At 41.3% G+C, this 72,089-nt stretch overlaps 1 protein-coding gene across 1 annotated transcript; it reads right to left on the bottom strand.

Moving 5' to 3' along the window:
* Window positions 1-30,562: 30,562 nt before the first annotated feature.
* On the bottom strand, window positions 30,563-71,771 carry LOC117346258 (taste receptor type 1 member 1-like). The gene is made up of 5 exons (XM_033915660.1): window positions 71,644-71,771; window positions 60,153-60,441; window positions 52,953-53,750; window positions 40,882-41,008; window positions 30,563-31,458 (listed from the first exon to the last, which is right to left on the bottom strand). Exons 1-5 carry the CDS (start codon window positions 71,769-71,771, stop codon window positions 30,563-30,565), a joined length of 2,238 nt encoding a protein of 745 aa, XP_033771551.1.
* Between the last annotated feature and the right edge of the window lie 318 nt (window positions 71,772-72,089).

Genomic DNA, 72,089 nt, shown 5'->3' with positions numbered 1-72,089 from the left:
ATGCCTTCTGTGTCCAAAAACCCATTCCCTCCCCCACCTCAGTATCTCTTTCCCTCCTTTCCTCTCTCCCAAGTTCATGCTTTCTGTGTCCAAAAACCCATTCCATCCCCCACCTCAGCATCTCTTTCCCTCCCTTCCTCTCTCCCGTCCATGCCTTCTGTGTCCAAAAACACATTCCCTCCCCTACCTCAGCATCTCTTTCCCTCCCTTCCTCTCTCCAAAGTTCATGCTTTCTGTGTCCAAAAACCCATTCCATCCCCCACCTCAGCATCTTTCCCTCCCTTCCTCTCTCCCAAGTTCATGCCTTCTGTGTCCAAAAACCCATTCCCTCCCCCACCTTAGCATCTCTTTCCCTCCCTTCCTTTCTCCCAAGTTCATGCCTTGTGTCCAAAACGCACTCCCTCCCCCTTTTGTGTTCCCCGTTTGTCTCCCAGCCCATCTTAGCAACTTTCTCAGCAAAATGTAGCTCGAGCCACGTAGGCTTGTCTTCTATTTCCTGCCTGTCCCGCCGCGCACACATAGCCGATCGGAAATCTTCCCCGACTTCAGCGCTGACGTCGGAGGGCGGGCTTTGCTTAAGCCCTCCCTACGACATCAGCGCTGACGTCGGGGAAGATTTCCGATCGGCTGTGTGAGCGGCAGGGCAGTCGGAGTAGAAGACGAGCCTCGCGGCTTGAGTTATATTTAACCCTGCGGGTCCCCCATCGTCCCCGTTCAGCTCTCTCTCCTGTGCACCCCCTGGTAGTACTGCCCTGATGGTGGCCCTGCGTGTGCCAGCTGCAAGGCCTTCACGTGCCACAGTTGGCACGCGTGCCATAGGTTCGCCATCGCTGACCTATATGTTTTTAGACTCCTGAGAAAGGCCCATTTTGGGCCGAAACACGATCGTGTCAAGTCTTTTAATTCAATAAACGAGATTGAACACCAATCAGTCATCTTCATTGTTTTCCTTCAGTTAGTAAATAAAACCATTTTTAACTTGTGCCTAAAATTTAAATAAGAAACATTATTTATCAGTGGGAGAAACATGGACTCTTATCAAGCTATTTGATAAGAAAGTATACAACTAAAAAATGTCTTGTGCATACAGAAACCCCCGTGACTTCCCAGTTTGCGAATCACAGCCTTAGTAATTTGTATTATTTTCTGACCGCCTCTTCCTGGTACTAAAGTCAGGCTACACCAATCAGGAGCTGCTTTGACACGCTATCTGGCATGTCAAAGCAGCTCCTGATTGATGTAGCTTGACTTTACTACCAGGAAGAGGTGGTTAGAAAATACTGAGAATGATTTTCAGCACCCACTGACACCCTAGCTGTCCTCTCCTGCTTTCGATCAGCTGCTAAACTGCATTTGTGGTTTTTCAAAATTCATGGGTGTTCCTGGAACGGAATACCCGTTAATTTCAGGGGATTACTGTACTAGCTTTTACTGAGGCAAAAGCAAAACAAGTGGTCCTTCTCAAACTCTGGATTGCTGAATTTAAAAACAAAATGTTTCACCAAATAACTGGACAAAAGACCATTAAGAAATTTAAAACAAAATTGTGGTCTAAGAAAGGGATAAAGAAATACTTTTTATTTCTATAAGTATGAGTTTATAATACTTTTGTGTTGTTCTTGCCTCCCTGTGTTTATTGTAGCAAGATGTATTCTTGTAAATTTTGTTGAATAAGAAATAAATAATAATTTAAAAAAAAGAAATTTAAAACAAATGCAACCTAGTTTAAAAATGATCCTAGCCAATTAAGTTGAACATAATAAGTTGTTACATGATCAAATTTCCGTAAATTAAAAATCAATCCTGTAGCTGTATTTTGAATCAATTTCAATCTTGTTAACTGTTTACACTGGCCATTTAAATATGTAATATTACAATAATCTAACAATGGAAGAATCAAAGTTAACCAGAATTCAAAAAGCCAACACTTTAATTGATTGTAACTTCCAAAAAGCAAAAGTGCTCTTTCAAACAACTGGTTCTACCTGATCTCCCATGCTTAAATTTCTTTCTAAAAGCACCCCAAGAATTGTGGATCCATCTCAATTGGAGTTATTTCTGAAAGATAAACCTGCGTTAGAGAAAGATTTAGAAACTGTGTTGGTTGAAGTTAAAAAGTGATTTAAATGTTTATTGCCTGACCTGAATGAATGGTTTGAGATTGTTTTCCTTAGACATATTTTCTTAGTCCTCTTAGGAATTGGACAACCTCATTAATGTAGACTATATGATGATTTAATAATTTATATTTCTTTCCTTTGTTTTTTTTTTTTATTTTTTTTATTGTTTCTTAAATTTATTTTCTTGTAATTTGTTATTAATGTAACAAATGCAAATCAATAAAAATTTAAAAAAACACCTCAAGAATTCTAATGGTAGGAAGTATCTGATACAATTCACTATTTAGTAATAAACTATTATGTGCTTAATAGGAGTAGCATTAAAAAATTGGTTTTCTTAGGATTAATAACCAATTTAAATCCCTTTGTCCAATTTTGAACTCTAGACATAGCCTAGGTAATTAGCATAACTTGATCAGATGGTTCTTTGTCAATAAGTACTAGAATTGTAATGTCATCAGCATATATATATATACAAATACACTCCTAAATTTGTTAATCTGTAACCCAAAGATGTCATATACTGTAGATGTTAAATAATAATGGCGACAATCATGAAGGGCGATCGGTTGGCACTCCCGGATAACAGTCCTTTTCATCAGATAGATGTTGGCGGCTTCTGAGATAAGTCCTTGTAGATTGCAGTTTAAGTTTATTGGACAAAAGTGATTTCCTGCTTTCCTGAGGCTCATTATCCAGTGATTTTTGTACTTTTCTGATGCTTTTTGAATTCTGCAAAGATTTGACTTGCACTTGACACTTTCGGCACTTTATTATTATTATTATCATCAATTTTTACATTGCTGAATTTATATTTATTAGACTTTTATATTTACACACACAAAAGTAGCTTACTGATTCAGAGGATGGCTTTACATGATGTTTGTGGGTAGCCCTGCATGCACTTTAGGGTGCTACATGCTTGATAAGCCCTGGTGAACTTCTGACTTTTTGTCAAAAAGATCCCAAGAACTGATTGCCATCCTCTGTTATTCTTTTAAAAAAAGTTTTAGAATTTATTAAAGTGTCTATTTAATATCAATTAAGCAGTGTAAATTTGAAATTTCAAGATAGTTCTAAGAATTGAGAGCAGGTCTCTTTTTCTGAGACCCTTGAGGAAGACCATAAGGATTCCTCCAGGAATAAGAACAATCAGACCAAAACAAAATTTGATATGATCTAGAGCAGGGGTCCTCAAATCTGGTCCTCGAGGTCCACAACCCAGCCAGGTTTTTTAGATTTCCACAATGAAAATGTATATGATCTATCACCATGCAATGGAAGCAGTGAATGCACATACATCTCATGCATATTCATTGTAGAAATCCCAAAAACCAGGTTGAGTTGTGGCCCTTGAGGTCTGGATTTGAGGAAGCCTGATCTAGAGGATAGAAAATCAGAAAACCATTGAAAAACTTCTAAACAATTTAGCAAGCACTTATGATCAACCTTCAAAGACACAACTTAAATCAAATTGTAAAATCAAAGGACTTTTACCCCTACTAAAAAAAACTTATATAAATATGATTCAAACACTGTTTCAATACTAAAGTGATCTGAATCTAAACTGTGAAGAATGCAAAAGGTTAAAACTGTCAAGATAATCCATCAAATGCAAATGTACTGCACCCTCCATAAGTTTTACAAAACAAGGAATGAAGGTTATTGGTCTATAGTTTGTAATCTCCTCAGTGAAACTCTTCTGGCCTTTCTTAATAGGTATAATAATAATATATCCCTTATTGAATGAAAATTCTCCTGATAACATCATAGCTTGCAAAAAATGAACAATTCACCTTTACGTTTGGCTTATGCTACTCTAAAACTGCTGGCAGTAGTAGAACTGAAAGTACTTTTGGTAAAGCTTTTTAACCTGAAACCAGTCAAACAAACTTTTCCCAGGATGTCCTACGTGGAACTTAAATGCTTTCAACTAGACCTGTTTCACAAGCATCTATTCTAAGGTCTCTTTTTACAAAACTGCACTAGCATTTTTAACGCACGCACCGGATTAGCATGCGCTATAGTGCGCTCTAGTCGAAACTCTACCGCCTGCTCAAAAGGAGGCGGTAGCGGCTAACACATGTGGCAATTTAGCGTGCACTATTCCACGCTTTAAGGTCCTAGTTCAGCTTTGTAAAAGGAGACCTAAGTGCCAAAAACATACCCAAATTGAGTAGATGACCACTGGAGTGATTAATTAATGTTCCCCCACACTCCACCAGTGGCCATTAACCCCTTCCTAACCCCCAAACATGTGAATAAAACAGTACATACCTGTGACTAGAACAACAGCACCTGATATATCTTAAGTAGCCAAGTGGGTGAGCTAGTGAACCACAGAGAGGAAGAGCCAGGTCCAAATTAACTTTAACCAGTACATTTTTTATGGAAAGTATGAGGTCACCAAAATCCACTAAAGCCCTACTATATTGCCAAATCATTGTTACCAGATGCTAGAGTCCAGCTTGGGGGTTAGCCCAAGAAAAATATCTATGAATTATTAAAACAGGGATGGCTAACAAGACTAAGAATGTTATAATGCTTCTGTATCGCTCAGTGGTGCGACATCACACCTTGAGTATTGCATTCAGTTATGGTCTCCTTATCTCAAAAAAAGATATAGTGACCCTAGAAAAAGTTAAAAGAAGAGCGACCAAGATGACAAAGGGGATGGAACTCCTCTCATATGAGGAAAGACTAGAGAGGTTAGAGCTCTTCAGCTTGGAAAAGAGATGGCTGAGGGGAGATGATTGAAGTCTACAAAATCCTTAGTGGAGTAGAATAGGTACAAGTGGATCAATTTTTTACTCCATCAAAAATTAGAAAGACTAGGGGACACTCAATTAAGTTACAGGGAAATACTTTTAAAACCAATAGGAGGAAATATTTTTATTTACTCTGGAATGCATTGCTAGCAGTTGTGGTAAGAGTGGATAGCATATCTAGTTTTAAGAAAGTGTTGGACAATTTTCTGGAAGAAAAGTCTATAGTCTGTTATTGAGACAGACATGGGGAAAACCACTGCTTGCCCAGGATTGGTGTAAAATTTAGGCATGGATTCCACACCTACACACCTGGTTTTTTTTCCAGGTGCTAGTGATCTGGATTGGCCACCATAGATGGGCTACTGAGCTAGATGGACCAATGGCCTATCCCGGTAAGGCTATTCTTATATACATAAGATCTGGTAGACAAGTAGGTATAATTGGTTTGGGGGAGTTTTAAAGAGCTCACCATAAATTATAAGAGGGATATGGTGAAATGTATATGTGACATCCTTTATGTGAAGTTCACAGCAGTGTCCTCTAAGACAGTGTTTTTCAACCTTTTTACACCCGTGGACCGGCAGAAATAAAAGAATTATTTTGTGGACCGGAAAACTACTAGGACTAAAATTTAAAAACCCCGTTGTTGCCCCATCTCCGCAAGCTCAGTCCCCGCAAACCATCCGATCCCATCCGCACAAGCCTCAGTTATGATTTTATATTGAATGTATTTTATTAAAGTATAAAAAGAAACAATATTCTGTACAATTGTCATTTTATAAATACAAATAATACAGAGCAAGGATCAACAAAACCTCGTCTCCCCTCCCCTTCACATATATCCCCTCTACTATCAAGAAAACAGAACAAGCCAAATTATTACACAATGCTACACAGAAATATCATGCTAACAGAATACTGCAGTCACACATGACAGAAATAGTTTTAGGGGAGTGCAACTAGGGCAACTGCCCCCTGGTCAGAGAGCGCCCTAAGCCAGCTGAAAGCTAAAGAAGCACTGCTTGGGCTTTGCAGTCCCCAGTTATGTCTAACACCAGATCTAGCAGGATATACATTTCAAATCAGATATATTCTAATCACAAAACAGAAATAAAATTATTTTTTTCTACCTTTTGTCGTCTCTGGTTTCTGCTTTCATCTTCTTTTCACTCTCTTCCTTCCAGCGTCTGCCCTCTCTGTCTCTTCAATCCAGCATCTGCCTCTTCCATCCACTGTCTATCCTCTCCCCCTTCCATATGGTATCTGTCTTCTTTCTATGCCCCTCTCCCCTTTCCATCCAGCCTGTGCCCCCTCTCCTTTTTACATGATTTATTCCAGCTTCACTGCTCTCTTCATTTTTATCTCTCCTACACCAGATCTACCATCGTTGTCCCTCTCTGCATATTTTTCTGCTGACCCCTTCCTATCATCAATCTCTCTACTTTCTCATGCCTGTCTCTCCCCTTCCCCTCCTCTAATCTCCCTGCCAGCTGTTTCCTTCCTTTTTTCATTCTCCCTTCTCTCCTCCTCCTGTCCAGCAGTAACTCTCTTCCCTTCCTCCCCTCCCAGCAGCATCTCTCCTTCTCCCTCTCCAGTAGCAGATGTCCCTTTTTTTTCACTTGCCCAGCAGCTTCCCTCCAGGTCCAGTAGCAGCTGTCCCTTTTTACCCTTGCCCAGCAGCTTCCCAGACTCCTTTCCCTCCACCCCTCCCAGCAGCATCTCTCCTCCCTCTCCAGTAGCAGCTGTCCCTTTTTTCCCCTTGCCCAGCAGCTTCCCTCAAGGTCCAGTAGCAGCTGTCCCTTTTTTTCCCTTGCCCAGCAGCTTCCCAGAATCCTTTCCCTCCTCTCCTCCCAGCAGTATCTCTCCTTCTCCCTCTCCAGTAGCAGTTGTCCCTTTTTTCCCTTGCCCACCAGCTTCCCAGTCTTCAATAGTGGCTTTCTCCCCTCCCAGTAGCTCTCCTTACTTCCCAGTGCAGCGATTCAGGAAGGCAGCCTTGGGTCCTTTGTTGGGTCGCGCCGCCTCTGAGGAGAGAGGAAGTTGCATCATCAGAGGCAGCCACGACTCAGCAAAAGCCCCGAGGCTGCCTTCATGAATCGCTGCGCTGGAAGTAAAGTAGAGCTGCAGAGAGGGGAGAAAGCCACTCTCGGAAGCTCCCCAAGATCTCTCTGGCCCAGTGAGGTCTTCAGTTGTTGATCTTGCCGACCCTGAGCGGACCGGCAGGAAATTGAATTGAGTCAATCTCGCCTGCCCTGCGTGGACCGGCAAAAATTTCCTGCAGACCGCCATCGGTCCGCGGACCGGCGGTTGAAGAACAGTGCTCTAAGATGCTTACTACTCTGTTGGAATATGTGAGTGGCCAGTCCATTACAATGGTAGCCCCTTCCATCTCCAAATGGCATAAATTTGGTCACCTTCACTACTCCTGTGAAAGCTCCCCTCTCACTCTGTGCCAAAGTGTACCACTCTTTTTCTTTTAAATAAAGAATTCCTGTAACAAATACTAAAATTACCTTCCATGGCAAAGAGTACAAAACATCCCTATTTTCTCTAGTCCATGTGGTGTCATTTCCTGAGCCAGACATGATCATGCCATGCAGTGCGTGTGCCACGGCATACACAGCATTGTACACAGTGTAACTGCTCCCAAAATATATGCTGAAACAGAGATTGTAAGCAATGATATTATTGGTAGAGTTGCAGTCTCTTTTGATATTCTTTGGGCATCTGCTGTCACACAGCTCATTCCACCATTCATCAGCCAAGTTATCTGTTGCCAGCTTGATAGGTTTCATCTCACGGATAAATTTTAAAAAATTTGGCATAACTTTCCTAAATGGTTTGATAAAAAAAAACTTGTTTCTCATTTTTAAATGTATTTGAGTATTCATTATTATTTCTATTTCAGCTATGGTGATAAAAACCTTACCAGTTTTCTCCAGAAGTTGAAAAAACAGTGCATACTCTAATGAAACTCCAATGTGTTTATTAATGTAGTAAATGATCACAGAAGAGGATTTTTTAACTTCTATATTGATTTTCCTTAATTGTGAAGCTGAGATTTTACGGTGGCGAGAAATGATTTCATGGAATGTGATGCAGCCACCACTCTGTTCAATCCCTTCTCTCAGGATCTGGACAGCTCTCACACTGCTTTCATCATCGTTTGAAAAGATACTGACCCATTTCCAGCCAAAATACTTCAGTAGCTTGCTTATCCCAGTACAGAGATGCAACTCACTGGGGACAGTACGGTAAAAATAAGGATACTGAACAGAGTTACTCATATAAAGGTTCTGTGACATGAAGCTGACCTGTCATGAAAATATAACATAATTAATGCATCACCCTTTTTCGTCAAACAGGTCATAGGAACAAATAGCCCATAGTTTTCAGGTGGTGTTTGAGTCTAGGCTCCTGTTAGGCACTCCTTTATAAAATTTCTCTCCATGAGAGTCATTTTATAAGGGGATATATACTGTACCTGGTATTGCATGCTCCTCCATAGGGGAATTTTATTCATTTTTTCTTAGACAGCCTCACGTTAGAAACAGAGAAACATGATGGCAGATAAAGGCCCAATGGCCCATCTGGTCTGCCCATCAAGTAACCATTAACTCTATCTCTCTGAGAGATCCCATGTGCCTATCCCAGGCCCTTTCAAATTCAGGCAGAGTCTCTGTCTCCACCACCTCTTCTGGGAGACTGTTCCATGCATCTATCACCCTTTCTGTAAAAAAGCATTTCTTTAGATTTCTACAGAGTCCACCACCTCTTAACTTCATCCTATGCCCTCTCATTGCAGAGTTTCCTTTCAAATGAAAGAGACTTGACTCATGCACATTTACATTACATAAGAATTTAAACATCATAGAAACATGATGGCAGATAAAGGCCAAATGGCCCATAAAGGCCAACCCTCTAACTCCCACCCTCCCCATAATTCCAGGGACACTCCTAAGAGGGTGGCATATACAGTTATTTAACACTCCCTCTGGAGTGTCCCTGAATTCACAAAGATGCCAATGATGAACCATCCTAAAGAGTGAGATTTATCATACCAAGGAGTGAGATTGAAGGCTACAGAGTGAGATTTTTCAGATAGTATACCCAGGGTATAAATCTAGAAAGATTTAAGTATAGTATTTGCTCTTCAAGTGAATCAATACAGCATTAAATTATATTGGCTTTTCTATGGAGCCTCTGAAAGAATACAGACAGTAGTTAATAAGTAAATATATTGGTTTCAAAGCAAATCTATTGAAGTATGGTTACCATATGGCACCAGAAAAGGAGGATGGATTGAGACATCTTGGCTTTACTTCTCTTGCTTTCAATGGAAGTAAAAAAAACTGGATATCTGAATTTATCCTCTTTTTATCTGGAGCCATATGGTAATCTTGTATTGAAGTAAAGGGAAAAGGGTCATGACAAGGTGAAGCAGTCGGCAAGAATGTGGGCTCAGATATCTTCCTACTGGTTGGACCACTTGATTTGCTTTTTTTAAGGCTACTTTCTCTTGAAAACACAGATTAGTGCACTGGAAGATGATATTCAAGCAAGTGCAAAGTGATGCATGTGGGAAAGAGGAACCCAAACTACAGCTACTTGATGCAGGGTTCCATGCTAGGAGTCTCAGCCCTAGAAAAGAATCTAGGTTACATCATCAAGGATACATCAAAGCCCTCAGATCAGTTTGTGTCTGCGGCTAAGTATGCAAATACAATTTTAGAAATTATCAAGAAAAGAATGGAAAACAAAGATGCACAGTTCAATCAGATTACAGAGGAAGCTCTTGAAAACACCCTGGAAGGCCTATGGCCTACAACCTGTTCTCTTGAGTTTTGTCTAGCAAAGATAGTACAACAAGCAAGCATAGGCATCATTTAAGGGGCCAATAAAATTGTTGATTCTTCATTTGTGGAAGGGCAGCTGCCAACATCACAAAAAAGAGCTGTAGGGTAGCTAAAATCCCAGTGCTGCTTCTTGTGACCCTGGGTTTGTTACTCAGTCCTCCAATGCCAACTGCTTTAAATGTCAGCTTTGAATGCTAAAGCCATAAAAAGGTGGTATATAAGTCCCCTTAAGCTTGAAAACTACCTACCTGTCTCCCTCCTGGCTTGGGCTCCCTCCTGGCACGATATTGTCAGGGAGTTGGGGAGTCAGAAGAGCAAGAGGGCTTGAGCTCCCTCTTGCCCCGATGTTGTGTGTGTGGGGGGGAGTGATGCATCGCGGCAGGAGAGATGCCTCATCTCCCCTACCACGATGCCATCACTCCTCTACCCAAACTGCCGCGGGTCGCGTCAGTTCGGGTAGAAGAGTGATGGCATCGCGGTAGGGGAGATGAGGCATCTCTCCTGTCATGATGGTTAGGTTGCCGGGCCGCTGAACTGATGGCGCCAGCGGCCATCAGCTCAGCGGCCTTTTTTATGGCACATAGACATGGTTTTATTTTGTCTAAGTGAAAAAGATCTAAGTGCTGACTAAACTGTATTGGTTATCAGTGGCGTACCAAGGGGGGCGTGAGGGGTGGTCCGCCCCGGGTGCCAAGCCCTGAGGGGGTGCTCCCGGTCCGGTCCGGTTCTCTCCCCCTGCGCCGGGTATTGCATCTGGAAACAGCCTGCAGCAAGATCACGCGATGCCAGCGATCTTTGCCTGCTTCGGCTGTTTCCTCCGCCATGGTCCCGCCCCTCCTATGACGTCAGAGGAAGGGCGGGACCACGGCGGAGGAAACAGCCGAAGCAAGCAAAGATCGCTGGCGCATCGCGCGATCTTGCTGCAGGATATTTCCCCAGGAAAATGAAGCGGGGAGGCCGGGGGATTCATAGTGGTGGTGGTGGGGCCGAGCGGTCCTTCGAGGTAGTGGGGGGGGCAGCAGGCTTCAGGGTGGGGCGGGCAGGCAGACCTTGTGGAGGGGGGTAGACAGGCCTTCAGGGGGACAGGCAGGCCTTCGGGGGGAGGTGACAGGCCTTCGGGGGGGTGCAGGCCTTCAGGGGGGGACAGGCCTTCAAGGGGGGGACAGGCAGGCAGGCCTTCAAGGGGGGGACAGGCCTTCGAGGGGGGTGTAGGTCTTCGGGGGGGTGCAGGCCTGTGGGAGGGGCAGCAGGCCTTCAGGGTGGGGCAGGCAGGCAGACCTTGAGGAGGGGGGAGACAGGCTTTCAGGGGGACACGCCTTCAAGGGGGACAGGCAGGCCTTCGGGGGGTAACAGGCCTTCGGGGGGGACAGGCCTTCAGGGGGGAGAAAGGCCTTCAGTGGGGGGCAGGCCTTCAAGGGGAACAGGTAGGCAGGCCTTCGAGGGGGGTGTAGGCCTTCGGGGGATGCAGGCCTTTGGGGGGGTGCAGGCCTTTGGGGGGTGCAGGCCTTCGAGGGGGGTCTAGGCCTTTGGGGGGTGCAGGCCCTCAAGGGGGGGAAATGCCTTCAGGGGGGCAGGCCTTCAAGGGGAATAGGCAGGCAGGCCTTCGAGGGGGGTTTAGGCCTTTGGGGGGTGCAGGCCATCAAGGGGGGGAAAGGCCTTCAGTGGGGGGCAGGCCTTCAAGGGGAACAGGTAGGCAGGCCTTCGAGGGGGGTGTAGGCCTTCGGGGGATACAGGCCTTTGGGGGGGGGTGCAGGCCTTTGGGGGGTGCAGGCCTTCAAGGGGGGGGACAGGCCTTCAAGGGGAACAGGCAGGCCTTCAAGGGGGGATAGGCCTTCAGGGGGAGTGCAGGCCTTCAGAAGGGGCAGGTCTTCAAGGGGAGCAGGCAGGCAGGCCTTCAAGGGGGGGACAGGCCTTCAGGGGTGGGATGCAGACCTTTAAGGGGCGACAGGCCTTCAGGGGAGGGGGGCCCTGGTGTAGAAGTACATGGAGGGAAGGGGGGAGGGGTTCAAAGAGACGTGCATATGCCGGACTTTGGGTGGGAAGAAAAAATGGGTCTGAAAATAGAGGAGAGAGAGAGGTGATGGATATGGGTTTTAGGGAGGGAAGAAACAGAAAGGGAGAGAAGTTGGACACAAGGGAGGGGGGATAGAGATACTGGTTAGGAGGATAGTTGGGAAAAGAAAGGGAGAGTTGGTGGACCCTGTGGTGGTGGGGAAGGAGGGAGAGCTGCTGGATGAAAGGGTAGTTAAGAAAAGGTGGATCTGTGGATGGAGACAAAAAAAGGAAAGATGCCAGACATCCGGGGGAGGGAAGGGAAAAGGAAGGGGAGGACAGAGATGGCAGATGGATGGTTAGCACGGAGAAAGAAGAAAGAAGGAGACCCTGGCAAGCAAGTTATCAGAAGACAACCAGAGCCTGGACCAACAAAATTTGAAAAATAACCAGACAACAAAAAGGTAGAAAAACTAATTTTATTTTCTGTTTTGTGATTACAATATGTCAGATTTGAAATGTGTATCCTGCCAGAGCTAGGATTTAACAGAGAGAGGAAAAGTCCTTTTTGTTTCTTTATTTTATTTACACCACAGCGCCAGTGTGGTTAGGAGAAGCCAAAGGGGGGTGAAAAAGCTATAAAATAAACCCACCAGGATGTTTGAAAAAAACACCCAATTGGGCAGGAAAATCTAACGATAAACCAATTCAATAGGCTGAATCGAATCAAAATTTTTTTTCTTGAATCTGGCAGCACTAATTTGCGCTACTGTCTTAGACTTTAGGACCTGGGATTGGGGAGAGATGGCATCCTCAGTACTTTATAATGCAAGTGAAATGAGGATTTGGTCAGATTTTTGAAGGGTCTGCACTCTGCAGAAGAAAAATATTGTATAGGTCGGGGACATGAGACAGCAGGAAATGGGAACTTTTCTTCCTTCTATTTTTGTGAATGGCAAGGCTGAGGATGTCAGAGAGTTCAGTTAAAATATGTGCTTTATAAGAAAATATAATAATGTGTTTTATAAAGTTTATAACATTGCTGGCCTACCCGGTGAGGTGTTCCTAGTGGTGGTGGTGGCAGCGTGTCAATGTGTTGAGAGGAAGAGGTGATCTGGGAAATTCTGCTGAGCAAACTCCGGGCCCATTTCCACCCCCAGTTAGTCCACTCCACTCAACTGGTTCACACACTGAGTGGGTCTTTGGGTGTTGTTCATGAGTAGTTGTTTTGGGATCTCTTCAAGTGGTTTGTCAGTATCTCCTTCTGGTCCAAGGAAGGAAACTTTGTTAACCTTAGCACTAACCTACAGAATATGTTTGTAACAGCGCTGCTTGTGTGGCATTAGTCTATGAAGTGATCGAAAGAAAAAACCAGACCTTTGCACATTTTTTGCACTATATGGTGGGTGTATAAGGAGATTCACATTTCCTGCACAGCTAAATCCATGTGAAGTTACCTTGTGCTGTATTTGACATCTAGCAAAGTCTCTGTTTGGAAGGAAAGATCTCAGCTTAAAAATGAAGTGGCCAGAAGTTATGGTAAAAGCAGATAGCGTAGCTGGTTTTAAGAAAGGTTTGGACAAATTCCTGGAGGAAAAGTCCATAGTCTGTTATTAAGACATGGGGGAAACATCTGCTTGCCCTGGATCGGTAACATGGAATGTTGCTACTCTTTGGGTTTTGACCAGCTACTAGTGACCTGGATTGGCTTCCATGAGAATGGGCATGATGGACCATTGTTCTGACCCAGTTAGGCTATTCTTATATTATGTTCTCATCTGTAGGGGCCTTTGTTTTCACTTCTTATTTTAATGGATTTTTTTTCTGAGAACTTATCAGTGTTTTTTATAATGGGAACAAAAATGGAAGAGAATTAATGTGTGTGGAATGGGGGGGTAACTAATTTCTTCAGCTAAATAATTCAATCCACCTCAACCAGACATAGGAGAACTCACGCACCATTCACACACCCTCCAACCAAAAACGTCAAAAGAAAAAAACAGTTCAACAACCTCCTAGCCATTCGAGCTGCAACACTCGACCCCCAACTCTACAACCTATTGACCTCGACCACAAACTAAAAAACCTTCAAAAAAGAAATAAAAACCCTTCTATTCAAAAAACACATAAAACCGAACTAACACAATCAGAATTGTCCCAAGCATCACCTGCAACTACTCCATATGTACTTCTGATGTCATGACAATTCAGACATAATTTATGTTATGTTATGGTATGTTTGGAATAATGGTTACATATATGAGGTTCAATAAAAGAAATTTTTCACTGCCTGTTTCTATTATGACCATTTATTCAGTTTCATGGTTATTACAAAAAATATTTTTTTTACATGGGGGGGTGTCAAAAAATTATGGGCCCCGGGTGCCACATACCCTAGGTACGCCACTGTTGGTTATACCTGTTGTACGGCTAGGTGTAGGTCAGCCCACCTCCTACCCACTGCCCGCCCTTTCCCCTCCTCTAAACTCTCTGTGCGTTTAGAGGCAGGGAAAGGCCTAAGCTGTTTTTAGATACGTCTAAAAACCAGCTTTGGTTATGGGTACTTGGATGATCAGGCTTTTTGATCGTCCAAGTAGCCATTTAGGACACTTTTTAGACTTTTTTTTAAATTATTACCCCCTTAAGGTTTAGTTTAGTTTAGTTTAAGTCCATACCAATCTGGCTTTAGACCTGGGTACAGAACTGACACAGTTCTTTTGTCCCTTCTTGTTAATCTGCACAGAATTCATGAAAGGTAATTATTCTCAATATTAGTGTTTGCTGGAGTTCTCAGCAGCCTTCAGCACTGTGGATCATAATTTAATGCTTAAACAATTGCTAGAAACAGGGATCTGTAGTATAGTATTTACATGATTCAAATTCTATTTGTCTGAACCAGTTTTCCCATGGACATACCCTTTTATCTTAGGACATACTGTGCCTCAAAGGAGCAGTTGTAGATCTGATTTATATACCTCTGTTCAGTTAACTTTGCATGTGAACAATTCTCTCTCTTATATAGCAACAGGGGACAGCTATGGACCAGATTGGTAACTCCTTTGCTAATTCTTCTCTTTCCTCCTCCTTCCATAGCTCACAGAGACTCCAGTGAGCAACTGGTGAGATAACCAACTTCTGGCTGTTCTACATATTCCTTGCTGAACCATCTGTGGAATATAAGGACAAGGCTCCTCCTTAACTTGGAATATTATATTTCCCTCCGTAAAGCTCAAGCTCAAATCCAGTTGGGCCACTTGCTCAGCACAGACCTCTTTCTAGTCAGATTTGATTGGCACATTTTGGGAGCAGGAGTCTCAAATGTTCTTCCTGCAACTGCCAAGGAAAGAAATTTTTGGCAGCATGATAGAGATGAATTCATTTTGAGGAGGAGCGATGGTATGTAGGAATGGTTTTTATAGGTTAAGGGATAGAATGTACAGTAAGAATCTCTCTGACCTGAGGGTAGTGATATATCTGGAACACATTATAGAATCCATATGATTCTTCATCTGCAAATCCTTCAATGATGGCAGCCAGTGTGCGAGATGATTTGCATTTGAAATTTACTATCGTGCTCTGCCCTGCCAAAATTTTCAAGGCTGATTCGATTATTTTCCTTGAATACCCTAAAGACTCTTCAATATGGAGCCCCAGTGTGATGTTGGGTAAGAGCTCCGAGTTGTTGTTAATTTCCTCCACTGCAAAAACAGAGGCCAAGAAGTTGTAGGTATTTTGTGGATAATAACTGTAATGACATTAAGATCATAATTTCATAACAGGCCACCTTGAAAGACTTGCAAAAATGCACACATGTATGCATATTCAATTTTAATAGATAATCAGATTACCATATGGGTCATTTTACTATGCAGTGTGAAAAAGACACCTGATATATTTTCAATAGCCTTCCAACATCTCTTTTGTATAGTATGGGATTCATATTCTAATTCTGATCTAATTAGTTAGCAATGCACAAGTGCTGATGGATTAGCAAAGCTATGCCCACCCTTTTTCCAAAATAACATGCTACCAGCACTAAAAAAAACTACCAAGGTGTGTATTTTATCCTGTTGTAAGCATGTGTTAGTGTTCACCTCATTTGGTAAAAAGACCACAATATCTCATAGAACATAAGAACAGCCATACTGGGTTAGACCAACAAGCCCAGTATCCTGCTTCCAAGAGTGACCAATCCAGGTCACAAGTACCCAGCAGAAATCTAAATAGTACCAACATTCCATACAAAATTCCAAAGAATAGCAAGATTCTATAATCAAAAGATTAACAAGATTCCAGAACCCCAAAGAGTAGTAACATTCCAGAGCTGAGATTGTGATGTCATAATGCTTTATTCCACCAATGCCTAAGAGTCAACCTCATCAGTGATGTCACAATGGCTTGATTGTCCTAGACTTGGCTTAGAAAAGAACAGCTATACTGGGTCTAGCCCAGTCTCCTGTTTCCAATAGTAGCCAATCCAGGTTACAAGTACCTGACAGAAACCCAAATAGTTAAAAGGAGCCTGAAAAGTTAGACTTCATGTACAACATCTAGAGTAATTTATGCATTGTGGTGATCCTGCCCATTAATATAGGTGGGTAAAACATCAAGACCTTAAAAATGAGCCTTATTGAGCATCACAGTTGCCTTCAACAACAGGGCAGGAGCTCTCCAGTAGCTTCAAATTGCTTTGATTTTCATTATTCTTTTAATGACTTTTGAGTTTTGAAGACAATTCAGAATACTCTGAGGGAAGTGTTCTTCATAGTCTCCTGATACAGGAGAGAAATGGGATTTTTCTTATTTAGCCAGTGTGTTTACAAATGGCTTGAATTGTGAGTGTGACATTAGAGCCCTTTTTTGCTTTCTAGCTGTTAACTTTTGACTTACTTAGGGGGGATTTTGGAAACAGAGGAGACGTTCATGACATTCTATGTGCTAGGCATGTTGCATGTAGTAAGGGTGTTTCTTTATAGTTCTTTATTTATGCAATTCAAAGTCTACTATATATGAGGAAGGTTTTATTAGTGAGAATGTTTCCGATGGTGTTTTTTGGAGGGTAGGTTCTGCTTTGGGTGGTTTTCTAGATATTCAATGTTCCTTATATTTGGTGAAGTCATCATATATATGATAAAGTTCTCTAACATATTCTTCCATTAAATCCTGTTTACTTAATACATCATCAAGTGGGTGGTATTAATGAGCAAGAACATAAGAATAGCCTTACTGGGTCAGACCAATGGTCCATCAAGCCCAGTATCCTATCCTCATGGTGGCCAATCCAGGCCCCTAGTACCTGGCCAAAACCCAAGGAGTGGCTTCCTCATGTCTTTCTCAATACAGACTATGGACTTTTCCTCCAAACCATTCTTAAAACCAGCTATGCTATCCACACTTGCCACAACCTCTGGCAATGCATTCCAAAGCTTAACTATTCTCTGAGTAAAAAATATTTCCTCCTCTTGGTTGTAAAAGTATTTCCCTGTAACTTCATTAAGTGTCCCCTAGTCTTTGTAATTTTTGATAGAGTGAAAAATTGATCCACTTGTACCCATTCTACTCCACTGAGGATTTTGTAGACTTTAATCATATGTTCCCTCTGCCATGAATCTTCTTGAACTGTGAATTGTTTTGAGTTAGTTGTAATAGAGTGAGTTTTGATTGAAGTAATTTTATTCTTGTTAGATATTTACTCATGTTATGTATTTTCTAGGGTATTGGCAGCATGACTTCCCCAAAACAGGTTGTCTCAACTGAAATGCTTGCTTGGTGAGCATTGGAAGTTACATTTTACCGGAGCTGGAGTCTTTGTAGACAGAAAACTGGTTGCCTTACATCATTTAACAATTTTTGGAGTTAAAAAATACATATATTTTGGGGTATTTATGAATTTTATGAGTACTTTGCACTTGCAAGTTGATGGTGACTGCTAACAACAGAAAATAAATAGGGAAAAGAGTCACTTGATTAAAGACTGGGATCTAGAATAACTGTTTTAGAAGGCCGTATGATCCAGCCTTGATAAGCAACTCATACCTCTCTTCCAATTTATTGCTTATTGTAGTAATACAGAAAGCAGTCTTTTCAACAATTTGTTTTAAATGAAGTTCAAGGTCACTCTAGGAAGTGATAATAATTGATCATTATACCTGTTCCCCCCTTTACTTTTCACTTGTTTTAGCAGTGTGGGACAATGTGTGAGAAACCCAAACATCAACATTCCATGCTAGTGATTCCAGGTGAAGCAGTGGTTAACTCCATGTCTGTCTCAAAAGCATTTTTTGTGACACTAACCAGCGAAACACTTCTGAAAATCCAAGAGTAGTCAGCTCATCAGGTCTTAACTAGGCAGAAATCTCTCAGGATATGTAACATCTTACCTAGGATCCCCTCTTAAATGTCTATTTTATATAAAGTATGCGTTTGTGACTGCACCTGCTATTTTGGGTAGATGGGTGAATGAAAAGGGAAAATGCCCTGCCTTCTTGTGAAAAAGTCATGTACATTCTCCGCTTTTCTCATCTTTTCAAAGCACACCTCTGGGAAAACCTTCTCATTGTCTGCCTAAAGGTGGAAGAAAAAATGTACTTTTCACTGGGCAGAGGACATTTTCAGACAGGACTATAAAGGCATGTTCATCTGTTTTAAAACTGATAAAAGTACAAAAATATTAAACAAATGATTAAATATTAGTAGTGTATTGCTTGGCTAGTAAGAATTCTCTTGCTATAGTTTACCAATAGTTTATGTGATCAAAGGTGACTAAAAATATTCATAGACTCTGTATGAAGACACCAAAATCTCTAAACTGAACCTTAAGTTTGTATACCGCATCATCTCCATAGAGATAGAGCTCGACACGGTTTATAGGTAATTCGATAAATGAGGGAAGGACATAATAAGAAATTAGACATAATAAGAAATTTTAAATAGATAGCTTTACGTTTTGGAGAAAAGCCAGGTTTTCAGATGCTTTCGGAATAATTGGAATGAGCTTAGGTTCCGCAGCGGGGCAGGGAGGTTATTCCAAAGCTCAGTGAATTTGAAGAAAAGGGATTTCCCTAATTTACCTGCATACATAACACCTTTTAATGTAATTATGAACCCTGTAATATCTTAAACAATAGAAGCAGGAAAATGTAAACTCCTAACAAGACATTGACCAGCAAAGATCCTTCATACAGGTACAAGTTACATCTGCAGTTCAAAGTCAACAGCTAGTCACAGCGAAACACACAAACACTTCTCAAAAGGGAAGTAATACACAGTGCTACTTACAGTCCATATTTAGCAGATATTATGTTGCTTAAGGATTTAGTTAACTCAGCACCAGACAGTTGAACAAATCCCCCAATTATAAAATCCCCATCCATGTAGTAGTCATCTTCTGAAAAGTTCATATACAGCTTTGGACATCGGCACTCAATGGTCTTCCAGAAATCAGTATAAAATATCAATAAAATTAAAAGGGAAAGAGCTTCCATCTTTCAAGGTGAGAAACAATTGCTCTTCCTGCTCTGTCACTCTTGGAAATTTCTAGAAGAGGATACTGCACAGGTCATGGTGACTCCCACCTTTTCAAATCTATGTATTAGTATTAAACAAGAAGTTTGAAACTGACACATAGAAGACCCTTTGATGGACACAGATCGTATTACAGGTGGACCAGACAAGCCTCCTGCTGATGTTAACATGAACTCTGAACTGAGCATCTATCCTGTAGCTGTGTTGGCACCGTGTAATCTTTATAGGACTCTGCTCCAGAAAGGTTGAGCCTCAAGGGATATCGTCCACTGATCTGTTCATTTAATATTAACTATAGATTGCTTTAATAAACATGTTTTTCTGAACTTGACCTTGCAAGATAAATGTTAATTTGAAAGGAGTGCTTTGTGAGGAGTATAATAATACCAACAAGGAAATTGTCACTTGTTTTATTATATACAGAAAATAAATTTCTATGATTAGAATCTACCAGATATTCAATCCCCTGAAGACTAGGGCAGGGCTCACTGCACATTGAATAATATCTTCAGTTTTAGAGCCAATTTATCAGTTATTCAAATTCTAAAAATACAGAATTTTGAGGACATTTCTTGCCATATTGAAAGGGAATTGTTTTGTTTCATATATTTTGGATTTAATTTAATGGAAATAGTACTGAATACAATAAAGTTGTCTCAGTTCTAAAATCCTTCCTGATTGTACTGATATTACATGAGCAGCCCCTCCCACCCCATCTAAATCAGTAGTATCTCTCTTTTCCATAATCTCTCACATATCAATCACAGCACTTAGGAGCCTTTCACTAAAGTGCATTATGCAATTAGGACTAGATTCTCTATATGGCTTTGGGAAAAATATGCAGTAATGGCCAAATTCTGTAAAAGATGCCTAATGTTAGGCACCTAGATTGTCCTGCCTATTTGATCTAGGAGCCTAATTTAATTGTTTAAAAGGCTTAATCGGCATCGTGTAATTGATGCAAGTTGCATGTAATTGAATGGTACAATTTTGAGGTAATTGTCTAGTCCAAAGCCCCTACCTGAAAGTAAGCAAGGTTAGGGGTGGATTGTGGGCATGTTTGCCATGTAGGTGCATGTTTTGAACTTAGGGACACTCATTTAGGCCATGAAACAACTGGCTTTAATAGGTTGTGCCTAATCTTAGGGCACCTACCAATGCTTAAGCCCACTTTATGTACCTCAAAGTGCAATTCTTTGCAGCATGCCTGGCTTTTTAATAGTCACACTTAATGATGTTCTCAGTACCTAAGGAGACCGAGGCTTGACATCATTTAGCACAATGATTGAGCACATGAACCTTGGTTATGGATATTTATTGTACTAATGTTTATCACAGGATTGTCCCACCTAATTCCCTTAATCTATGTATTTAATTTTCTATACCGTTCTACCAGGAGAGGTCAGAATGTTTTACATGATTTTACTCAGGTTTTCTAGCATTTTTCTCTGTCTGTCCCTGTGGGCTCACAATGTACCTGAGGCAATGGGGTGGGTCAAGTGTCCTATCCAGGGTCACAAGGAGCCATGTGGGTTTGAACCTACAACCTCAGGGTGTTGAGGCCAAAGCTCTAACCACAGTGCCACATTTTTAGACATAAAATGGTCAAAGGAGGCATGGCAAATATTGTCTGCAAAGATGACAAAATAAAGTTGGCAGAGCAAGGTAAAAATGTAATATGACAAAACAAGGTATGGTGAGACATAGCATGAAAAGCCTAACCACTGAGCACATATGCTATTATTTGGCTGTTTTTACTGTTTTTAAACTTTTAAATCTGATGGGCATTTCTTGCTGTTTTATGTTTGTCAATTGATGATACTGAAAGACTCTCATAAAGATTGTGACTTGAGAAAGGCATGAGCTGCTGAAACTTTGGCAGTGTTGAGTCCATATCCAATAAAGCACTTTCAGCTGAAATCCTTTGCAATTGATGACATCTTTGCTTCAAGATTCTTGTGTGTGGAAACGGAAGTACAAAGCATGGTTAGCATAGTATGACACAACTTGGCAAAAATGATTAAAGTGTGTGTGATGAAACATAGCATGGTAAGCAGGACTGTGTCATTTAAGGAGACTACTATTCAGTGCAGATGAAAGGATTACTTTATGTGACATCAGACATCTGAATATGACACAAAAAGGGTGAATTTGTTTCTGCCCTTGAAGAAAGAATGAAACACAGATCTGTTAGGAGTAACTTTTGATTCCCTTCAGACTCAGATAAGTTATGAATCCAATCCACCTCAATCAGACATAGAAAAATGCACACCCCATTCACACCCCCCCCCCCCCCGATCAAGGAAGTAAAATGGAAAAAACTATACGATGGCCTCCTAGCCACTCAAGCAGCAAAAATAGATAAACAGATCTCCAATCTACTGATAACTACTCCAGACTACAAGATGTTCAGAAAAGAAATAAAAACTATACTCTTCAAGAAATTCCTGAAACAACAAATACTCCTCCTCCCTCCTTCCCTCTTCCCGCCACTCTGAAACTACTTGACCTAATCTTTACTTAACCTACTCTTTACCTGACCTGACCAAATGATGGGGTGTATCCGCAGAGGTTTCGTCAGCAGGAGACCTGAAGTTATGATACCGTTGTACAGAGCCATGGTGAGGCCTCGCTTGGAGTACTGTGTTCAGTTTTGGAGACCACACTATCGAAAGGACGTGCTGAGGATCGAGTCGGTTCAGCGAACGGCCACCAGGATGGTCTTGGGGCTCAAGGATCTCACGTATGAAGAAAGATTTAAAAAATTGCGGCTGTACTCACTTGAGGAAAGAAGAGAACGGGGAGATATGATTGAAACATATAAGTACATCACGGGACGCATCGAATCAGAAGATGATATCTTCTGGCTCATGGGACCCTCGACCACCAGAGGGCATCCGCTGAAAATCAGGGGAGGGAAGTTTCATGGCGACTCCAGGAAGTACTTCTTCACCGAAAGAGTAGTGGATCATTGGAACAGACTCCCACTCCAGGTGATAAAGGCCAGCAGCATGACGGATTTTAAGAGAAAATGGGATCTTTAAGGGAGTAAATTCAGGGGAGGGGATACTTGGAATGGGCAGACTTGGTGGGCTATAACCCTTTTCTGCTGCTTTTTTCTATGTTTCTACTCTTTACCTGTACCTCTCTAGAAACATCTGATGATCTTCCATTGTAACCCCCCATTTAGAATTATTTTGTAATCCACCTAGAACTGCAAGGTATTGGTGGAATAGAAATCTCTAATGTAATGTAATGTAAATTTTGTTTTTGATTGCTTATATGGACTTTATTTTTGATCTTTCTTTATTACTTAAATTAACATGGCAGTGGCCTAAGGGATCTGGCCAATTGAAATCTTAGGCCATGCTCAGTACATCCCAGAATGCACCAGAAAAGGGCAGGCCCACCATTCACAAGATGATGGACCAGCCGGCTGGAGGCAGAAAAGATGCTTCTTCCTGGCCAATGATTTAAGGTAAGGGTTCCAGGAGCTGGAGGGTCATGGAGGGTTATCTGGGTAGAGTGGGTTGGGAGGTCCAGTAGGGAGGATGCCCATGATATTTGGGGGAGTGGGGTTTCCAGCAGGAGGGACTGGGCATCCCTCTTGCCAGCAATGTACGGGTGGTGGTAGGGGTTCCAGCAGGAGGTACTGGGCATCCCTCCTGCAGGTAGTCATCGGGGGGTTGGGTTGCAGCTAAACTTATTACAGCAGGGAGATCCCTTGCCATAATAAGCTCTGCCATAACCCAGGTTTCTAACTAGTGCCTGTGGCATGGGCACCGGTTAGAGAATCAGGTTATTAGGTTGGCTTAGGTGTCTGTCTGTGAGGACATATGCAATTCTCTATAGGACGTCCATGTGCTATTCTTAAAAACCACTTAGGTAGCTTCTGAGATGGGGCATCCTATAAAGAATCTGGCCGATGTCCATCTGGATAGGAATTTATCAATGACCACACAGGTCAATGTTCTGGTCCATAAATGTTATTTCATATTATGGAAGCTTTTGCTCCCTCAGACCTTATTTTAATGATAATTTCTTCTAATTATTATTTCAGTCAGTTATTTTGGGTATATTAGACTACTGCAATATTGTACATCTGGGAGGCTTTCATAAAAATCTTTATCTACTTTGATTGATAAAAAATACTGCAGTATATATAATTTTTAAACTGAAAAAGGCAGACAATATAACTCCATGCTATAGAGAGTTGTTCTGGCTTCCTGTAGAGGCGAGAGTACTGTTCAAGTTAGGATGTTTATGTTACAAAGTTCTGTTTGGTAAAAAGATAATTGAATCACTGATGGAACACTGTATAACAACTGGACATGTGTTCTCTGATTTCAAATGTTTTATAATAGAACAATTGCATGCTGATTTCAATAGAGGGGATATTAGACAAAGAATACATCAATGGGAGCAACAATTAATTTTTACATTTTAAACTATTCACCCCGGAGGTTTAAATTTTGCAATTGAATAGTGGACGTTCTTCTAATGTTGCCAGACATCTCTGTATGGGCTGATATGCTATGTTTTATAAGTGCATACTGTGAATGGATGGATCACCAATGTTTGCCACATATTTCCCCTGAAGATGCGATTAATGAAGCAACGTACTCCTGTAGGGATTTGAATTGTTTTCAACACAGCTTTCTGGATGACCAGCATAGATGCTCAAGGCCCAGCAGCAGCCCAGCAGAAATCTGGTGGCAGGTACTTTCTAGCACCAGCGGCGCACGAGTAAGGACAGGGCCGGTCAGTGGGGGGAGGGAAGAGGCAATCGCGAAAAGAGGGAGCAGCACCGGTAGCCTTTGGGGGAGCAATACTGCCAGTTCCCGTGGTCGGGTCAAGTTGGGTGGGGGCTCGCAAATCGATACAATGCTCGGTTTGCAAGTTACAGTTTGCTCATCTTGAAAAACACTCACATATCGTGTTACTCGCAAACTGAGGTTTGACTGTACTTTGTATTATTATTTATTTATTTAAGTTGAATTTCTAGCCCGCCTCCCAGAAGAGCCCAGAACGGCTTACATAAGGATGAGACTCTTCAGTTCTTGATTTCCAGTGAGGATTGGAACATTACTTTGTTACAACGAGATACAAGTGAAGTTTTTCTGGTGACCTATGACAGTTATGGGACCACTTTGTGAGGTTGTATGTTTGTAAGTACCTTCTTGATTAGTGGTTTCCAAGCCATTATTGGCTTTAACTGAGATCTTTTTCCTTCACTTGTTTGAATTGCTGTACATCTGATCCTAACTTACCTTCCCAGGCACCAGAAGAGGAGACATTTCCCTTGTAATGAATGAATCTCTGATCTTTCCTTCTTTAAATTATTCTTATAGGTAAATTAATCCCAAAAGTAGCATCTTTGTCCCCTTACCTATCCGTAAGCAATATTGAGGAATTTCAGAAATTTTCAGGTGCGATAGATAAGGTGTAAATTGTTAGCTCCATTGTCATCACTCCATAAAGGGCCAAGTCACATGTAGCTTGAGAACAATATGTTTAAGTAGGGAAAAGATGCAGGTTTATTAGAAAGTATGTGTAATGGTGTTTTCATAGGGTGTGTCTTGAATTATAAAATGCACTTTCAGAATAGACAAGAATTTTATTTCTGATAACACATGGAGGAATTGAAACTTTATATATCCTGTGTATTGCATAATTATGAAGAAAAAATAAATAAACTGTGTAAGGTATAAAGCTTAGCAACAGAAAAAAAAACACAAAATGTTTTAGGTAAAAGATCATTTACAGGTCATGGACCTGGGGGTCCACCGTGGGTGCTGACTGCTGGGCGAGATGGACCTATGGTCTGACTCAGCAGAGGCGACGCTTATGTTCTTAAAACCTATTGAAAAAGTGGAGTTTATTTTTAAGGAATTGCACTGCTATAATGGTTAACAGGGGAAAAGGTAACCATAATGAAGCTTGCTAGAAGAGAGGTAAGACTGAATGCACTGTGCCTGAAACAAATCTGTGACCCATATTTCATTCCTAGATGTCTTTCAACTGGTTTAAACAAAACCTTCATTTAACATTTGTTGAAGTCCTTTTATTTATAGTGTATCAAGAGGGGTGTGGCTCCTTCAATATAGAGGACCAAGTTGCAGAGAAAGTGCCTTAGTGAGTCTTCACTGAAAGCCCGTACCGGAATATTACTGTCAACATGAATCCACATAATTTCTGACTTTCTCAGGACTCTTTCTTCATTGACCACCAGAGGGGAATTGAATGACTGTTTCTGCCAAGATTACTGGACTACACTTGCAAAATAAATTTTATGAGACTGAACTTTAAAACTTTACAGTTTACTTTCTTACACCTAAGGACTTATTTCTTTATTTTAAAGTTTTATCTTTCCCCAACAATTAAGCAATGCTTTGCTTATTACTGAAATTTATTACTAAGCCTCTGAAATTATAAGACAATAATAGGCTAATTGAAAGTATTTATGTAGGTTATTGAATGCAATGCTAAGCAAATTGTATGCATTTTCATCCTTTCTGGAATTTTATCTGTCCATATTTTCACTCACTTCAAGAGATTCTTTCCTGCCAGAACAGTGAAGAGAATGAAGATACCACTGTCTGATAAGAGATAGGACCATGGCTTCTACTACAGATTCTACCTCATACTGCTGAGAGGATGATGTGGGATAACTTGAAGATATCCAGAGTGATTAAATCTTTACTGGTCACAGCTGCCTTAGAACACAGGAACAGTGTTTCTTGAAGTGAAGAGTTTTGTTAACTTGTTTCCCTAGGTGCAGTAAGCTCTTGTCAGGATGAAATCCAATAATATCTTTAAATGTCCATGAGTATAAGAACAGTATTTTAGGATGTTTGAATAAGTGACTACTTTATTTGTAGTGATGGAACCAAAAAATTGTAGGCTAATGTAATGTCCTTATTGTGAAGTTTATTGCCAACTATAGTCCCTTAACACTGATGTCCTTGATGAATGTCATTTAAGCAAGTTGTGATTTGATGTCCACATTATGAAGCCTTTTTCTTATTAGTCACAATTTCAAACCTTGATTGATCCTTCCATGAATAATTATGACTACAGTTACTTAAGAAAGTAGGAACAATCTCTTTTTACATTGTCTCACACATAGGGTTCTACTTTCATTATTTGGCTAGCCAAGATTTACAGTTGGCATTCTTATACCTTGTTTGATTCAATTCATGATATTTCAGTTCACATCTGATGATGTCTTTTGGTTTAAGAGCACCAACAAGCTTGGTCTATTTTGAAGAAAAGCTTCAGTTATCACACCAACTTATTACAAAACCTCCATACCCTCCACATACAAACCTTTGTGAGTGAGGGATATCAACTTAAAAGCTAACGTAGGTGAAACAGAGTCTTGTTACAAGAGGGGAATGTTGAGGAATTTCAGGTGTCACAGAAAATTGAGGTTGAGAATGAATTAAAAAAAGGTGTCTATTAAAGATCTGAGATTCACAGTCTGAGGCAATTATAATTAAGGATTGAAAGGTTTAAAATGCTGATTCCATATTTCAGCTAATGCTAGGAAGTTCAGAAGGTTGATTTTGTGACTCTTAAGAGACATAGATTTATGTACCATTGTTCACATACATCCATGGGGATAAAGTTCTCAGAGGAACAGGAATTTGGGTGTTTTATAGAGAATCTGTTTCTTATAGATTAGAAAATTCAATACTACCACTTGGAAGGTCATACTAAACTAAACTAAACTAGAAACATAGAAACATAGAAATAGACGGCAGATAAGGGCCATGGCCCATCTAGTCTGCCCACCGCAATGACCCTTCCCCACCTAACTCAGTGAATAGATCCCACGTGTCTATCCCATTTGGCCTTAAAATCAGGCACGCTGCTGGCCTCAGTGACCTGAAGTGGAAGATTATTCCAGCGGTCAACCACTCTTTCAGTGAAAAAGAATTTCCTGGTGTCACTGTGCAGTTTCCCTCCCCTGATTTTCCACGGGTTTCCCCTGGTTGCCGTGGGACCCTTGAGAAGGAAGATATCTTCTTCTACTTCGATGCGACCCGTGAGATACTTGAACGTCTCGATCATGTCTCCCCTCTCTCTGCGTTCCTCGAGTGAGTAGAGCTGTAACTTATCCAGCCTTTCCTCATACGGGAGATCCTTGAGACCCGCGATCATCCGAGTGGCCATTCTCTGGACCGACTCTAGTCTCAGCACATCTTTTCGGTAATGCGGCCTCCAAAATTGCACACAGTACTCCAGGTGTGGTCTCACCATGGATCTATACAATGGCATAATGATTTCAGCCTTACGGCTGACGAAACTTCTGCGTATGCAACCTATGATTTGCCTTGCTTTGGAGGAAGCTTGCTCCACTTGATTGGCAGCCTTCATGTCCTCACTGACGATCACCCCTAGGTCACGTTCTGCTTCAGTTCTTGTTAGGATCTCGCCATTTAGGGTGTAAGTCTTGCATGGATTTTGGCTGCCCAGGTGCATGACTTTGCATTTTTTGGCATTGAAGCTGAGTTCCCAGGACCTAGACCAGCGCTCCAGTAGTAGTAGGTTGTGCATCATGTTGTCGGGCATTGAATTTTTGTCTGTTGTACTCTTGGCCACTAGATTGCTTAGTTTGGAGTCATCAGTGAATAATGTTATTTTACCTCGGAGCCCTTCTGCCAAGTCTCTTATGTAGATGTTGAACAGGATCGGGCCCAGGACGGAGCCCTGTGGCACTCCACTGATCACCTCCGTTGTTTCGGAGGGGGTGCCATTCACCACTACCCTCTGAAGCCTACCCTCAAGCCAGTTCCCAATCCATTTCGTCAACGTGTCGCCCAATCCTATAGAACTCATCTTGCTCAGCAACCTGCGGTGTGGTACGCTATCGAATGCTTTGCTGAAGTATACCACATCATCTCAACATTTGCAGAGCTCGACATGGTTAACAAGAATTAGGGTGGAAAGGAACTCCAGTGGAGGGAAAGATGAAGAGGAAATTTAAAGGACTAGAATAAACAGAGAGGGAGGAAGAGTTACATTTTTGAGAATAACCAGGTTTTCAGATGTTTACGGAAGAGTTGGAGTGAGCTCAGATTCCTAAGTGGGGAGGTAAGGTTGTTCCAGAGCTCAGTGATTCTAAAAGGGAGGGCGGAACCTAGTTTTCCTAGACGCCTTTTAGAGAGGAAAAGGAAAGTTTCAGTTTTTGGGTGGATCTGGTGGAATTAGGGTAGATCTGATGGCTCGGAGATGGGCGGAGCAGTGCTCCCATGCTCTTCTCCTCTCTGGATGCCTCCGTGTTCCCAGCAGCCCACAGGTATCGGTGTGGGGGCTGAGAAATGGCTGTGTGCCTCAGGAATCGCTGATTTTTCAAAGGCAGAGGTCTCCTGTTGGATCGGGGAGAGACGGAGCAGTGCTCCCATGCTCTTCTCCTCTTTGGATGCCTCCGTGTTCCCAGCAGCCCCCAGGTAAGTAAGTTAAGATGTGTTTGTAGCAAGTAGGGCTTTGTAACTGACATGATTGATACTTGGAAAGGTCAAAGATCAAAACTGATTTAGGAAGAAAGGTGAAACACTGCCACCTGCTGCCACCTGCTGGGTTTAAAAACTTAATAGAATTGACTTTTAATCATTAACATAAGGCATTTTTGGAAAGACAGTAATGTTATCAACTGTGCCATTGTATTCTAAAGCATGATAATTATTAAAAATGATTTCACATAGGGTATAAATCTGTTTGCCTTGTTTTCTCTCTTTGAAGAGCACTGGAATTCTGAGGGATTGCTCTTCCTAGACTATGGAAGCTCGGTCAATGAAGACATATTCATTTTTACATGGCTTTTCCTCGTCTGTTATTTGAATTCACAGAATGGAGTCTCTAGCCCAATCATGTGAGAGAGAATCCATTTTTGCAATTCTTTTGGCCTCAATGTTCAAGTTTCCAGCCTACTTGAACAGCAAGGAGTTTGGCTTTACTTTGTCTCAGTTCATTTTAGGCAACAAGCCCTCAAACACTCTACATACTTTTAAAATCATTGGCCTAATGAGAAAGTTTCCAATCCAGAACTCCTTTAAAATCAAATATCCTTTTTAAGCTACTGTCCAAATACTTCATCAAAGTTTAGCAGAAAAGAGACTACACTTCCCTTCACCCATTCTCTTCTCTGCATAACATACTAAATGGTGCTGAAAAGTTCTCAGGCAACTTGAAAATTCCACAATTCTCACTGACATGGTTCAATCAATGACCTGAAAAAGGTAAATGCAATTAATTATCATTTGCAGAATCATAACAAAATACATTGACATTGTTTCAGATGATTGATTGAACTGTCAATGAAAACGGTGGAAGTTTCAAGTTGGCTGAATACTTTTCATCAACTCATAGTTGTTTCTTGCAGTTATAATACCCCAAAGACCTTTTTTAAACAGAAAATCCATGTTAGAAGTCTATATCATCACACCCACAACCCTCCACCCATACATCATGATTTTATGACTCTCATCTAGATGCCACTTGCTGCACTTGTTACTGTATATGAATACCTTTCAAGTATTTAAGTGCCTGTATTATATCTCCCTACCCCTCCTTTCCTCAATGGTATCCATGTGCAGGTGAAAGCCCCATTCCATTTGTGTTGCCTTTCTCTAAACTGCTTCAAGACTATTTTATCCTTAGCCGTGTTCTACCTCCAAAACTGAACACTCCAAGTAGAACCTCACTAGCAATTTGTACAGGACTGTTAACACATCCTTTCTTCTGCTGGTTATGCATCTCTCTGCATCTTTCATTCACAACAGCTTATCACCTTGATATCATAAGACACTATCAACCTTCCTTTCCTGGTCTGTGGATATCAGCCTCTTGCTCCTTGGCACATACAAGTCCTTTTGAACATTCTGGAAGATTTATGGGTACAGTGGATGTATACACATAGATAAACAGCCAAAAATAGGACTGCCCTTTGTGTGGTTCAATCTAGTCATTTAGATGTGTAGGAACTAGCCCTGAATATGGTTCATGACAATATAACTACTTTCTACACTATGGTCGCCCTGGCTTGAAGAAGGCAATGCTGAATATTGATCCCTATGTTTCTTTATTAATGTTCACATTATCCAATTTGCAATTGATCATCTTAATGTGCTAGCAAGAGAACACTGGAATGCCCATTCCCTTCCTATGACCAACAAACTTCGATTAGCACATGCTGACTGGCAAATTACTACAAAAAATATTTAATGCACAACTTTATGATCAAATATTTTTCCCATATTAAATGTGTGATAGCATTTAATGCAGTTTGGTAAAAAGGCCCCTACAATTTTCTTAGGTCCTTCTTGTTGTTCCTTTCAGGCCTCAGCAGAATAATATAGCATTTAGGGAAAAAAATACAGCCCAACAGTCCAGTGCTGGAGGCCAGAATAGCAAATATCTCCACTGCCACCATGTACTTGCCCTTGCTGCTCAGGTATGATGGGATGAAGGAGATCCAGACACTGCAGAAGACTAGCATGCTGAAAGTGATGTACTTGGCCTCATTGAAACTATCAGGTAGATTTCTTGCTAGGAAAGCTATGATGAAGCTGATACAAGCTAGAAATCCCAGGTAACCCAGAACACAATAAATTGCAATTACTGATCCTTCATTACATTCAATTAGTATTGTTCCAATTTCTGATCTCATATTAAAATATGCAAATGGGGGAGCAGTAAACAACCAGGCAAAACACAAAAAGGTTTGAATAAGGGAACAGGAAATGACTATAGAGTTAGAGACCCTGGAACCCATCCATTTATGGAGTTTGCTTCCTGGTTTGGTAGCTTGGAAGGCTGTAACCACAGTGATAGTTTTTGCCAGTATAGAGGAGAGCGCAATAGAAAAGGTGATCCCAAATGTAGTATGCCTGAGAATGCAGGTGACATCCTCAGGATGCCCAATGAATAACAATGAGCAGAGGAAGCAGAGTATGAGGGAAATGAGGAGAATATAGCTGATGTGTTGGTTGTTGGCTCTCACTATGGGAGTGTCTCTGTAATAAATAAAGATTCCCAAGATGACAGTAGTGATGAAAAAGAAGAACACGCTTATGGAAGTTAATGCAACCCCTAGAGGCTCTTCAAAAGATAGGAAAGTTATCACTTTTGGGATGCAGGCATCTCTTTTTTTATTTGACCATTGATCATCCGGGCATGTTGTACAGGTGTCCATATCTGAGAAAGAAGATTATCATCTCATTATGTCACATATATCATAAGAACATAAGCAATGCTTCTGGTGGGTCAGACCTGAGCTCCATCGTGCCCAGCAGTCCGCTCACGCGGCAGCCCAACAGGTCCAGGACCTGTGTAGTAATCCTCTATCTATACCCCTGTATTCCCTTTTCCAGCAGGAAATTGTCCAATCCTTTCTTGAACCCCAGTACTGTACTCTGCCCTATTACATCCTCTGCAAGCGCATTCCAAGTGTCCACCACACGTTGGGTAAAGAAGAACTTCCTAGCATTCATTTTGAATCTGTCCACTTTCAACTTTTCCTAATGCCTTCTTGTTCTTTTATTTTTTGAAAGTTTGAAGAATCTGTCCCTCTCTACTCTCATGAGGTCTATTTAATAAAATGCACTTAAATATCATGAGTCCTATAATCTTCACAACTCAGCCAAGACAGAGCAGTCTAATTCACACTAATTGCATGGAGAGTGAATTGACTGTGATCTCCACATTGAGTTAGCACCTGGTTGTTTAACTCTAGTGCAGTGGTTCCCAAACCTGTCCTGGGGGACCCCCAGCCAGTCAGGTTTTCAAGATATCCCTAATGAATATGCATGAGAGAGATTTGCATACAATGGAAGTGACAGGTATGCAAATCTCTCTCATGCATATTCATTAGGGATATCTTGAAAACCTGACTGGCTGGGGGGTCCCCCAGGATAGGTTTGGGAACCACTGCTCTAGTGGTTTCAAATAACACAGTTGCATGTAAGAGTAGGTAGTATATGCACTCATGCTACCCACAAGCAGATTCCACAGACCACTGCACAGAAAATGCAACCATTTCCCCTCAATCTGAATCCTGAACCCCTCCCATTCTATTGGTGAAGACCAAACCCTTCTCTCGCTCATAATGATCAGCCAGTCTTTAATGGTGGTGTCTCTGGTGAGTTAGGCAGGAGGCATGGGTAATCAGGCATTTTTGCTGCTTTTCAAGCTCAAATTGAAAAAAGTGGCTCTGATGCATGGTACCACAGTTTAACAAACAAGGATGGTACAAGTTTCTTTGATAATTTGACCCCTATTGATTGTTTTGAAAGGCTGATAAAGTAACATGAGCAAAAGGGGATCATTATTACAACCACTTTTAATGCATTAGAGACATCCACAATAAGTGCTGGGTGTGTGATTTAGGGCTGGGGTCTCTGGCCTGTCATCAAGGAGTTATGGGTCAAAGATATTAAGAGGAACAGATGTCCCAAACCTTATTGGGATTATGGGAAAGGAGGGCAGGTGAGTGGTATGGAAATCTAGGGGTGTGAATTCAAAACAACAACATATTCCACTCTTCATACAGTTATCTTCAGACATTGTTTATTCTTAGAACTTATTCTCAATAGTTCATCACCTTAATCCAAGACATGACCAAACAATGGTAATTAATGGTAAGTAGATGGTTGCAACTGAAGCATGCCATTCAGGCGGGGTTCCCTGATTGGAAAAACCTTAGTGATCATTATAGTATGGAGTATCTGTGTTTTCAGACAGACTTCTTGGGTCACCAGGCCGCCCAGTGGTACAAAGTGTTAAGTGGATTTAATAAAAAGAAATTAAAAACTGGTTTAAAAGATATTTGGAGCATTGAGATTAAGCATGAAATTACTGCATCTCAATGGCCACAAATTTGGTCTTGGAGGATGAAATGTACGGTGTCAGCATCTATGAGACAAACTTTGTTTTTTCTGCTACATAGAGCATTGTGAACTCCTGTTAGGTTACAAAAATTAGATAGTTCTTTGTCTAATAGAAGTTGGCATTGTCATCTGGAAGTAGGAACTTTAGATCATTTATTGTTTCATTGCCCATGTATAATGAATTTTTGGAAATCAATTTGGGACCAAATTAATAATTTATTAGATAACCCAGTGGCATTATCCTATGATACTGTGATATTTGGAATGGAAATGAGAGCAAAAAGTCAGATTTCTGTGAATAACAATAAATTACTACTTATAATGACTGGTGTTGCCATTCAGCAAATTACATATAATTGGAAGGATTGGAGGATATTAAATTACAACTTCTGGTGGAATTCTTTATGCCATATCTATAAAATGGAAAGGTTTATTGTATTACAACGGGATTATTTTAATAAGTTTCAGTATTGTACAGATTAATTTAAAATTATTTCCCTTATTTTTATCAATTTAAGGTGCAGGGAGGGGGAAATTTTATTATTACATGTTTTATATGATAATGGAATATATGTGTGGGAGGGATGGGAAAGGGGAAGGGATAAGATTTTATGAAATGTATCAATGATTGTTTGTAAGTGATGTATTTATTGCTAATGTGAATGAATATATTTAACACTTAATGTAATTTTGAAAATGAATAAAGAATTAAAAAAAAAGAACTTATTCTCAATAGTTCATCATCTTAATCCAAGACAGGTCCAAACAATGGTAAGCTGTGTACAATGTGGCTGCCGCTTCAATTCAGTTCTTGTAGCCACCCCTGTGGGCACCTTGCCCTGCTGGTCTGCCTGTCAGCAGGAATGAACAGCCTCCTACTTTGCCTTTTCTCCACATTAATCCTGAAAGAGCTATCAAACAGTTCTTGGGTCAAGCTTTCTTTGAAGCACTGAAATACATTCACCTAACTGACCTTTCCTTCAAGCTGAGGCCAGAAGGTAAGGGAACTTCCACCCTTATAGTGATTTTATGATCCTATACCCGCCCAATGCTCCCTAATATTCACTGTCACTGGGGTAACAAACCTTGGGCATTAATAGCAAATTCCACTATTTTCCTGGTCTTTAAACCAGGCTCCTCTTAGCAGCAGTGATGATTTCAGTCTCTCCGCACTCCCACAGCTTTACATACTCACTCCAAGCTTTATAATCAGTTCATTTCATATTCTTTAATATTCAGGATCATTCTATTTAAACATAGTCTGGCTTGCTCCCATAACCAGCTCACTCACTTATACATTCATCTATCACACTTTCTTCTGGTTCTTGACTTGGCCATATATTCTGGTTTATTAAAATCTAGGTCATTTTCTCCTATTTCCATAGAACTTTCTTACTCAGTTAGTTTTTCCTTACCCCTACCAGTGGGTGCAAATGTTTTCCTAATGCACCTTCTGGATACCCCTCACCTGAGAACTCCATGAAAGTTTCTGTTTGGTAGCCTTGTACCTGGCTTTCCTGTTCCCTTCTGTTAGAGCTCTGCTACGGGGCACAGGTTAAGAAACCCAGTTTCTCTCCTGAGCATCCTGCATGGCTGGGAGGTTTCTTAGCTGTTCAGTTCTGTGCTGCTCTGTCTCATTAGGTTTCCCAGCTGCATTGCTCAGTTTCCCTTAATAATAATAATCAGTTTATATACCTCAAAGCCTTAAAGTTCTATGTGGTTTACAATAATTAAAAAATTACAATTAAAAAGAAGTTGAATAGAACTCAAAAAGCAAAAAGCTAATAATTAAAGACACTATAATGATCTCAATGGTATATAATAAAATTTTTCTAATTAGCTGCCTAAATATTTTGTATACAAATGTCTTTAAATGTCTCCTAAAAGTCTATAAATGTTTCCTAAATTCTCCATAAGTGTCAGTAAGCATAAAGCACGTCAGTTCTGCAAATCCCCAACCCCTATCTTTAACCCTTCCATGGTCAGGGAGCAAGGCTTGAGGTTTAAGGCAGACTTTTTCAGCATGCTTAAGAAAGGAAGAATAGGGTGACAAAGAAGAATCTGGCTTCTGGCATTACTTCTGCCCTTTCTCTTGAACTACTAGTAGGACTTTAGCCTTCTGCCAAAGCTTTCCACTTCTATTTCTTGCCCTAGGAAGGAAAACAGCTTGATTCAATTCTGGGCTGGCTGTAGGGGTTCTAGCCAGTAACAGGGACTTACCTGTCACTATATATATATATTGTCACAGGGAAATCTGTGTGAGATCAAGTGTAAACTTAGAGAAGCCAGTCATAAGTGAAAGACTGGCTAAATTGTCCCAGTCTACAGAAAAATGTAAACACATACCACAGCCCAGAGTTGGGGGGAAGAAAGGGGCACACATAGGAAACAGCTATAAAACTCATATATAAAGCCTCAAAAATGACTATGTAGCTTCTTTTCTCTGAGATGCTCATTGACTGCTTAACCCTCATCAAATTGCCTATAAAATCTTACCACTTTTAATACCAGACTTGAGCACTCTCCAGCTTTTATTGATAAAATCCTTATGCCATACACACCATCAAGAACACTCAGATTTAATGCCACAGATTTGCTAATAATCCCCACCAGATTATTTAAGATACTATTTGTAAATTGATTTTTTTTCAGTCACAGCTCCATCACTTTGGCAAGAGCCTTCCTTGACAAGATTCAAATGTCAACTGAAAACATTGCTATTCAAGGATGCATTCAAAATGTGAGACTTAATTCTTCATAAGAGGAAGACCAACAATTTTCCTACTGACTGTGTTTTTCCCTTACCCCTTGCCATTTTTATTATTATTTATTTATTTCAATTTTTAAGAACAGAATAATCATGACAACAATTGGGTTACATTTAGACAATTACAGAATTATTCGAGAGTCCACCTGGTCATAGCATAGAGTACCGTATTTTCGCGGATATAACGCGCACCTGTGTAAAACGCGCACAGGGGTATAGCGCGCAGAAATCACGATGATATGTACCAAAACTTTTCTATACCGCGCTCAGGCATATAACGCGCATGATGCCCGACGCTCCTTTCGCCCGCCCTGACTTTCCGTGCGCTGTCCCGACTCTCCGTTCACCCCCCCTGACTTCCGTGCACTGTCCCCCCTTGAAGTCCTGTCCCCCCTTGAAGGTCTGTCCCCATCCTGAAAGCCTGATGCCCCCCCCCCGACGTCCGATACATCCCCCCCCCGGCAGGACCACTAGCACCCTCACCCCGAAGGACCGCCGACTCCCCAACAATATCAGGCCAGGAGGGAGCCCAAACCCTCCTGGCCACGGCGACCCCCTAACCCCACCCCGCACTACATTACGGGCAGGAGGGATCCCAGGCCCTCCTGCCCTCGACGCAAACCCCCCTCCCCCCCCAACGACCGCCCCCCCCCCAAGAACCTCCGCCCGTCCCCCAGCCGACCCGCGACCCCCCTGGCCGACCCCCACGACCCCCCCACCCCCCTTCCCCGTACCTTTGGAAGTTGGCCGGACAGACGGGAGCCAAACCCGCCTGTCCGGCAGGCAGCCAACGAAGGAATGAGGCCGGATTGGCCCATCCGTCCTAAAGCTCCGCCTACTGGTGGGGCCTAAGGCGCGTGGGCCAATCAGAATAGGCCCTGGAGCCTTAGGTCCCACCTGGGGGCGCGGCCTGAGGCACATGGGCCAAACCCGACCATGTGTCTCAGGCCGCGCCCCCAGGTGGGACCTAAGGCTCCAGGGCCTATTCTGATTGGCCCACGCGCCTTAGGCCCCACCAGTAGGCGGAGCTTTAGGACGGATGGGCCAATCCGGCCTCATTCCTTCGTTGGCTGCCTGCCGGACAGGCGGGTTTGGCTCCCGTCTGTCCGGCCAACTTCCAAAGGTACGGGGAAGGGGGGTGGGGGGGTCGTGGGGGTCGGCCAGGGGGGTCGTGGGTCGGCTGGGGGGGCGGTCGTAGGTTCTTGGGGGGGGGCGGTCGTTGGAGGGAGGGGGGTTTGCGTCGAGGGCAGGAGGGTCTGGGATCCCTCCTGCCCGTAATGTAGTGCGGGGTGGGGGTAGGGGGTCGCCGTGGCCAGGAGGGTTTGGGCTCCCTCCTGGCCCGATATTGTCGGGAAGTCGGCGGTCCTTCGGGGGGGGGGGATGTATCGGACGTCGGGGAGTCGGCCGGGCAAGAGGGCTTGGGCTCCCTCTTGCTCCGATCGTGGATGCGGGTGCGGGTGGGAGCGCGTGCGAGCGGTCGTTCGGGGTGGGGGTGCGAGCGGTCCTGCTGGGGGGGTGAATCGGGCGTCGGGCGGGGTGGGAACTATGTTTAAAAACTTTTCTATACCGCGCTCAGGCATATAACGCGCGAGGGGTATGCGCGGTAGGTAAAATCGCGTATAACGCGCGCGTTATATCCGCGAAAATACGGTAATTGGAGAGTAAATTTAGGAAGTTGAGGCCTTATTGTTGGAAGAGGAAGGTTATTATTTTTTACTAAATGTAATGTTGTATTTCACTTCCCTCTCCTTAATGAGTCATGTTAGTTATGTATTGTCTACAACTGTTTTTTAATTTTTACAAAAAAATTTCAAAAATATAGGTTTTAATTAATTAATTAATTCTTTTTTATATAATTTCTCGTATTGTAAACCATTTAGACATCTTTGATGGATGTATAACAAGAAACTAATGAACTTGAAACTGGCAACCTGGTACCATTTTATCTTTTCCAATATCTGGGTTCAGTAAGATAAAATCAGCCCCACTAGGAACTATAAAACAAGGAAGCCAAGATGCAGGTAGGACTGCTAAACATGTCATACCATGCTGCAAGCAGGGAACCAGTTTATACAAGCCCACATCTCTCAGGAGGAGTTACATGATTAAAGAACAGCCTACACTTGCTAGTTTTCACAAGCTTAGCAGTGGAAAACAAAGAGGTAGAACAGAGAGCAGCAGCAATGAGAAGACACATGAAATGAAGCCAAAAGCCCAGTTACAATTTGGAGAGAAGGACAACCCCCAAGGAAACCAGGTCATACAGCTACAATATTTTGTATTTGAATTCCCTGAAACTGAAATGCAAGACAGGGTTCTCAGGGAAGAGAAGGCAATAGTCAGATTAAATGCATGTTTTGCACTTGGCTTCAGTGAGGAAGATAATGGGCAAATACCAGTAGCAGAAATGGTAATCAATGCTGATAAACAAGAGAAACTGAAGCAGATCTCTGAAACACTGGAATATATAATGGGTCAGTTTGACAAACTGAACATTAGCAAAGTGCCTGGACTGGATGGTATACATCCCAGAGTGCTGACAGAATAGAAAAATGAACATGCAGAGCTATTGGTAGTAATTTCTATTTAAAATCTAGCATTGTATTGGAAGCCTGGAGGGTGACCAATGTGACACCAATTTTTAAAAAGGGTTCCAGAGGTGATGTGAGAAATTATAGACTAGTCTGATGTTGGTGCCAGGCAAATTATTAGACAATATTATAAAGAATAAAATGACAGAAATTGTACATAAGCATGGATTAATGATAGAAAAACAATAAGGATTTAGTCAAAAGAAACCTTGCTTCACCAATCTACAACATTTGAAGGGGTGAATGAACATGTAGATAAAGATGAGCTGGTTGATATTTTGCATCTAGTTTTCAAAAGGCATGCTAATTTTTGAACCTGACTTACCTCACTTTTGTAAACAGGTCCCCATCAGTTTTACCGCAATGGGAGAAAATCTTTAGATTATAAGCTCTCTTGGGACAGGGCAAGTATCATTTCATTTTTTTTTTTCATTTTATTAAAAATGTATAAACCACTCTATTCCAAAGTGGTATACAGTACATACAATGTCTACAAAATTTGAATATAAGTCCTTCTTCACCTGAGTGTTTAATGCATAATATTAAAAATTCTACTATAGAATTTTTAATATTTTGGTGATGGCGTAGCTCTAAATAATTTTAATAAGACAAGATTGATGCATTTTTTTATTTCAGGGTATCTCTGTGCTTAGACTAAGGGCTCCTTTTATCAAAGTGCACTAGCGGGGTTAGTGCATCGGACATTTAATTACATACTAACCCCAGCGGCAAGCCAAAAATCTAACGCCTCGTCAATGGAGACGTTAGTGACTAACGCGGCAAGTGGTTTAACGCGTGGTATTCCGCGTGTTAAACTCTTACCATGCCTTGATAAAAGGACCTCTAAGTTGAGGACCTCAATTTTCATAGAAAGAAATATGACAGCAGTTAAAGGCCTAATGACCCATCCAGTCTGCCCTTCCCCACCATGTATATCTTCTCTTCTCCATAAAAGATCCGACATGCATGTTCCATGCTATCTTGAATTCAGATACAGTCTCCACCACTTCCACTGGGAGGTCATTTCATATTTCTACCACCCTTTCTATAAAGAAGCATTTTTTTAAATTACTCCTGACACTATCACCACTTAGCTTCATCCTATGCCCTCTCCATCTGGTATCCTACCCTATGGTATTTTGTTTTTAAAGAGACAAAAGGCAGTTCCTGAATTATCACCATGACTGTTTGGCCAGATGGTGGGAAGAGAGGAATCTTATTAAGTATTTTCCCCATTCTTTAAAGAAAAAAAATAGTCCCACCCAGCCTGTGTTCTCCCTTTTTTGTATCTCATTGCATTTCCCACTCCTTATCATATGTATGAAATTAAATGTCTTTGTGAGTTTGTACTTAACACCCCATATTTATTTAAATTTTTATAATGTGACCAGCTTAGATATCTGAAAGGAGTATAAAAATTTTTTAATAAATTTGAAACTTGAAACTACTGTATTTTCACGCATATAACGTGCATACGTGTATAACACGCATACGTGTATAGCGCGCGGGTCCAAACCATTTGTGTAAAAAAAATTTTATATAGCACGCACGCGTATACCGCGCATGCTGCTATAACCTCCTCCCTCCACTCCTGCTTACTCCCTCTTCTGGCCTGTGAGCCGGCATCCTTCCCCCCCGCTCGCGTCACCCCCTCTCCCCCACGATCCTACATCCCTCCCAGCACCGCAAAGACATCGGTCGCTTACCCAATAGGGCACCGGCACCAGCACCAATACACAGGACGTGCCAATGCAGTGCCCAAAGATCCTCCCTCATTGGGCTGGGCTGGGCGGTGTGAGGGAGATCCTCCCTCTTCCCTGTGCTGGGCTGGACTGGGCTTTGAGCATTTGTGCATGCTCAAAGCCATCTCGGAGAGAGCAAGACCAGAAGGCTTTGAGCATGCGCAAATGCTCAAAGCCCAGTCCAGCCCGGCACAGGGAAGAGGGAGGATCTCCCTTGTACCGCCCAGCCCAGCCCAACGAGGGAGGATCTTCAGGCACTGGCACTGTCACGTCCTGTGCATTGGTGCTGGTGCCGGTGCCCAATCGGGTAAGCGACCGATGTCTTTGCGGTGCTGGGGGGATGTAGGATCGTGGGGGAGGGGAGGTGACGCGAGCGGTGGGGGGGAGGATGCCGGTTCGCAGGGGGGATGCCAGATCACACTGAAAAAAAAAATTTGTATACGCGCTCACACATATAACGCGCATGGTTATACTCGGTTTGTAAAATCGTGTATAACGCGTGCGTTACATGTGTGAAAATACGGTATATTGCACTTTTTGGAGCCCTACATCCCTCCTTAATTTCAAGAACAGGGAACATAATGGATACCCTATATTTATTTGTATGCCATGTTTTTCATTTTATCACCCACCAGTTTTGTTGGAGATCTCTCCTTCTGCACATGGAATACAATCAAAGCAGCAGACAGGCTCTCCTTCCTTGATTAATTTTCTGTAACCAGGATGGCAACTTGGATTGCATCTGAACTGTGGAGGTTTCTGAGGATTGATAAAACATATTCTGTAACTTCATTTGATGCTAGACAGTTGTTTTTGAAATGGAATGTTCCTTTTATATATTTATTTTTAAATTGTTCTCATGCTTAGGAAGGCAATTGTAAATGTAACCCAGAAGCCTCAGATCAGATGTGATAACTTTCAGAAAGATAACTTTATAAAGACTAATAAAGTTATATAATAATATTTACAGGTCACTAATCTAAAGATATGTTATACATAAATAATACCACAGACAAACAGGAGATGATAACTTACCAAAACTTGGAAAGTAGAAAACAAAACAGTGAAGGAAGATTCTAGCGATCAATGTCTTTTATTGGTATATCATGACTCGACACGATCGTGCTTCGGCCTAAACAGGCCTGCCTCAGGAGTCTATAAGTAGAATGGTATAGTACATAGGCTCTTCCCAAAAAGTCTTACAATGCAACAAAAGAAACACACTTTCCTCCACAGGAGCAGGAAACAAGGTACTATACCATTCTACTGATAGACTCCTGAGGCAGGCCTGGTTGGGCCAAAACATGATCATATTGTGACATTATATACCAATAAAAGACATTGAGCACCAGAGTCTTCCTTCACTGTTTTGTTTTCCACATACACTCATAATAATGCATCATATTAAAAACAAAAACTGTGTAAGAAAACAGCCTATTAAAAATGGAAGAATAGTTAAAAAATAAAAAAAACAGCATCATGCCCCTATCACATCCCAATTGCTTCCCGAAAAAAGAACATCATCTCCTTTCTAAGTGGTGGAGTGGCCAAGTGGTTCAAACAGCTGCCTCAGCACACTGAGGTTGTGAGTTCAATTCCCACAGCATCTCCTTGTGACTTTGGAAAAGTTGTTTAATACTTTATTCTACTAAGTACAAATTAGATACCTGTCTAAAGCATGTAAAACACTTTATAATCACTGAGAAAAAGCAGTATATCAAGCCCCATCCCTTCTTTCTATTTCAAATGAGCCAGGAGTTTGTTCCTTGTGTCTGTAACAGCTAATTAGTGTCAATTAATTTCAATTTATTAATTACCGGTACTATATGTACACATCTGGGATCAGCACTCCAATTTAAGTGACCTTTATAGAATCTGGAAGCTAAAGGTTTGCCCAGAAAGCCAAAATACTCCATTCTTTTGACCATTTTATGACAAGTTTCATGATACCTGTTTGGATCAGCACCTCTCATCACTTAAATCTAACCTGGGTGAATGATCTCTCCCACATGATGGCCTTCTCATCAATGGTGAAATCCTGCCCTGGCGGAGCATAAGGGTTATAACGTCCAACAATTTGATATTTCAATTTTCTATCAGGAAGAAAGATGAAATTTAAAATATTGTATCCAATGGCGAGGTCTCCATTTTCATCCAGGTACATCTCTTCTCCCAGACCATTTTTAAAGTGGAGATTCCTCAGAAAATGATGGAGCTAAGAAGTGAAGGGTGCATTTTAAGTAGCGCCAGGCTAAATAGGTAATTTCAAGCATACATAAACATTTGTTTATAACTATAAGGAGAACTAATTTTAAAGCCATTTCTGCAGATAAAGCACTCTCTATCTCCTCCCACTAACAGATGGGCACAACCTTAAAGTACAGACCAACTCCCTGAAAAAGCTTAGAAAAATTATTTTCTAACAGCTATATAAACTTCTCTGATTCCATAAAGTAGTGCTGCTCGATTTAGGAAAACAATTTTGTATTGGGCGCCGTATCTTAAAAAGGATATGGTGATATGCTGAGGGATTAGAAAAACTGGGACTCTTTTTCCTGGAGAAGAGGAGACTTAGAGGGGATATAATAGAGACTTACAAGATCATGAAGGGCATAGAGAGAGTAGAGAGGGACAGATTCTTCAAACTTTCGAAAAATAAAAGAACAAGAGGGCATTCGGAAAAGTTGAAATGGGACAGATTCAAAACAAATGCTAGGAAGTTCTTCTTTACCCAACGTGTGGTGGACACCTGGAATGCGTTTCCAGAGGGCGTAATAGGGCAGAGTACAGTACTGGGGTTCAAGAAAGGATTGGACAATTTCCTGCTGGAAAAGGGGATAGAGGGGTATAGATAGAGGATTACTGCACAGGTCCTGGACCTGTTGGGCTGCCGTGTGAACAGACTTCTGGGCACAATGGACCTCAGGTCTGACCCAGCAGAGGCATTGCTTATGTTCTTATGTTCTTATGTTCAATTCAGCCTATTGTATCAATTTTTTTATTTGATTTTCCTGCCCCATTGGGTATTTTTTCAAACATCCTGGTGGGTTTATTTTATAGCCTCTTCACCCCCCTTTCCCACCACACTGGTGCTGTGGTATAAACAAAATAAACAAACAAAAAAAGACTTTTCCTCTCTCTGTTAAATCCTAGCTCACATTTGTGGTCTAATACCAGCTCTGGCAGGATACACATTTCAAATATGACATATTGTAATTACAAAACAGAAAATAAAATTTTGTTGTCTGGTCATTATTCAAATCATGTTGATCCCAGGCTCTGGTTGTCTTCTGATAACTTGCTTGCCAGGGTCTTCTTTCTTCTTTCTCCATGCTAACTATCCATCTTCCATCTTGATCTCCCCTTACACTTTCCTTCCCTTCCCAGAGGTCTGGCATCTTTCCATTTTTCATCTCCATCCCTGCGCTCTGCAGCAATGGATTCCACCATTCCCAGATCCACCATCTCTACTTTTCTCAACTACCCTTCATCCAGTATCTCTCCCTCCTTCCCCACCATCCCAACTACCCAGCTCTCCAATATCTCTATCCCCCACCCTCTATAACATCCCTTGTGTCTAACTTTTCTCCCTTCCTCCCTAAATCCCTTTGTCCACCATCTTTCTCCCTCTCCTCCGTTTTTAGACCCATTATTTCTTTCCCCCTCCCTACCTCCTCCAATCAGGTATATGCATGTCTCTTTGAACCCCCCTCCGTCCATATACTCATAAACCATGGCCCCCTCCCATGAAGGCTTGCCCCCAAAGGCCTGCATGTACCCCCAGCTTCCCCTGAAGGCCTGCCCCTGAAAGCCTGGCCCCCAGAAAAGCCTACATGTTCCCCCAGCTTCCCCTGAAGGCCTGCCCCCGAAGGCCTGGCACCCCCAAAGGCCTGCATGTTCCCCTAGCTTCCACTGAAGGCCTGCCCCCCAAAGGCCTGCATGTTTCCCCTGCTTCTCCCCTGGCCTCCTGCTCTTACCTTAAGATAATACAGCAACCTGCAGAGATGGATCGCCGGTACTGTAGCAATCCTTGCAGGCTGTCATCATCCTCAGTAGCATGTTCCCTCTGCTGTGATCCTACACCTAACATCAGAGGAGGGGTGGGACTGGCAAAGGGAATGTGCCATCGAGGATGACGGCAGCCTGCAAGGATCACTACAGCACTGGTGATCCTCTCTTCAGGATGCCATATTATCTTAAGGTAAGAGCAGGAGGCCATGTTGAAGCTATGGAAACATGCAGCACTTCCCGAATGACCCTCTACCTTCACCCCCTACAGTAGGAATGGTAATCAATGTACGGCCAGCAAGAGGCAGTGCTGTTGCTCCTGCTTTAGGAAGGCATGGGGAGGAGGGTCACCGAATCAGGCGGATGATTTTTTTTTAAAAGGAATCAATTCAAATCAATTCACTGGAAGTGAATCGATTTGAATCAGAAATCAGGCAGCAATCGGGCAGTACTAGTATATTTCTTAGTCAGGGAATCTCTCACATATTTCCCAAAAGATTCTTACAGGATAGCAGACTGAAACTTTATTCAGAAATCAGCACCATAAATTTCTTAGTCAGAAAATCTCTCCAATGTTTCCCAAAAGATTCTCACAGAACATCACAAAAAATATCTTCAGACTCTCAAACATTACCAGCATCAATATTAAACTTTGACCTTAACCAGAATTTCACAGTCCTTCACAAACTCAAATAAAAACTACTATAATTACCTTCTCACAAAGCACAGAAACCAAAACACTTCCACATAGATCCAAGTCACCCTGCCAACTGTCAAATCTGACAGTTAAAATGTTCAAGCAGCTGATGCTGATCTCTGCACGAGGACAGCAGACCTGTGCCAGAGTTCAGCAACAGAAAACCTCAGAACTGCACCAATACAAACAATACAAACCAAACCTCTCAAAATATGAAAAAACACAGTTCTTAAATTCCAGATCCTTTCTGCTTCAAAAACCCTTCAAAACCTTCTTTAAACCCTGTTTTTTCACACTCAAGTAACTTTTAAACTTTTAACCCTGGTTACATTTAGAAGTCCCACAGAAAAAGTTTCCAAAATGGAGTTCTTCCCACAAGCAGCATAAGAAATTGTCACAGTTTTGCATTCAATATGCCCTGAATTTTCCCATAGACATCAGAGCAGGATTACTATCCCCAGAACTCAGAGCAATTCAGGAAGAACTGTGCTGTTCTAAACAAGCAGCCTTTCCTCAGCTGTTGCCAAGCCAACCACTTCTCAGCTGGTTCAGCTCAGAACATAATGCAGTGCAATCACAGGAAAAATATACTTCAGGGTTTTCTCTTATGCGGTTTAAGCAGCCTCCAAGTTTTATTACTGGTTTTAACTGAAACATTCTCCTAGCAGGCAATTTTCCACAGCAGCAATTTTCAAACACATAAATTCAAAACCTACATTAGCACAAACACTGGCAGCTTTAAAATCCTCACAACTCACTTTTACAGCAACTTATGTCCATGGCCTCAGCATAAGTTCCTGGCTCTGTTGCCCTAACTGGAGTATTCACAAACTCCATGGGTTCAAGCTGCTGCTCCACTGGAAAGAAAGGGCTTTCTTCCATCTCCCAATCTCCATTGCTGCTGCTGCTGCTGCTGTCTGGCTGGGGTAAGAGCTCAGGTTGCTGCTTGCACATCTGCTGCCCTGCCTGCTTCTCCCTCTGTTCTCTCACTCTCTGCTCTTTATGGAGCCCATAGCCCCACCCCCACAGCCTTGATAGGGGATGGGACTGTGTTTCTCAGGGACAGTGTTTCTCTATTTTTGCCTTACAGGAGCAGAGTGCACTCTGAGATTTAACCCTTTAACTGGATTGGCAAAAGCTCTAGGCTAAACAAAGTCTTCCTGCATGTCATATACTGACTCACTCTGGCTGTGCTAGTGGTAGTCAGCGATATCAGGTAGAGAATGACACGGTGGCTGTTACCCGCAGCTAGCCACAAGTAGCTGTGGGTAACCCACCAAAATGGTGAGGAAAAACCTGTGTTCACCATGGCTACGGGGACAAGGCCATTCACCACCCCATGGAGCAGTGAATGGCCTTGTCCCCACAGTTAAGGGAAGAAAGATGTGCTTTCAACTATCGTGCTCCCTCCCTCCTTACTGCTGCCCTCCTTACTGCCACCGCTGAGTTTAAAGCGCTACCTACTCCCTCCCTGCTCCTTACTTCCTGGCCACGATGTCTAAACTGCCTTCTTACAGCAGCCGGAGCATTGAAGCTATGTGTGGCTGCTGTAAAGGTCATCTCTGATGCAACCGGAAGTTGCATCAGAGACAACCTTTCCAGCAGCCATATGCAACTTCAACGTTCCGGCTACTGAAAGAAGGCAGTTTAGACATCGCCGGCCACAGAAAAAGGGCAGGGAGGTTTGTTGGACCGGGCCTGTTGTCCGGGAGGGGGGTGTGAAAGCACCACAAAGGTAAGGGGCAGGGAGGGAGAAAGGGAGGAAAGGTGGGGTGGAGAGGAAAAGATGTTGAAGGGAAATGGGTAAAGCAGAGTGGGGAGAAGGACGCTGAAAGGACATGGGGAAGACAGAGGGGGAGAAGGATGTTGAAAACACATGGAAAAGACAGATTGGGGAGAATGACGCTGAAAGGACATGGGGAAGACAGAGGGGGAGAAGGACGCTGAAAGGACATGGGGAATACACAGTGGGGAGAAGGATGCTGAAAGGACATGGGGAAGACAGAGTGGGAGAAGACGCTGAAGGGAAATGGGGAAGAGAGAGTGGGGAGAAGATGCTTGCAGGGAAGAAGACAGAGATGCCAGACTATGGGGGGAGCGGAGGGAAGAAGATGAGTGCCAGACCAATTTGGGGGGGGGGGGAGAAAGGGAGAGGCACAGTAACAGAGAAAATGGAAGATGCAGAGAGAAGAGAGACAGTGGATGGAAGGAATTGAATAAGAAGATGAGGAAAGCAGAAACCAGACAACAAAGGTAGAAAAAAATTATATTTCTTTTTGCTTTAGGATAAAGTAGTATATTCGTAGTGTTGATAAAAATTTATCAACAAAGCCCTGCCAGCTGAACATCTCTTTCTCCAGTTGAGCAGCCAGAACTTTGATTTATAAGAAAGGAATAAGCTAAATATTGCAGTACTGAGGCTTGTATGGATGCTGCGGGGACAGTGATGGGGCGGTAAATGGGATGGCAGTGACGGTGATGGGGCGATGAAGGGAATGGCGATGATGGGGTGGTGAAGGGGCCGGTGGCCGGAGACAGTGCAGTTACGGGGACAGATTTTTTCCCCATGTCATTCTCTAATATCAGGTTATAGCTTGCTGACCTGGTCAGCTCTCCTGCTTAAGGGCAAGATACTCCTATCCCTTTTCTTAGGGACAAATCATTTATTAGCAGCTGATTTGTCACAATGTGAAGTTCACAGTAGTTCCTTTTAAAAAGCCTCACTTCTCTGTTGGGATGCATGAGTGGCCAGTCCATAACAATGGTAGCCCCTCCCATGTCCAAAGAGTATAAATTTGGAAGTTTCCAACTTGGACATTTTTGTGGTCAAAAATGAGGTATAAATTTGGTCATCCTGGTGACTTAGATGTACAAGTACATGAATTTAAAAAAATAAAAATTGGATGTGTGGCAGTTCAGTTTTTTAAAAAAATGGTTGTTGTACTTTCAAAGTTGGACTTAGAGGGCTATTTTTGATAGGAGGTTTATGTTACACATAAAATACTGGATTCGATAACTGGTGCTTAAATAATAATTGCTGAGGACTATTCTATAAATGGTTACAGTCAGGATGAACTACAATCAATAAATGCATGGATGAGGAAATGGTGTGAGGAAGAAGGATTCCACTTCGTGAGGAACTGGACAAGGTTCTGTGGCAAGAGCAAGCTCTACAGGAGAGATGGACTGCACCTGAGCGCAGCGGGAACAAGACTTCTATCAAACAATGTCAAGAGAGGAATAGAACAGGCTTTAAACTAAGAGGAAGGGGAAAGCCGACAGTCGCCCTAGCATCGACGATTCGGAAGAAGGTATCCCGTGATGATACTAAGAAGATATAGGCTGGGAAGAAACAAGGGACAAATTACAAGAGTCGACTAACCCAGAAGAGGTTAGAAAGATTGTAGCAAAAGAGAAGACACTAAAGACTGAAACACAGGGAAAAGAAATGAAGACACTTAAATGCCAGGATTTAAATTGCATATATACTAATGCAAGGAGCCTAAGAAACAAAATGGGGGAACTAGAAGCCGTGGCCAATGCAGAAGACTTAGACATCATTGAAATCTCTGAAACATGGTGGAATGAGGAAAGCAAATGGGTAACAGCACTGCCCTGGTATAAGCTCTATCGCCAGGACAGGTCATGACAGAAAGGAGGTGGAATAGCCCTATACATAAAAGAAAGCATACAATCGACAAGAATAGACACAGCGGAGACGACCAACAAGCTGGAATTGCTATGGGTTAAAATATGTGGTAGAAAGGGACACGAAATAAAGATGGGCATATACTATCGTCCACCCGAGCAAACCGGAGATATCGATAAAGAAATGGAAGCCGAGATGAAACAAGAATGCAAAAGCGGTTACACAGTTATTATGGAGACTTCAACTACCCCGGGATAGACTGGAGTCTTGGAAACTCAAAATGCGCTAGGGAAACAGAATTCCTGGAGGCTACACAAGATTGCTTCATGGAGCAGCTTGTTAGAGAACCGAAGAGAGGAAATGCCACTCTGGATCTAATCCTAAATGGGTTAATGGGACCTGCAAAGGAAGTGGAAGTAGTGGGACCGTTGGGAAACAGCGACCATAATATGATCAAGTTCAATGTTGAAGCAGGAATACAAAAAGGAAAGAGAACCATGGTGACAACTTTCAACTTCAGAAAAGAAAATTATGAAGCAATGAGGAAGATGGCAAGGAAGAAACTTAGGAACACTTCCAAGAAATGGCAGATGGTAGAACATGCCTGATCTTTTTTCAAGGACACAGTGAGCGAGGCGCAAAACCTGTACATCCCCAGTTTCAGAAAGAGGAGCAAAAAGAGTCGAATAAAGGACCTGGTATGGATGACTAAAATAGTGAAGGAAGCGATAAGCAATAAGAAAAATTCATTCAGGCAATGGAAAAAGGACAAAACAGAGGGGAACTGGAAAGAGCACAGGAAGTATCAAAAAGAATGTCATCATGTGGTTCGAAAAGCCAAAAGAGAGTATGAAGAGAGATTAGCCAGAGAGGCACGAAATTTCAAACCATTCTTCAGATATGTTAAAGGGAAACAGCCGGCCAGGGAGGAGATGGGACCACTGGACGACGGAGACAGGAAGGGAGTAGTGAAGGAGGAGAAAGAAGTCACAGAAAAACTTAACATGTTCTTTTCGTCTGTATTTACGAACGAAGACACAACCAACATACTGTAACCTGAGCAATTCTTCAATGGAAATCAAGCAGAAAAATTAACATTCATGGAAGTGGGCCTTGAAGATGTGTGCAGGCAGATAGATAAACTAAAAATTGACAAATCCCTGGGTCCGGACAGAATCCATCAAAGGGTTCTGAAGGAACTAAAGAAGGAGATAGCAGAACTACTGCAGCAAATATGCAACCTATCCCTGAAAACAGGCGTGATCCTGGAGGATTGGAAGACAGCCAACGTCACGCCCATCTTTAAAAAGGGATCAAGAGGTGACCCGGGAAACTACAGACCGGTGAGTCTGACCTTGGTTCCGGGGAAAATGGTGGAAGCACTGATAAAAGAAAACATCGATGAACACTTGGAAAGAAACGAACTTCTGATAACCAGCCAACATGGTTTCTGCAGGGGGAGATCGTGCCTAACTAACTTATTACACTTCTTTGAAGGAATTAACAAACAGATGGACAGAGGTGACCCCATAGACATCATATACCTTGATTTCCAAAAAGCCTTTGACAAGGTGCCTCATGAATGACTACTCCGGAAACTGAAGAACCATGGAGTGGAAGGAGACGTACAAAGATGGATCAGAAACTGGTTGGCGGGTAGCAAACAGAGGGTAGGAGTGAAGGGCCACTACTCGGACTGGAGGAGGGTCACGAGTGGTGTTCCGCAGAGCTTGGTGCTCGGGCCGCTGCTATTTAATATATACATAAATGATCTAGAAACAGGAAGAAGTGTGAGATAATAAAATTTACAGACGAAACCAAACTATTTAGGGGAGCTGGACTAAAGAGGACTGTGAGGAATTGCAAAGAGACTTGAACAAACTAGGGGAATGGGCGACAAAATGGCAAATGAAGTGTAAAGTATTGCATGTGGGAAGCAGAAATCTGAGGTAGAACTATACGATGGGAGGGATGTTATTGAATGAGAGTACCCAAGAGAGGGACTTGGGGGTAATGGTGGACACGTCAATGAAGCAGACGGCACAGTGCGCAGCGGCCGCTAAGAGAGCGAATAGAATGCTAGGTATAATCAAGAAGGGTATTACAACCAGGTCGAAAGAAGTTATCCTGCCGCTATATTGGGTGAAGGTGCGCCCACACCTGGAATACTGCATCCAGTTTTGGTCGCCGTACCTTAAGAAGGATATAGCGTTACTCGAGAGGGTTCAGAGAAGAGCGACACGTCTGATAAAAGGGATGGAAAACCTTTCAGACGCTGAGAGATTGGAGAAACTGGGTCTCTTTTCCCTGGAGAAGAGGAGACTTAGAGGGGATATGATAGAGACTTATATAATCATGAGGGGCATAAAGAGACTAAAGAGGAACAGATTCTTCAAACTTTCAAAAAATAAAAGAAGAAGACATTCGGAAAAGTTGAAAGGGGACAGATTCAGTACAAATGCCAGGAACTTCTTCTTTACCCAATGTGTGGTGGACACTTGGAATGTGTTTCCAGGGGACGTTATAAGGCATAGCATGGTACTGGGATTTAAGAAAGGATTGGACAATTTCCTGCTAGAAAAGGGAATAGAAGGGTATAAATAGAGGATTACTGCACAGGTCCTGGACCTGTTGGGCTGCCGTGTGAGCAGACTGCTGGGCAAGATGGACCTCAGGTCTGACCCAGCAGAGGCATTGCTTATGTTCACAGTAACAGAGCAAATGGAAGATGCAGAGAGAAGAGAGACAGTGGATGGAAGGAATTGAATAAGAAGATGAGGAAAGCAGAAACCAGACAACAAAGGTAGAAAAAAAATTCAATTTCTTTTTGCTTTAGGATAAAGTAGTATATTAGTTGTGTTGATAAAAATTTATAAACAAGGCTCTGCCAGCTGAACATCTCTTTCTCCAGTTCAGCAGCCAGAACTTTGATTTATATGGAAGGAATAAGCTAAATATTGCAGTACTGAGGCTTGTATGGATGCTGCAGGGAAAGTGATGGGGCAGTAAATGGGATGAAGGGAATGGCGGTGATGGGGAGGTGAAGGGGCTGGTGGGCCGGAGACAGTACAGTTACGGGGACAGATTTTTTCCCCATGTCATTCTCTAATATCAAGTTATAGGTTGCTGACCTGGTCAGCCCTCCTGCTTAAGGGCAAGATATTCCTATCCCTTTTCTTAGGAACAAATCGTTTATTAGCAGCTGATTTGTCACAATGTGAAGTTCACAGTAGTTTCTCCTAAAAAGCCTCACTTCTCTGTTGGGATGCATGAGTGGCCAGTCCATTACAATGGTAGCCCCTCCCAAGTCCAAAGAGTATAAATTTGGAAGTTTCCAACTTGGCCGTTTTTGTGGTCAAAAATGAGGTATAAATTTGGTCTTCCTGGTGACTTAGAGGTCCAAGTATCATAAATTTAAAAATAAAAATTGGATTTGTAGCAGTCCAGTTTTTTAAAAAAATTGCTGTTCTTGTACTTTCAACTTTGAATGTTTTTCAGGAAATGTTCAAAGTTGGACATAGAGGGCTATTTTTGATAGGATGTTTGTTACACATAAAATACTGGATTCGATAACTGGTGCTTAAAAATTCATTGCTGAGGGCTATTCTATAAATGGTTAGAGTCAAGATGAACACAAGCCAAAAAAAAACTCCACAGAAACTAGAAATAGAGACAGAATACTTTTGAGAGACCATTTTATATGAATTGAATTGGGATCCACAGCTATCGTTAGGCATGGCCAGTTACACCATCTGAAATGTGGTACAAATGCAGACACTTAACTTAAGTAGAGATCCCACCTTATTCTATAACTATGTGCGTCACCTTGAGGAATGCCCCTGATCTACCCATAAATCTTCCCTTTCAATGCCCACTTTTTGGACACATGTAAAATTTAATCACAAATTCTACACCTAAATTTATACATGAAAATTTTAATTAATGCCAATTAGACCAAGATTTGGCTGTTTGAGGGGATACATTCCATAATTTTCTCAGATTTGCAGGGGCTCTCAGGTCTTGTTGTCATCTTGTGTATATTCTAGATCAAGCCCTCCGCCCCAATTTGGGGTTTAAATTTATTTAAGCACTGACTATCTTTAGATAGCACCACACAAGTAATTTAAATGAATATAAACTTTTCCTGATAATTTAAATTGCTTTGAATATTTGTGGTTGGTTGATCATGATTGTTGAGTGTATGTATCAGAATCATGGAGGGAAGAGAGTGTTTAAGGATGAAGGGTCACCCTCACTACTCCTGTGAAAACTCACCTCATACTCTGTGCCAAAGTATACCACTCTTTTTTTTTTGAATAAAGAATTCCAGTAACAAATACTAAAATTACCTTCCATGGCAAAGAGTACAAAACCTCTCTATTTTCTCTAGTCCATCTGGTGCCATTTCCTGAGCCAGACATGATCATGTCATGAAGTGCATGTGCTATAGCATATACAGCATTGTACACATTGTAGCTGCACCCAAAGTATGTGCTGAAACAGCGAGAAAAGACATGAGTCTCAACTGTAGAGTTGCAGTCTCTTCTGATCATCTTTGGGCAACTGCTGCGACACAGGTCCTTCCACCAACGTTTAGCCCAGTAATCACATGCCAGCCAGACAGGTTTCATCTCACGGATAAATTTTAAAAAATTTGGCATAAGTTTCTTATGTGGTCTGAATATAAAAAACGTGTTGCTTATTTCAAAGTATTTTTGATTTGTTATTATTTCTACATCAGCGATGGTGATAAAAACCTGGCCTCTTTTCACATTTCTTTGAAGATCCAGTATATCAATCAGTGGAAATTCATTGTTTTTATTAAAGTAGTAAATGTTCACAGTAGATGATTGTTTAATTGCACTATGAATTTTCTGAAATTCCAACTTTATTAATTTTCTCTGGTGAGGTAAGGTTTGATGTAATGCGATGCAGCCACCATTCCGTTCAATCCCTTCTTTCAAGATCTGGATAGCTCTCATACTGCTTTCGTCATCGGTTGAAAAGATACTGACCCATTTCCAGCCAAAATAGTTCAGTAGCTTGCCTATCCCAGCACCCAGATGCAACTCATTGGGGACAGTCCGGTAAAAATAAGGATACTGAACAGGGTCACTCATATAAAGATTCTGTGAGATATAACTGACCTGTCAGTGAAATATAAAATAATGCATATATAATCCTTTTTCATCACTCTAAGAGAACAGTTTATATCACATAGGTGATAGGATTTAAAAGCACATAGTTTGTAGGAGGGTGCTTGTGTCTAGGCTCCTGTCAGGGTCATTTTACAAAGGGATGTATTCTGTACCTGATATTACATATTCCCCTTTTGGGGAGATTTAGTCATTTATACTGTACATAGACAGCCTCACATTCCGCCCATTCTCCATACAAATCTAGGAACACTCCTAAGAGAGTGGTACATAAATGTATTTGAATATAGAATGATTTTAGTGTAGTATTGCTTTGCAAGTTAATCAAGACAACATTAAGGGCTCCTTTTACTAAGCTGTGCAGCATTTTAATGCACGCTAAACCCATGCTACGTGGCTAGAACTAACGCCAGTTTAATGCTGGCATTAAGGTCTTGCATGCATGGCAATTTAGCATGCGCTATTCCGCGCGTTAAAGCCCTAACGCGGCTTAGTAAAAGGAGCCCTAAATGGTATCGGCTTTTCTTTGGAGCCTGTGTAAGAATACAGACAAAGTGGGGAACAGTCTGAGTACATTTTTCAAGCTGTAAATATTCTTCAACCCAGTCTTTAAAAAGAACGCATATTTGTTTTAGAGTGAATGTACTTGAAGTAAAGGGAAATAGAGACATTTCAAGGGGAAACGCTAGGCAGGAAGATAGGCTGACATTTCTTCCTACTGGTTGCACCACTTGGTTGACTTTTCAAGGCTCCTTTCTCTTGAAAACAGAGATTAGTGCATGGGTAGATGATATTAAATGTGATCAAGTGCAATGTGATGTATGTGGAAAAGAGGAACACAAAGTATAGCTACATGATGTTGGGTTCCACATTAGGAGTCACCACCCTAAAAAAGGATCAAGATATCATCACTGAGGCTATATTGAAACCCACAACTCAGTGTGTGGTGTTAGATAAGAAAGCAAATCAGATTTTAGAAATGGAAAAGAAAGATGCACAGCCATCTGGGACTCATTCAACCAGGTCACAGAGCAAGCTCATGAAAACCCACTGAAAGACCTAAAGTCTACAACCTGCCCTCTAAACCCCTGTCCAGCAAAGTAGTACAAGTGAGTTTAGGCCTCATTGAAAGGTCCAATTAAATTGTTAACTCCTTGTTTGAAGAAGGGCAGCTGCCAACAACACAAAAAAGATCTGTGGTGTACCTCCTGCTGATAAAGAGCTCTCTTGATAAGGAGAAGCTCAAAAACTACCAAGCAGTCTCTAAAATGTCTTTCCTGACAAAACTTATAGAATGGACAGTCTGCATTCAACTCTTTAACTGGTTAACTGAACGTAATTATCAAGATGAGGATGTCAAACTGGCTTCAGACCTGGGAACAGAACAGAGATAGTTCTTTTGTCCCTTCTTGATAATCTGCACAAGGACCATTACAGGAGATTAGTCTTCAACATTGTGGATCATAATATCATGCTTACAAGACTGGCAGAAAAACGTATTTATGGCACAGTACTTACAGTACATGGCTCAAAACCTATTTGTCAAAGGGACAACAACTGTACATCATTACCTTGGGCAGTGAACTGTGGGGTGCCTCAGGGGTCCATACGCTCTCCCATCTTTTTTAAAATTCTTTATTAATTTTCAAATCAAATACAAAGTGCCAAAAATGTATATACTTAATTAATACATAAAACAGCACTTATATCCAAACAAGTATTAATACAAAGTACATTTCCCCCCTCCCTCCCTGAATATGTATAGAAATCAATTAGGAATTAAAGGCTTATTCAATTAATTAGTTTTAACAAATACCGCTAATGGACCCCATGTTTCTTTAAATTTTTTATTCTGTCCCAATTTCTCAGCAGTCATTCTTTCAAGTCTATAATATTGACAAAGAGTTTCCCACGAAAAAGTAAAATTCAATCTGTCCCAGTTCTTTCAATTTCTCATTAACTGCATGGCCACCCCGTCATAACAATAAGAAGTCTGTTTTGTTATTTATAGCAGCCCCTCCTATTGTTTTTTCCCTAATTGTTCTCTTTTACTTTGACTATTATAGTTCTTGCCTTTTTACCTTTTGTTCATGTTTGTTTTGTTATTAAAAGTCTTTGAAAGTTATTGTTACTGTTTGGTGATGCTTTGTCAGCTTAAATTTGTATTTCAGCTAACGCATGTTTTTATGATTTTGTACACCACCTAGAAGGGTGATTGGGTGGTATAAGAAATTTTAAATAAACTTGAAACGAAACTTAGGTGTCAATAAAGTCCCAAATAAAACAGTATTATAAGACAATGGGACAGAAGCCTCCAATATCCTGTTAATTTTACCCCATCTTATTTAATATCCACCTTAAGCCTCTGGCTGAACTGCTTCAGTCAATAGACTCAAAATTATATATCCATACCAATGATGTACAACTTCTTATACCCATTGAATAAGATATAACCACAGCTTTGAGTAAATTGACTACCTGTCTAACCACAAATCAGGAATGTGAAAACAGCAATAAACTCCACCTGAACTCACACAAAACAGTGATTCTTTGGGTTCCTAACACAATGGGACAAATACCGGACTTCAACATTTATTTTGGTACATATGAATTCCCCCTAAAATGACAGGAAAGGAATCTTGGGATACTGTTAGACTCATCACTCACTCTGATCCTGCAAATTCAAACAACTTTTTAAAATAGTCTGTATCATGTTTGGCAACTATGAAATATCTCACCATATATTGAAAATTACAAGTCTAAACAGAGTTGTCGATACCATGATAGCATCACGACTAGACTACTGCAATGACCAGCGCACTGGTCTAAACAAAAAGAGCTTGAATCAGTAGCAACTAATTCAGAGTGAAAGCAGCGTGAACAAATTGCAATGTTCTTGAAAATCTACATTGGTTACTAGTATCTCACAGGGATAAATTTAAAACTCTATTTTGATCTTCACTAGGACTAGCGGACATACAATGAAGCTACAGGAACTTTGCAAGAGGTCAGTAATACAGTATATCAATCACGGATATAAAATTATTTCCCAAGACAAACCAAGATAATATTTCAAAAATAAATTTCTATTCTACTAAATCAAATGCTTTCTTCTGCATCAAGTGTCATGACACAAACAGAGGATTGCTTTTTTGCACCAATTGTTGTACATGGCATAACACACATGTACAGTAAACCCTCAATTATCCGGACCTCGTTTATCCAGATTTCAGATTTAACAGACCACACCCTAGTAACTACAACTCCCAGTTTGCAATGCATCACCCTCTTCAACAATGTCTTTTGATGCTCTTCGAGTAACACCAGTGCAATGTTCGAGGGCTGAGCAGCCACATCCCAGAGGAAATGAAATGTTTTTTTTCATATAACCCCTAACACATACTTCAACCCCCACCCCTGGAGGGAGGGAGTTATTCACTGAAGGAGGGATATTCAAATTTTCTGGATAATTGTGTTTAATGGACACACCTCCACCCTAGTAGTCCATTAAATTGAGGGATTACTATATTATCCGAGACCATATGGCCTTGGATAAAAAAAACACATTGAGAAGTACTAATCAAAAATGGGCATAACAGCAGCCAATCTACCTGCTAGGATTTGGAATAGATTTTACAATAATAATTTATTGAGGATATGAGCCTGTAATTCTTGGTGTAAAGGGGATCCCTTCCTGGTTTTGGAAAAACAATCATTGTGGCTTCTGTAAAAGAAACTGCACTATAGTTGTCAACTAAAAAAGTCTGGTACAAAGTGGCCAATTTAGGGCTACAATATCAGGAAAGGCTTTATAAAAGTCTCCAGAGAAGCCATCATGTCCAGGAGCCTTCCTAGGTTTTAAATGTTTGATAGCCGCTACAATTTCTGAGTGCAGGAGAGGACTATTAAGTGCATCATGCTGACTCTACATAAAAGTAGATGGAAACAGTATGAAAAAAGGTAAAAAAAATTATCTCACTAGAAGGCAAAACCCCAGAGGTGTAGAGGGTAGTATAAAAATCTATATTGTATATCCTTAGGTGATACTAAGACCTGATTGCCTTTCTTAATTGTTTGGATCATAGCCTTGGATCTTACCCACCCTGTTTTTTTTCCTCCATAATAAAAAGTGCTATCTTTATAGAAAGCAACCTCACCCTCTCAGTGAACAATTAATTAAACTAGAATGTTAGTTTTTATAGTTGTAGGAGTACTGTTCTATCAGAGCTGAGCAAATATTGACCTTATAAAGCATTTCAGAACAGACTGAAATATCCAGTCATGACATGCCTATTCACACACCAACTTCACCCAAACCCATTACCACACTTATCCCCACACCCCACAGCCCCTTGCCAGAATAAACCCTCCTGTGAATGCCATATTTGAGGGTGAGGAAACCCATGGGAAGTCAAATCAGGCTTCCCACAAACCAGCAAATATAGACAGGTAAACCGAGATACGATAACATTAATCAGCAACTCCATTGTATGGATTTAGAATTGTAATGCAAAATGAAACATTACTTATACCCCAAGTTAACAAAGAAGACCTTCAGTACAGATGTAAACATTCAAATGGGGACACTTTCCAAATCAGTTAGGATGTAATATGAACCTAACTTTCTTGTTCTTCCACAAATTTAAGAAGCAAGTCAGGATTTGTGTACGTCTTTGTACAATTTTGGTAGGTAATGTTCATGTGAGCAGATGTTAGTAGCCAATAACATGTCGTCAGTGCCTCCAATCATTGTCTCAAGGCATGAAAATTCTCATTGTTTTTTATAGTTGTTTCCTTGGTATAATAGGGTAAAGTAAAGCTAGAATGCATTTGCCACATAATTTTATTCTGTGTTCTCATATTCACCAGGATGACTACCATTTGTGGAAAGCATAGAATATTCATAACAACAGCACATGGTCATTGCAGAGTAATAGATATAGAAGCCAGCATCCAATCTCAAATGGCTTTTCAAAAGTCATATTAAGAACTTTTGGGATCCAAAGGTTTCAAAAACCTTGATGGGATCTGATGCTTTGGTCAGCTCTGGTAAGCCAGTAATCCTTAAATTGTTACATTGGCTTCTCTTATTGAGATCTTCCAAAGCTGCCTCAAAATGCTTCAAAACTTTCTGTTCTTAATTTTGCTATGAACTAATGCCATCTAAAGTTTGATGTTTACTTTCAAGCACTTTGAGCTTTGAATCGACTGCTGAAAGTTGTCATTAGATGTATAAGTTCTCTATGAAAGCATAGATGTTATTTATTGTAGTTCTTCAGTTACTTCAGTCATATTGCCCATCTGAGCTTTTCTGCCATCATCCATGATAGGAAATGGAGGGTCCTGTTTGGTCATATCACTCCTGAATTTAGCCCAAAAGCAACTTCAATTTTGCTTGGTTAAATTGAGGCATCATTCCATGGGTATAAATATTGATTTATTTGAGTGGAGTGAGGTTGAATATGAATTGATTAGAGCTGGTTACGGGAGCTATGAAGTTACTCTATCATTTTGCTTGGGCTCCCTAGCACCCCCCCCCCCAGTGCTGCTCTTTGTGACCTTAGCAAGTCACATAATCCACCCATGCAGTTTGTTTTGAAATTCCAAAGCCACAAAAAATAGTATACAAGTCCCCATTCTCTTAACAGGGACGGTAAAAGGTCTATTCAAAATATTCCAGGACATATTGAATTGCACACCAACAGGAAATTATTTTGAGACAGGCTAGGTGACATTGAGAAGCTTGAAACCTCATGAGAAACCTCCTTTTTCCCAATTGTTAATATCTGTTCTTGTCTCCAAGCTCTGACAATTTTTGTAAGTGTGTTTTCATGATTGACTATTTTTCATCATATTCAACCTAAATGAGCAGCACTACAGCATGATGTTCTGTTTTAAATTGGGTAAAAGCTCTACAGAAACATATGAAATGTTGGAAGTGGATTATGAGGAACATGTCATGAGTTGTGGAAGGTGTTTTGAATGGCATTCATGCTAATTCTTCTCCTTCCCCTCCTTCCATAGTTCATATATACTCCAGTGAGCTCTTGGTGGGATTTCCCACTTGAAACTGTTCTACATATTTCATACTGGACCAGCTCTAGGAAGAAAAGGACAAGGCTCCTCCCTAACTTAGAATATTGTACTTCCCTCCATAAAACTCAAGCTCAAATCTAGTTGGGCCAATTCCTCAGCACAGACCTCTTTCTATTCAGATTTGATTCATACTTTTTGGGAGCAGGAGTCTCAAATTTTATTCCTGCAACTGCAAAAGAAAGAGCATTTTGGCAGCATGATACATATAAATTCATTTTGAAGAGGATTTATGTATGCAAGGATGGACTATATAAGGTAAGAGATAGAAAGTAAAGTAAGATTAAGAATTTCTCTGACCTGTGGGTAATGATATATCTGAAACATGTTGTAGAATCCATATGTTTCCTCATCTGTAAAGCCTTCAATGATAGCAGCCACTGTGTGAGATGATTTGCACTTGAAATTTACTATTGTGCTCTGTCCTGCCAAAATTTTGAAGGCCGATTCAATTATTTTCCTTGTATACCTTAAAGACTCTTTAATATGGAGCCCCAGTGTTATGTTGGGTAACAGCTTAGAGCTGTTGTTAATTTCCTCCACCGCAAAAACAAAGGCCAAGAAGTTATAGTTATTAAGTGGATAATATCTGTAATGACATTAAGATCATGATTTCATAACAGTGTACCTGAAATATTTTCAAAAATACACATATTTATGTGTATTTATTTTTTTAATAGAATATCAGAATAAAAAACAACTATGGGCTCTTTTACCATGCAATATGAAAAGAAACCTGCAGTAACCTTGATACAGGTCTTTCTGGGGTGCTATAGCCACTTTTAATGCTGCCAGTAAAATGAAGCTTTTTCTTCTTTTTTTCTATAATGGCCATAAGTTATTATGTATTTGTTTTTATTTTGTTCTTATTTTAATATTGTGTATGTAAATTATGTAAACCATTTAGTTTTAAATGGTATATAAATTTTTAAAATAAATAAAGCAAGGCCATTAGACTGTGATCCCTTCCAGCACCTCTTTTGCACAAAGTATGAGCTCACACACTATTCCTGAGCTAATCAGATAGCAATGCACAAGTGCTGATAGATTAGCATAGCTGTGTCCACCCTCATGTTATCTACAAGCACATATCTTATAGAATATAAGAACAACCAAACTGGGTCAGACCAGTGCTCTCCTGTTTCTAAAAGTGGCCAATCCAGGTCACAGGTATGTTATGTTAGGGTATGCAAACCAGGTTCTCTGTTCCCCCTCTACCTATTCAGTTCAAGGTCAGATTAGAAGAGGTTGATTCAGTTACTCAGGAAATTACAATGGACTGTTTAACACAGCCATTCAATAGAGTTCAAAGTACAAGTAGATCAGTATGACTATTAAAACAATTATGTTGTAGTTACAAATACATAAGTACAAGTTACAAGTCAAAAGGGGTCCGTTTATAAGAAACTAAATAGTATTCTTATTACATTTATTTTGCTGGTTAAAAATGCAAGAATTGTTTTAGTATCTTTACAAAAAATATTACGGAGGGTGGGGTAAATTTTCCCAAATTTATAAGTACCATCAAGCCTATATAATGTGTCAGGGAATGTACTGGACCCTCCCCAAACTCATGGAACATCTTCCGGACTGATTAAATTTGGAATGGTATCTTATGTCCCCAATGCGACTTTCTCATGTGTTGAGTATCAAATTACTTACATATGCTAAGGACAATAGTATTCTTTTGGACATGTGGAAATCATTGAAATTTATTGATAAATTAACAGATGTTCCAATGGAGAAATCTACTTTTCAGTCCTTATGGCTAAACTCCAAGATTCAAATATGCAGTGCTGGAAGAATTTGATGCAGGCAGGTATTCGTACATTAGATCAGGTTTCAAGTTTTATTTGGCTTGATGAATCGCTTATTTAAATTTACTAAGCGAGATACAATTTTAATAATGATGTTATATCTAATGAGAAACTGCTTGATTTTTCACGACTGCAACAATCATTTGGTATTTTAAAGTCTCCAAATTATAGGTGGTTGCAGTTGAAGCAAGCCATTCAGAGTGGGTTTCCTGAATGGCAAAACTTAAAAATTTATTATAGCTTGCAGATCCTATGTTACCAGACAGATTTAGAAGGACATCAGGCCGCCCGGTGGTATAAATTAATTTCAGAAATTTTGAATAAAAAACCAAAAAGTATTCTTAGAGACATTTGGAGCATCAAGATAAACAGTATATTTCTGCATTTTGATGGCCATGAATTTGGACTTGGAGGTTAAAATGTACAGCATCAGCATCTATGAGAAAAACTTGGTTTTTCTTGTTGCATAGGATTTTTTGGACTCCAGTTCATTTACAAAAGATAGACAGTTCAAAATCTAGGAGATGCTGGCATTGTCATGTTAATATAGGGACGTTGGATCATCTGTTGTTCTATTGTCCACTGATATTTAATTTTTGGAAGTCAATTTGGGGACAAATCAATGTTGTACTTGGGTCATTGATACCAATGACTTATGAAGCCATAATTTGTGGTACTCTATTACATATTAAACCTTCTTTGGAACAACATAAAAGCCAGCTTTTCTTGATTATGATGGGAATAGCCATTCAGATGGTTACACGTAACTGGAAGAGTTATGATTGACTGAATTATACTTTCTGGTGGGCAAACCTATGTTCCAGTTACAAGTAAAAAAGAATGAACACAGAATGTTTGGGATATAGTAACACATTCAAAATGGTGTGGAGCCCATTGACTGCATTTATTGTCACAATAACTGTCATGTATCTTTCCTTTTATTTGACTTCCTTACACCTCCAGGGTGGTGGGTGGGGGGAGGGGAATGTATTATTGTTTGCTATACTTAATTATCTATATTATTGAAATTAAATATGTACTTCTATTAATTATGGGGAGGGGGGAGAAAATGATTGGTATTTAAATTATTTATGTATTTAAAGTGCATTCTGTGTAGTGTTTATGTTTGAATTCATTGTATGGCACTGTTAACATTTGAAAATTAATAAAGATTTATGAAACAACAACAACAACAAATACATAATTACAAGTTACAAGTCAAAAGGACCCTGAGAAGTTTCACTTCAGGTACAACAACGAGAGTAGTTTATGTACTGTGGTGCCATGGCCATTAATATAGGTGGGTAAAACATGAAGGATTTTAAAAATGAGGCTTATTGAGCATTAAATTCAACTAAAAAAGGTCAAGAACATACCTATAGCTGCACATTGTTTGATTTCCACCATTCTTTTAATAATTTATGATTCGTAGTTTTGGAGACAACTCAGAATAGTCTAAGGAGAAGTGTCCTTCATAGGCTCTTCATACAGAAGGAGAAGCATTGGATTTTGTATTTAGCCAGTGTGTTTCCAAATGAGTGTGTCATTAGAGCTTCTTTTTTTGCATTCTAGGCATTAACTTCCAGCATAGGGGGTATTTTGGCAACAAAGAGGAGAAGTTTATGCCGTTCTGAGTGTTACGCAAATTGAGAGTAGTAAGGGATTTTCTTTATAGTTCATTATGTGATTTAGAATGTATATGAAGGGGGTTTGTGATCATGCATGATTCTGATGGGATTTTTTTGATGGGGGGGTTGGGAGTGCTTTAGTATTGTTTTCTAGATATTCAATATTCCTGATGTTTGATGGAGTCATTATATATATGATAAAGTTCTCTAACATATTCTTCCATTAAACCCTGGTTACTTAACATGTCATCATCTGATTAAACACAAGTGGGAACTATTAATTAGCAAGAGTTGTGGACTCTCCTTGAGCCAGGAACCTTCTTGAACCATGAATTGTTTTGAGATAGTTGTAATAGAGTGAGTTTTAATTGAGGTAATTTTATTTTTGTTAGATGTTGCTATAGGTGGTTAGATATTTAATCATGTTATGTATTTTTCTAGGGTATCAGCAGCAAGAATCACCTGAAGCAGGTTGCCTTAAATCATGTACCAATGCTTGGACTTGAAAAGGGAATATATTGTTTGGGCTATTTTTGAATTTTCTAGGTACTCTGCATTTACAAGTTGATGGTGACTGCTAACAACAGAAAGTAAATAGCAAAGAGATTCACTTGATTAAAAGCTTATATCATAAGATTGGGGCATGAAATAACAGTGTGTTTTAGGTGGCCGTACAATCCAGCTTTGTTAAGCAACTCTGATCCCTCTCTTCCAATTTATAGAAAGCATTTTTTTCAACAATTTGTTTTGAAGTTCATTCCAACTCTAGGAAGTGATAGTAATTTATTTATTCACGTATCCCACTTTTTCTTTTGACTTGTTGAGGCAGTGTAGGACAGTGTGTGAGAAACCCAAATAGAAGTAACAATCCATTCTACTGTTCCCAGGACAAGCAGTGGTTTTCCTCAATGTCCATCTCAAAAGCAGACTATGAACTTTTCCTCCAGGAACTTGTCCAAACCTTTTTAAAACCCAGCTATGCTAACCACTGTTACCATATCTTCTATCAATGAGATCCTTTGAATAAAAAAAACAATTTCCTCTTATTGGTTTTAAAAGTATCTCCTTGTAACTTCGACTGTCCCCTAGTCTTTGTTTTCAAAGTATTCCCATGGAATTTAATTTACCCCCTCTTTTACAAAGGTGCACTAAGCTTTTTAGCATGTGCTAAATATCAGCACTAAACTGTGGCCGGGCCAGGCCCCAGGTAAGTGGAAAACCCCGGCTTGGAGCACTGGTAAGATTTTTGATGCACCTTTTATATGGTTGGTGTAAGGAAAACCCGGACACTGGATTTCTCTCAAACAAAACTTCACCGAGTTTATTATAAGGCAAAAAGAAAAAATCCAAACAGATAATTGTTTTTCACAGGCACCAACAATACAGTTCCTCCCTTTAGTTCCTGTGCACGCTATCTGTGGTTCAGTTCATGGACTGGACTGTCCTTGTCAGTGAAACGATAAACCAAAATCAAAACAGGCTTTTCAGTCTCTCAAATGCCCCCAATTCTCCCTCCTTACAGCATCTGGATTCTCCTACCCAGTTCTGGACAGCACTGGCCGAGCAATACAGGGCCCACCCCTCTTCACAACACTTTTCCAAAGAGAGAAGAAAAAAAATGTTTCTCTGCCACTGCTTTTCCTCTCTAGCAATGAGTCCCCTCTAAGGACTTTCACAGCCCTGCTTTGCAGGCTGTGTGGAGCAAGCCTCCCTTTTAACCAAGGTCTTCAGCCCTCCCAAAATGCCCCCAAAAGTCCTTCAGCTTGGTTCTTTGGAGACTGCTAGGTGAGGTTTTAAACACAGTTAATCCTGCATTGTTATTACCTGTAGCTTCAATTAGGCTTAGGTTTCTTTGGCAAAGACTTTTCTTTTACTCTGTGAGGCAAGATGCAGCTTATCATGGGTCATTCACATGTCCATGTTTTCCTCTAGCACACATTCCCCTGGTCAGCCTCAATGTATCTTCCCCATCCTGTATCACTAGGGCTATAGTCCATTAGGTCTCCTGTTCCACCTTCTACCTTCCATCCCCCTTCCTGGGTGTTTGGGACAGATTCAAAGGAGGACTTCTCCTGGCTGGAGCTATCCTCTAGCCCTACCTCCTAAGGCTTATATGGGGCATTACCAGGGCCGGATTTTTCTATAGGCTAACTAGGCTTCAGCCTAGGGCCTCAAGATCAAGAGGGGGCCTACATTCAAATTGTTAGCAAAATTAAAATTACACTATTCTAAAAACAGTGAACACTAAAACACTGAACCTAAAATAAGGAGAAATTCTACGCATCCTATATAATAAAACGCTAGCCGCGCATGTGCACTCAGACCTGTGTGATCTGTGATCCCTGATCTGTGACCCGTAGGTCCGTGGTCACAGTGCGTATGCAGCGGCCAGATCGGGAAAGCACAGCACAGCCATCGACTCCCCCCTCCTGCCCTCACTCACTGCCAAAACCAACTTCTCCTCCTTCTCGCCGGCTCACCCACGTTTAAATGGAGAGAAAAGAGCTGCACCGCACTAACACTGGCTTTGCCGTCTTCTGTCCACTGCGGCCCGCCCTCTCTGACTACTTCCTGTTTCCACTAGGGTTGGATGCAGTGGATAGAAGATGCCGAAGCCAGCGGCTGTAGCCGCCAATCTCCGTTCCTCCAGCGGGGGGGGTTGTCTGGGAGGAGAGGGATCGCAGCCGCTCAGCGCCCCCACCGAGGAGCCCAGCAACTTTCCGCTGCCCGGGACCTGAGTCATTTGCCGCTCCCCACTGCCCTTCCCTCGGGCCCGACTGGCTATTTAAGCATCGTGTGCAGCAGTTTTCACACGCTGCTTCGGGCCCTTCTACTGCCCTAATTTGCTCTGCCGTGTCTCTGATGATATCATCAGGGACGTGCCAGAGTAAATCAGGGCAGTAGAAGGGCCAGAAGCAGCGTGTGAAGAGTGCTGCACACACTTCTTGAATCGCCATGTGTAGTCGGGCCCGCGGGAAGGGAAGGGGGGCGGCAAAGGACTCGGGACCGCGTTTATAGTCGCGACCACGGGAAGGGAAAAGGGGGTAGAGGAAACACTAATGCTGCTGCACAGGGAACTGGTGTGGAGGGAGGGAAATGGAGGGGGAGGGAATGCTGCTTCGGACAGACAGACAGAGGGAGGAAGGGAGACAGAAAGAAAAGAAGAAAGACACAGGGGCAGGGAGATACACAGAAAGACAGACAGACAAAAGGGGCCAGGGACAGAGACAGACAGAAAGAAAGACTGCGGGAGTCATGTCAGGAGGGGTGCGGGATACGGCAGAGGGAACTTTTCCAATGGGTGCAACTGGGCGGCTGTTGGGAACCTCTGATCAGGGGCAGAGCAAGGTAAATGTATCATAGGGATAAGAAGGAGGAGGGGGGGAGAAAAAGGAAGGGATGCCTACTGCTGGACAGGGGGAGAAGGAAAGAATGCTGATGGAAGGGGGGGTGAAGAAAAAGAAACGGAGGCCTAATGTTGGACAGGGGGAGAAGGAAAGAGGTGCTTCTGGACAGGGGGGAGGTAAAACAAAGGGAGAAGGGCTGCTGCTGCATAAGGAGAGCAGTGAAGGGGTGGTGGTAGACACAGGGGAGATAAAAGGAAGGGAGAATGGACAGGGGGAGCAGGCAAGGGGTGGTGATGGACAGCCAAGGAAAAAGAAAGAAAGAAAGCGGCTAAGGAGAGAGAGAGAGAAAGAAATAAAGAGAGACACACACATATATTCTAGCACCCGTTAATGTAACGGGCTATAAGACTAGTTTTTTTTTTTTTATAAAGGTTAGTACCAATAACAACATGTTTCATTTAACATTGATATATATCACAGTAATGATGTATTTTATTATCTCTCATGTAATTTACAAACTTAAAAATGGGAGGTGAAAGGGCCTCATAAGTGGAATAGCCTAGGGCCTCTTTTCATCTAAATCCGGCCCTGGGTATTACCATACCTCTCTGAAGGGAATATTCCTGCTCTTCCTTCCTGACCTGGAACAAAACTCCTGTTTTGTGGATAAGGAAAGTTTTCTGCTCTCCTCCTCGTGTGCCTGCCTGCCTCGTTAGAGTCAGCTGAGGGTAATGTACTCACCTGACTCCCTCCTGCTTGAGGCTTACCTGCCTAGCCTTGTAGCAAACTCCACCCACTTCTGTGCTGACTCTCTGTTTCTGCTTAGCTCTGGGAAAGGAGTAATAGGGGATAGACTGTGTTTTCTGTGCCCTCCCTGCCTGAATTTCTGGCTGTGACATCACCTGCCTTTTCTCCCTTCCTTCTTGCTGTACTAAACTAGTGCTTTTAGCAGGGTGTACAGGCTTTGTCTTAGGGATTGCCAGTTTACAGACTGTACCTTTGACTGGGTTAGCAGTTTTTTTAACTGTAACAGGAGCTTCCCTGCCACAAAACACATGCTAAAAGTTAATGCATTCATGTTATCCTATGGATGCATTAGCGGTTAGCACATTTGTTGATTTAGCATGCGCTAAATCCACGCTAAAATGCATGGTGTGCCTTTGTAAAAGAGGGCCTTAATGTCCCCTGGTTTTTGTACTCTTTGAAAAATTGATTCTATCTTACTCTTACAGGGTTTATATTTATCCTTCACTGATAAGTCTCTTACTCTAAAATTTGGTGAGTTCACAAAAGCAAAATATAATTTCACAAACTGTTCACTCTTTCTATCCAAAAGATCATTTTATTTGGGAATCACTGTTTCCCATTCAATCCAAGAACATAACACCTTTGAAATTAAAATGATGAAATATTTTGACTTACCTTTAATCCTTATTCCATAGCTTCCCTTTTGTGGTTTACCTTTTATGTATTCTTTACTTTAATTTGTATTTCTCCCAATTTTCCTATTGTTTTATGTTGGTCAAGTATTGTTTAGCAGGTATTTATTTGTTTACTGTCTCCCCCTTTTTAATGCAAATTGTAAAATCCTTAGTTGTCTTAATTTGCGTTTCATCAAAATTTTAATAAACGTGGAACTTGACTCATACCAGACAGGACTTAACAAAGATCTGGGTTTTATTTCACACTTCAAAGAAATTTAAAACTTCTTTGCCACCTCTCTATCTCCTGTCTACTCTCCCCTCCCTCTTCCTATGAAACTATCACCAAAATACAGCCATCAAGATAATTTTGGGCGCAAAGAAATTTGACCACGTTACCCCACTGCTACAAAAAGCCCACTGGTTGCCTGTTACACATAGGATAACTTATAAAACTGCTCTCCTGACTTTTAAAACATTACAGACCCCAGAATTTATAGAAAGACTCTTGATCCCATACGATCCCCCCAGAGCTCTAAGATCTATTTCACAGTATACTCTTAATGTTTCATCTTTAAAAACAATTGGTACATGTCGTACCTTAATCTTTTCTGTGACTGCTCCTATGACTTGGAATTCTCTTCCTTTATACTTAAGAATCAAAAAAAACTTACAAAAATTTAAAAGCAGCCTAAAGTGCTTTCTTTTTAAAGATGCCTTCAGCTGACCACATGATTCTTAATAATGTTGAATGGTTACATTCACCTCCGGGGAAAGTGTCCACAATTTACTTCTTTTTGCTTCTTATTCTTATCTTCCCAACTCCCTTTTGCATTTACCTTAATTGTTTTTTTTTATTTCTATAATGATTGTATTTCTCCCCCCCCCCCCATTCCTATTTGTTCCTAAGGGCTCTACAGTTCCACCTACCCAGTATGTACTTGTTGTTAGTCATGTACGTCTTACTTGTCTGATCTCTAGTAGATTTGTTATCTGGGCTAAGTATGTTCAGTTTGTCAAATATTTATTTATTTGTTTATATGTTATTTTTTAATATTTTGTAAATCGCTTTGCATTTTGAACAAGCGTTTAATCAAAATTCTGAATAAACTTGAAATTTGAAACTTGAAATGCCTTCATGTTTCCCTTATATATACTGATATTTGTTACCATTTGCATCATAAAATTTATTGATTTACCTTTATTCATTTGTTTTTGTTTTATTTCTTCATGTTACCTTGAAAAGTGGGTCAACACAGCCACCATACCATTTCAGCACATACACAAAGTCTTACTCACCAACTCAGTAGCATAGTGATGGTAGGAGGTACCCCCCTCTCCTTCTGCACCTCCATACTCCTCCCATCACTATCAAATGTTTGTCCTCTCATCCCTATCAAATGTTTATCTACTTTTCTCCCAATATCTCTTTAACTCTTTGCTAGCACAAGCAGCGCCTGCAACCTCCTGCCCACACTGGTCTTGGATGTCCCTTTGATATCATTTCCTGGTATTCACTACCTGGGTAAATCCCACTGTTGCCCAAGACCATCTTCCATCTAATCAGCTAGTGCTGCTTCAATTGCACTGCATTTTCTGTGACACTAACCAGTCAAGTAGTGCAGAAAATCAAGGAGTAGCCAGCTCATCAGGAATTAACAAGGCCAGAGCTTCTCATGATATGTAACTGCTAACCCAGAGTCCCCTCCTAAATGGTCTTCATTTTGTAAAGGATGTATCTTAAATGTGACTGCACCTGCTATTTTGGGCGGGAAGTTGAGAAGGGAAAATACCCTGCCTTCTTGTTTGACGAACTTGCTGCATTTCTTTGAGGGAATAAACAGACAGATAGATAAGGGCGATCTGGTCGACATTAAATATCTGGATTTTCAAATGGCATGAACGACTACTTCAGAAAATTGCAAGCCATGGAATTGAGGGTGAAATACTCACATGGATTAAAAACTGGCTGGAGCATAGGAAACAGAGAGTGGGGTAAATGGACAATACTCGGACTGGAAGAGCGTCACTAGTGGGGTGCTGCAGGGCTCGGTGCATGGACCCGTGCTCTTTAACATCTTTATAAATGATCTGGACATAGGTAAGATGAGCGAGGTGATTAAATTTGTGGACAATACGAAATTATTCAGAGTAGTAAAGACGCAGGGGGATTGCGAAGATCTGCAACGTGACATAATCAAGCTCGAGGAATCGGCATCAATTGGCAGATGAGGTTCAATGTGGATAAGTGTAAACTGATGCATGTCGGTAACAAAAATCTCATGCACGAATACAGGATGTCCGGGGCGGTATTTGGAGAGACCTCCAAGGAAAGGGACTTGGGAGTTCTGATCGACAAGTTGATGAAGCCGTCCACACAATGTGCGGTGGCGGCAAAAAGGGCAAACAGAATGTTAGGAATGATAAAGAAGGGGATCACGAACAGATCAGAGAAGCTTATCATGCCGCTGTACCGGGCAATGGTACGCCCTCACCTGGAGTACTGCGTCCAGCTTTGGTCACCGTACATGAAGAAAGACACAGTACTACTCAAAAGGGTCCAGAGAAGAGCGACTAAGATGGTTAAGGGGCTGGAGGAGCTGCCGTACAGCGAAAGATTAGAGAAACTGGGCCTCTTTTCCTTCGAACAGAGGAGATTGAGAGGGGACATGATCGAAACATTCAAGGTACTGAAGGGGATAGACTTACTAGATAAGGACAGATTGTTCACCCTCTCCAAGGTAGGGAGAATAAGAGGGCACTCTCTAAAGTTAAAAGGGGATAAATTCCATACAAACGTAAGGAAGTTCTTCTTCACCCAGAGAGTGGTAGAAAGCTGGAACACTCTTCCAGAGCCTGTTATAGGTGAAAACACCCTCCAGGGGTTCAAGACAAAGTTAGACAAGTTTCTGCTGAACAAGAACTTGTGCTGGTGGGGCTAGTCTCAGTTAAGGTGCTGGTCTTAGACCAGAGGGCCACCGCGTGATCGGACTGCTGGGAATGATGGACCACTGGTCTGACCCAGCCGTGGCAATTCTTATGTTCTTATATTCATGTAGATTCTCTGCTTTTCTCATCTTTTCAAAACACACCTCTAGGAAAACCTTCTCACTGGCTGCCTAAAGGTAGAAGAAAAAAAAAATCTATTTTTCACTGGGCACACTATATTTTTAGACAGGACTATCAAGACACGTTCATCTGTTTTAAAACTGATAAAAGTATAAAAATATAAAATTGCAAATAAAACAAAATAAAGGTAAAACATTAGCAGGGTATGCAAGCTGAATGCTTGGCTAGTAAGAATTCCATTGCTATAGTTTATCATTAGTTTATGTTTTCAAAGGTGAATAAAAAGATTCCAATACTCTGAATGTTGACATCAAAACCTCTTATGTAATTATAAATACTGTAATATCTTAAACTATAGAAGCAGGAAAATGTAAACTCCTAATAAGACATTAACCACCAAAGATCCTTCATACACGTACAAGTTACATCTGCAGTTCAAAGTCAACAGCTAGTCACTGAGTAACTCGCAAGTACTTCTGAAATGGTAGATAATACACAATGCTACTTACTCTGAATATTTAAAAGATATCACGTTGCTAAAGGATTTATTTAATTTAACACCATACAGTTGAACAAATCCTCCAATTATAATGTCCCCATCCATGTAGTAGCCATCTTCTGAAAAGTTTATATCCATCTTTGGACATTGGCAGTCAATAGGCTTCCAGAGATCAGTGTAAAATATGAATACAATCAAAAGGGCAAGAGCTTCCATCTTTCAAGGTAAGATCCAACTGTTCTTCCTGCTCTGTCACTCTGGAAATGTCTAGTGGAGAATTCTGCACAGGTCACAGTGACCCCCACCTTTTCAAATCTATGTATTATGTATTAAGCAAGAAGTGTCAGGCTTGCACTAGAAGACTCTTTGATGGACACAGATCATATTATGGATGGATCAGAGAAGTCTCCTCCTGATGTTCATGAGAACTCTGATCTGAGTGAGTATCCTGCAGCT

This window comes from Geotrypetes seraphini, chromosome 12 (assembly GCF_902459505.1).
Source record: "Geotrypetes seraphini chromosome 12, aGeoSer1.1, whole genome shotgun sequence".
Taxonomy (NCBI): domain Eukaryota; kingdom Metazoa; phylum Chordata; class Amphibia; order Gymnophiona; family Dermophiidae; genus Geotrypetes; species Geotrypetes seraphini.
The sequence above is the reverse complement of the archived record's forward strand: the minus strand, read 5'-3'. Positions and strand labels throughout refer to the sequence as shown.

What these genes read in the sequence shown, in the direction of transcription:
- LOC117346258 (XM_033915660.1), bottom strand. Translation starts at nt 71,771, where the DNA reads ATGGATATAAACTTTTCAGAAGATGGCTACTACATGGATGGGGACATT. An exon ending in ATATCTTTTAAATATTCAGA is followed by an intron (nt 60,442 to 71,643) that starts GTAAGTAGCATT and finishes ATGTCATTACAG; the next exon opens with ATATTATCCACTTAATAACT. An exon ending in AGAGATCTCCAACAAAACTG is followed by an intron (nt 31,459 to 40,881) that starts GTGGGTGATAAA and finishes CTTCTTTCTCAG; the next exon opens with ATATGGACACCTGTACAACA.